The 70,807-nt window shown below is 49.3% G+C and overlaps 3 protein-coding genes across 7 annotated transcripts; 1 reads left to right on the top strand and 2 right to left on the bottom strand.

The window, feature by feature from the left end:
• The first annotated feature begins 44,893 nt into the window (after positions 1 to 44,893).
• On the top strand, positions 44,894 to 58,198 carry LOC136529522 (protein kinase G11A-like). 5 transcript variants are annotated; one of them, XR_010777345.1, is made up of 5 exons: positions 44,894 to 45,077; positions 45,947 to 46,964; positions 47,405 to 47,753; positions 48,053 to 48,213; positions 57,816 to 58,198. XR_010777345.1 is itself a non-coding variant. In XM_066522591.1 (4 exons), exons 2-4 carry the CDS (start codon positions 46,081 to 46,083, stop codon positions 48,058 to 48,060), a joined length of 1,338 nt encoding a protein of 445 aa, XP_066378688.1. In that variant the 5' UTR covers positions 44,894 to 45,077; positions 45,947 to 46,080; the 3' UTR covers positions 48,061 to 48,188. The 5 variants fall into 5 exon arrangements, 3 of the variants coding, with proteins under 3 accessions (XP_066378688.1, XP_066378689.1, XP_066378690.1); XR_010777346.1 differs by lacking the exon at positions 57,816 to 58,198 and adding an exon at positions 48,762 to 48,878 and having other exon boundaries at positions 48,053 to 48,686; XM_066522591.1 differs by lacking the exon at positions 57,816 to 58,198 and having other exon boundaries at positions 47,405 to 47,850; positions 48,053 to 48,188.
• On the bottom strand, positions 50,052 to 51,038 carry LOC136525974 (uncharacterized mitochondrial protein AtMg00810-like). The gene has a single exon (XM_066518782.1). It carries the CDS (start codon positions 51,036 to 51,038, stop codon positions 50,052 to 50,054), a length of 987 nt encoding a protein of 328 aa, XP_066374879.1.
• A 224-nt stretch (positions 58,199 to 58,422) lies between the features above and the next one.
• On the bottom strand, positions 58,423 to 60,815 carry LOC136529523 (U-box domain-containing protein 37-like). The gene is made up of 4 exons (XM_066522594.1): positions 60,764 to 60,815; positions 59,109 to 59,227; positions 58,913 to 59,028; positions 58,423 to 58,821 (listed from the first exon to the last, which is right to left on the bottom strand). The coding sequence occupies exons 2-4, from the start codon at positions 59,220 to 59,222 to the stop codon at positions 58,470 to 58,472; spliced, it is 582 nt and encodes a 193-aa protein (XP_066378691.1). The 5' UTR covers positions 59,223 to 59,227; positions 60,764 to 60,815; the 3' UTR covers positions 58,423 to 58,469.
• Positions 60,816 to 70,807: the final 9,992 nt, after the last annotated feature.

The raw sequence follows: 70,807 nt of genomic DNA, 5'->3' as shown, positions 1-70,807 counted from the left end.
TCCTGGGCTGCCTCGGAGCAGGTGCGGTGGTCAGGATGCAGATCGCAGTGGATTGACGGCGCGCGAGGCCGAGGCTCGATCGGTGCCGAGGCTGCACTGCAGTGGGGGTCTCGGTAGACACGAATCCCGAGGTAGCCGAGACCCTGACGCATAGTGCTGAGGCCTGGAGAGAGCGGTTGATCCGGTGTGCTAGCTTGGAGACGGTGATGACCCGGGCCAGGCCATCCATGTCGTGTTGTTTTCGAGGCGGGGATCGCGGGGCACAGTGTAGTGTGGGCACTGATTATGGGCACAGCGTCAGGATACAGTGACCGGTAATCCCCGCCGTGCCCTGTCTCAGCCGGTATGGTGCTGATGCGACCTCATGTCCCGTCGGCCATTCTGTGGTGTCGAGCCATCGTCCGGCTGAGATTGTGGGAGTGGTTGACGTATTAATGGGACATGACGTGCTATTGGGAAGACTGGCCGAGGCGGGGGCGACGGGCTATGGATAAGCTAGCCTCGCGCGATACAGAGAATGAGGCCTCACGCGAGACGGAGATCGGACTCCTTGCCGAGGCCTTCCGTGAGAGGCCTCGCGCGAGGCGGAGATTGCACTCCCTGCCGAGGCCTTCCGTGAAAAGCCTCGTGTGAGGCGGAGATTGCGTCAGGACGCCGAGACCTCCTGTGCGAGGCTCGAATCGAGGCGGAGAGCCTGGTGGGCTCGGACGTGGCTGGTGAGGGGCCCACGGCTTACCTTCTAGCTTTGTTTTTTGATGGGACTTAAGTGACCCTTTTGATGTTCGCTCGGGGTACCCCGTTCTACGGTACCCGACAGTAGCCCCCGAGCCTCCGGGGGAGTGCGTGCACTCTCCCTGAGGGTTTGCTGAGGCTTGGTTTATAGCCTCTCTTGTAGGAATTGGGTTTTGTTTCTTGAGGTTTCGGTGGGTGCGTGCGAGCGCACCCACCGGGTGTAGCCCCCGAGGCCCTGGAGGAGTGGAGTTACTCCTCCAGGGGCTTTTTTTCGTTTTCGCGTTTGAGTGAGAAGTTTTTATCGTATTTGTCGAGCCCACAAGTTCAAGTTCGGGTCGCGGGGGTCTCGGTGAGGTTGTAGGAAAAGCCCTCTAGCCTCCGCATGGAGCGAGAGGTCCGTCAGGGGCCCCCCTGGCTTTGGGTACGAACCTCATGCTTCCTTTTCGCTCGGAAGGAGGGATGGAATGTGCCAGGCTACCCTCGATGGGCACGAGCGTGGGCACTTCCGGTGAGCTGTTATTGGGTGAGTCCGAGTGGAGGCCCGTACCCCGTTCGCTAGGGGACGGCTTGCGGTCCAGAGACACACTCCAAGAGTACCAGAGGGTTTCTCTAGTGGGTGCCGAGGCCGTTCGCTGGGCCTCGGTGGCTCGGTGCCTCCCTACGGTGGGATCCCATTCGGAGACTTCCCTGCCGGTCTCGGACACGACTTAGGGCACCCCGAGCGATTGTTCGCTCGGGCCTCGGCCATTCGTAGGCTCGCCCCAAGGTCATCCCTGACTCTGTTGCCCTAGGGCGGCTGTCGAAACCTCTGGAAGCCCAGCCTTCGAACCCCTGGACCGTAACGGGCTCGGTGCCCTTTATTGTATTTGTAACGAAACTTCTAGCGTGGACGTAGACCGTTTGTCTTTGTCTTGGGTGCAGGAGGAGCCCCCGAGCCTCCGCCTGGAGCAAGAGGGCTGTCAGGGATCCCCTGGCTTTTTCATACGACCCTCACATATCCTTTTCGTTTGAACGGAGGGTTTGTTTGCCGAGCCCATTCTGGTGCGAGCCAGAGCCCCTGGTCTTGGCAAGGTTGCAGGAAGAGCCCCTAGCCTCTGCGCGGAGCGAGAGGGCCGTTGGGAGTTCCCCTGGCTTTTTATACGCCCATCGTGCGTGAGGGTTTGTTTGCCGAGGCCCCTTTGGGTGCGAGCCCGGGTCATGGGGTCTTGGCATATCTGCAGGAAGATCCCCCTAGCCTCTGCACAGGGCGAGAGAGCCGTCAGGAGCTCCCCTGTCTTTTTGTACGACCCTCACGCTTCCTTTTCGCTCAGAAGGAGGGTTTGTTTTGCCGAGCCCCTTCGAGTGTGAGCCGGGGTCGCTGGGTCTCGGCAAGGTTGCAGGAAGAGCCCCTTAGCCTCTACATAGAGCGAGAAGGCCGTTGGGGGTTCCCCTAACTTTTTGTATGACCCTCATGCTTCCTTTTCGCTCAGAAGGAGGGGTGGAATGTGCCTCGCTACCCTCGGTGGGCACGAGCGGTGGCACTTCCGGTGAGGTGTTATCGGGTAGTCCGAGTGGAGGCCCGAACCCCGTTCACTAAGGGTCGGCTAGTGGTCCGGAGACGCACTCCAAGAGTACCGGAGGGTCTCTCTAGTGGGTGCCGAGGCCGTTCACTGGGCCTCGGTGGCTCGGTGCCTCCCTACGGTGGGATCCCATTCGGAGACCCCCCTGCCGGTCTCGGACATGACTTAGGGCGTCCCAAGCGTTTCGCTTGCTTGGGCCTCAGCCCCGTATAGGCTCGCCCACGGTCATCCCTGACTCTGTTGTCCTAGGGCGGCTGTCGAAACCCCTTGGGGCCCAACCTTCGAACCCCTGGACCGTAATAGGCTCAGAGCCTGGTTCCTTCATCTGAAAGGAATAGGCCGGGGGGAATAACTTCCCCATTGGCTCGGCAACGGGTGGCACGCCTTTTGAGGCAGTTTCCTGGGGAGGCGAAACGATGCCTGCTGCCGTAGTGGCCGAGCGTGACATGGTGGATGGGACATAACTGTTCCCGCAATTAATGAGAAAGAAGTGGGCGCGTGGGTGGCAAAATTGGCTCGTGGTTAACCACGCCGGATCGGGGGAAACTTCCCCGATTTCATCGCCCGTTCGTTTCGCCTTCCCCCTGCATAAATACTCGAAGAGTCTCGCCCCTCCTCACCTTACCTTGCCTGCATTAGCCCTGCCTCCATCGAGCCATCGCTAGAGCAGCAGGTGTCGGGAAGAAGAATGGAGAAGAGCGAGCCAGGGAGTGAGCGAGAAAAAGCGAGAGCATGGGAGAGAGAGAAAAACTCACAGCCGCATCTGATCCCTCCGTCGCACTCATGGCCGGTGACATCGTCGTTGTCGAGGTGGACCCCTGGGATCCGTTGGACGTTACCGAGGAGATGCTTCAGTCACTTGTCGATGGTGGACTCCTTCGCCCGGTGATGGACCCCACCAGGTTGGAGTGGATTGCTCCGTACGGCGAGCCAGAGCCGAGGCCTCACGACGGCTACGTCGTAAGCTTTGTCTCCTTTCACGAGCGCGGCCTCGGTGTCCCGGCGGATCGGTTCATGCGGGCGCTCCCGCACTACTACGGCGTGGACCTCCACAACTTCAATCCCAACTCCATCGCTCAAGCGGCTATCTTTGTTGTCGTCTGCGAGGGGTACTTAGGGATTGCTCCCCATTGGGAGTTGTGGCTCCACCTATTTCGGGCGGGGCACACCACCAAGCTGACGGGCATGTCAGGTACAAGGAAGGCGACGAGGGCCGGCGGCTGCACTCTCTAAGTGTGCCAGGACCGCCAGCACATCTACATCCTAGCCCAGCTCGTGTCCTCCAACCGCCGATGGTACATGAGCTGGTTCTACCTTCGTAACAATGACGGAGGACTTCCCCCTTACACTGGGCGGATTGAGGGGAGCTGCCCGGAGAGATGGAAGTACGGTGTCCCGAAGGACGACTAGCCCAAGCTGCAGCCACTTCTGGAGGGGCTGGCGAGGCTGCGGGGCCATGGTCTTACCATGGCTATGGACGTGGCCGCCTTCCATCACTGGAGGCTGCTGCCGCTGATGGCTCGGCGGTGGTGACTGTTTGAGATGAAGCCAAGTGAGCCCATTGAGGGCATCCGGATGTCCTCCTCCTCCCTTTCTGACGAGGAAATTCTTCGTCGGGTGGGGGAGATGGTAGAGACGAAGCTGAGGGGCGGCAACTTGACCCCTATCGCGATGCGACCGTCGTGGGGGTTCCTCTCGCTGGTAAGTCATGTGCCGCTGAGCCTCCAAGCCTCCTCAGTCTCCCCTTACCCCTTGTTCCCTTATGTGCGTTCGTCGTTCCTGCAGGGGATGAGGGACGTGCGTTCCTCTCCGCCGCCCGTTCCTAAGGATGCGAGGCAGCAGGCGATCAACCGGGCGCACGCCGACACGCAGAAAAAATGGAAAGACGCCAAGGCGGCGAAGCGCACAAAGCAAATCCTCGCGCGCGAGGAGCTGGATAAGCGCCGCCGTCAACAAAGGAAGGATGGTCTCCCGTTGGAGGAATCCCCATCGCCGTCACTGTCGACGGAGGCCTCGGACGGGGATGATGAGGTCGAGGTGGGGCGAGGTCCCCTGGACCATCTCCCTGACGTGGTGGAGGTGGTGCCCGAGGCATTGGCAAGCAGCCCAGCACTCCCGGGAGGAGGAGGAGAAGCGGACCTGGGGTCGGCGGTTACCCGCCCCGGGGCCGAGGCCGACACGCCTGGGGCACGGGCGTTGGGCAAATGCGCTGTCAGCCCGGTGGGCTCGACGGCGGTGGTGGTACATGTGGCGGCGGAGGCGACGCAACCACCCCCGCAGAGGACCAATGGGGCGCCGGGGTCCTTTGAGGACCGGCCGATGCCGATGGACACGAAGGCGATGCCTCTGCCGCCGCCGCCGCCTTTGCGGATGAGGGTCGTCGTGGCGAAGCGGTTGCCGCCCCGTTCGAAGTAGGTGTATTTTTGGTGGGGTCGTAGTGCCTTTTGTTCGCTCTTTGGTCTCGTACTGACCCTGTAGGTGATTTTTCCTTAGTCGGAAGCGGCCTGCGGACGAGCTTCCCTTGGCGCCCCTTAAGGCGCTCAAGGCAAGCCCTAGCTCCTCCGCCCACTGGGTGGCAGAGGCACAAGCCGCTATACAACGCGGCGTGGCATCGGCGAGGGCCGACCCAAAGGAGCTGGCCGCCCAAGGAGGGGCTGCCGAGGCGACCCCGACACAGACAGGGGAGGGAGTGTTTCCGTCCCGTGAGGGCGAGGCTCATGAGTCAGATGGGGCCAGCGTGCCCTTGGTTGCCGAGGCCCCCGGGGTATCCGAGGCTGAGGCGACGGAGGCCGGGGCACCCCAGACCGCTGAGGCCGTAGCGGCGGGGGTCAGTGTCTCTGCGACCACCGAGGCCATGATGGTGGAGGTCGGAGCGCCCGAGACCGTCGAGGCCATGACTGTGGAGGCTGGAGCCCCCAAGATTGCCTAGGCCGATGTGATGGCGGTGAGGCCGTCTGCCCAGGAGGCAGAGATGAAGGCAATGGAGGCCTTGGTGACGCCCTTGGTACAGGGCCCGCCGCTGTTACGAGAGAGCACCCGGGAGGCGGAGGTCTATCTGATCTCCTCCGATGATACTTCTCGGGCGCGGGGGGTGATTGACGCCGAGGAGACCGGCACCGTGGAACAGCTGGCTTCGACCTTGGGCGAGGGAAGCTCGGCCCTCGTGCGGGTGTGACCCGAGCCTCGCGGGTGGGAGCACCCGCGTGTACTGTGGTGGAGCCGGGACGACCCTGAGGGGGAGCCCCTGTTCGCTCTCGAGGACACAGCCGAGGGCGGGCGCTAGGACACCTTCGAGCAATACCGCGAGCTAGCGGAATGGTCGCTTCGGACGGCGCTGTCCGTGGTGGCCGACAAACTGCCCGGAGTCGCCCAGGTTCGCGTTTTCTTTTCTCGTGCGACGTTGTGTTTTTCTGAGTTTTGTTGCAATCAATGACCCCTGTTCTGCTTCCCTAGGAGCTCGAGACCCGGTCCCTTGGGAAGTCAGTCTTTCTTCGGCGGGAGAGGGACATCTAGGACCAGCTCCAGCGGCAAAGGTGCCTGCTTGCCGGAGCCAACGAGCTTCTGGCGGCGTGGAGCGCGGAGGTGGAGGACCTTCGGCTTCGTTGTGCCGACGCGAGGGTCGAGGTGGTCACAGCCCAGGGGCAGGTCGCCCCTTTGACGGCATGGGTCAAGGAGTTGGAGGAGGAGCTTACCCGCGTCGCCGGTGATCGGGATGCCTTCAGGTCCCGGGCCAAAGAAGCGATGGCCTCGGGCAAGGCCCTTGCTGGGCAGCTGGGGACGGAGGAGAGTGAGCACCAGCTGACGAAAGGCACCTTGGATGAGGCCCTTGTGGTAGTTAAGGCCTCACAAACCGAGGCTATGGTTTGGAGGGGGACGGTCGAGGGTGAGTTTCAGTCCCCTTGTTTTGTTTTCTTTATGTTCGCTCCCTAACTTCCTTGTGTGACGCAGAGCTGGGGAGTGAAGCTTCCAGGGCAACCGAGGCTTCTCGGGTCAAGGCCCAACGGTTGAAGGAGAAGGTCGAGGCCTCCCGGGCCGAGGCCCTGCGCTGGAAGGAGAAAGCCTAGGCCTGTCAGGTCGAGACCCGACGCTGGGAGCAGAAGGCCAAGGGTGAGTTCCGTGGGCTTCCGCTCCTAACTTAGGTTGTTTTTTCCCTCGCTCGACCTCATTCTGTTTTCCGTGGTGTAGAGTCAGAGGCAGAGGTTACTCGGGCAGCCGAGGCTTCCAGTGTGGTGCAGATGGTGCTCAAGACCGAGATTGGGGAGCACGAGGCGCTGAAACGTGCCGCCCTTTCCATCTGCGAGGCCTTGGAGGTCGAAGGGGTTCAGTCAGGCAGCTCCCTTGGGAGCCGTTTGATTGCGCTGAGCAGCCAGATGCACGAGCGGCTCCGAGGAGCGCTGCACATGGGTGTCAAGCGGGCGTTCGCCGTCATCTCCTCTCACTACCTTGGCGTCGACCTCCCAACCATCAGTGATGGCTATGTCCTGCCTGATGATGACGAGGAGGCTGACGCGGCGGTCACGAAGCTGATGGAGGCGGCGGAAGGCCTTGGCACGGTGCTGGCGATGCTCTTCGAAGAGGAGGTGGTCCCTCCCCTACCATCTACCGGTGCTGGAGGCTCTGAGCCTTGACCTGGGCCCAAGGGGCCATGTAAAAATAGAGTAGGAATTATCTTTGTATCGTAATGCTTGTGGCCGTCGAGGCCTTTCTTTTTGAAGTATTTGTGTTTCTTAGTTGTTTTTCGTGTTTCTGAGCCTCTGCCCTCTGTTGTCTCTGATCAGATTTCTTTTGCAAAACACCTCATTGGAGCCCAAGCCGTCCCTTGGGCGAGAGGTAGTGAGGGAGTGCCGTAGCCCAGAGGCGTAGGCCGTCTCACGACTCTACCGGCCTCTTGCTTAGGAAACGGGTTTTGGTCCGAGGGGTTTTTACAACCGATTCGTCGGAGCGTGCTGGAGACTTGGCGTAGGAATTTTTTTGAAAAACGACTAAAGAATGGTGCGTGGGACTTAGGGGGAGTTCCCCATCTAGCCCCCGAGGGAGGCTTGGTTCTGCCGAGGCAGAGCCGAGTCTCCCTTACCGTGTTACCGTATTGCTGAGACCCACGATGGGCTCGGGGGGGTTTCTCAAAAAGTTAGACCAACTAAAGAACGCTTTTTAATTGTATTCCGAGAAACAATATATACAATGCTTGGAAATTTAAGGATAAAAGCGACGTAGCTGTTCTATGTTCCAAGCGTTGGTGAAGATTTCGCCCTTCTCGTTGGCCAGCTTGTAGGTCCCGGGCTTCAGTACTTGGGCGATGATGTACGGTCCTTCCCATGGTGGGGTCAGCTTGTGGTGGCCCTTGTTGCTCTGTGCTAGCCTCAACACCAGGTCGCCTACCTTCAAGTCTCAGCCTCGGATGCGCCGGGCCTGATAGCGCCGTAGGGTCTGCTAGTATTTGGCCGAGTGCAGTAGTGCGACGTCTCGGGCTTCCTCTAGTTGATCGATGGCGTCCTCTCGGGTGGTGCGGTTACTTTGTTCGTTATAGGCTTGTAGCCTTGGGGAACCATATTCCAAGTCAGTGGGGAGGATGGCCTCGGCCCCATAGACCAAGAAGAAGGGCATGAACCCCGTGGCTCGGCTTGGAGTGTTCCTCAGGCTCCAGATGACCGATGGGAGTTCGGCGAGCCATTTCTTGCCAAACTTTTTCAACCGATTGTAAATTCTTGGCTTGAGGCCTTGTAGGATCATGCCGTTGGCACGTTCTACTTAGCCGTTGGTCCTTGGGTGTCCTACGGCTGACCAGGCCACACGGATGTGGTGGTCGTCGCAAAACGTCAGGAACTTTTTGCCGGTGAACTGTGTCCCATTGTCGGTGATGATGGTGTTGGGAACCCCAAACCTATGGATAATGTCAGTGAAGAACAGCACTGCCTGCTCGGATTTGATTCGATTGATCGGACGAGCCTCGATCCATTTGGAGAACTTGTCGATTGATACCAGCAGATGGGTGTAGCCTCCGGGGGCCCTTTGTAGAGGCCCAACCATGTCGAGCCCCCATACGGCAAACGGCCACGTGATGGGGGTGGTTTGGAGGGCCAGGGCCAGGAGATGTGTTTGTCGAGCATAGTACTGACATCCTTCGCAGGAGCGTACTAGCTTGGTGGCATCGGCGACCGCCATCGGCCAGTAAAACCCTTGGCGGAAAGCGTTCCCTACGAGCGTCCGAGGTGCCGCATGGTGCCCGCAGGCGCCTGCGTGCAAGTCCCAAAGCAGGGCTCGGCCCGCCTCGGTGGTGATACATCTTTGGAGGACACCTGAGGGACTTCACCTATATAATTCGTCATTGTAGAGGACGTAAGTCTTGGCTCGGCGCGCAAGCCATCGGGCTTTGGTCCTGTCGCTAGGAAGCTCCCCCCGATCAAGCCAATTGAGGAACGGGATTCGCCAATCCGCGTCCTGGTCGGTCTGCAGAGGCTCGGTGTTGACTTCCATGACCTCGGGCTCGGTCAAGGGGGTCTCGGTAGTAGAGGGGGCGTCGAGCCTCGCCGTGGTTTCCATAGGTGGGCCCCCTCTGTTACCAAGGTGTAGTCAATGGAAGGTTTGTGGAGGTCTCTGGCAAAGACGTTCAGGGGGACCGGGGCCCGTGTCGAGGCCATCTTTGCCAGTTCATTGGCGGCCTCGTTGTACTTCTGCGTGACGTGGCTTAGTTCGAGACCGTCGAACTTGTCTTCTAGGCGACGTACCAACTTGCAGTAAGCCTCCATTTTGGGGTCGAGGCAATTTGACTCCTTCATGACTTGATCGACAACGAGGTGCGAGTCGCCCCGGACGTCAAGACGTCGTGCCCCAAGTTCGATGGTGACCTGTAAGCCATTGATGAGGGCCTCATACTCGGCCATGTTGTTGGAGGCGGCGAAGTGGAGCCGCACCATGTAGCGCATGTGTACTCCGAGGGGCGAGATGAAGAGCAGACCCGTGCCTGCCTCAGTCTTCATTAGAGATCCGTCGAAGTACATGGTCCAGCACTCCATCTGAATTTGAGCAGGTGGTAATTGGGTGTCTATCCACTCAGCCATGAAATCGGCCAAGATCTGAGACTTGATCGCCTTTCGAGGCGCAAAAGTCAAAGTTTCCCCCATAAGCTCAACGGCCCACTTGGCTATCCTGCCTAAGGCCTCCCGGTTATGAACTATCTCCCCCAAGGGGAAAGATGATACCATAGTCACTAGGTGAGACTCGAAGTAGTGACGCAGTTTGCATCGGGCTAGGACTACGGCGTAGACCAGCTTCTGGATGTGGGGGTAGCGTGTTTTGGTCTCGGAGAGCACCTCGCTGATGAAGTAAACAGGTCGTTGGGTGGGTAGAGCATGCCCCTCTTCCTGCCTCTCTACTACTACGACAGCACTGACCACTTGGGTCATTGCAGCGACGTAGAGTAAGAGGGCCTCATCCCTGGCCGGGGATACCAGGACGGGAGGGTTCATGAGCAGCGTTTTGAGTCTGTCGAGGGCTTCTTCGGCCTCGGGGGTCCAAGAAAAACATTTGGATTTTCTCAAGAGTCAGTACAGAGGCAAACCTTTTTCGCCGAGGCGTGAGATGAAGCGGCTCAGGGCTGCAAGGCATCCCATGACCCTCTGTACTCCCTTGAGGTCTCTGATTGGTCCCATGCTAGTTATGGCTGAGACCTTCTCTGGGTTGGCTTCAATGCTTCGTTCCGAGACTATGAATCCCAAGAGCATGCCTCGGGGGACCCCGAACACACACTTTTCGGGATTGAGCTTGATGCCCTTCTCTCTAAGGCATTTGAAGGTTATCCTCAAGTCGTCGATGAGATCCTCGGCCTTTCTGGTCTTGACCACGATGTCGTCCACGTAGGCCTCGACGGTCCACCCAATGTGGTCGCCAAAGACCTGGGTCATGCACCGCTGGTACGTGGCACCTGCGTTTCTGAGGCCGAAAGGCATAGTCACGTAGCAGTACATGCCGAATGGTGTGATGAAAGAAGTCGCGAGCTGGTCGGACTCTTTCATCTTGATTTGATGGTAACCAGAATACGCATCAAGGAAAGATAGGGTCTCGCACCCTGCAGTGGAATCAACGATTTGATCGATTCGGGGTAATGGGAAGGGGACTTTCGGACAGGCTTTGTTCAATCCGGTGTAGTCTACACACATCCTCCATTTCCCATTTTTCTTCTTGACTAACTGTAACACCTCGGGTGTTTAAATATTAAAATCTGACATGTCATCATATGCATTACAAAGCATTTGGCATTTGGTGAAAACTTGGATATGCATTTACTAAAACAAGTTTACATTTGTGTAATGAGTGTTGAATTGTATTGTTTGACTCAAGTTCAAAGTTTGTCTAGGTTTTGAATTTTTCGAGAAAACCCCGCTTTTCAACATTTAAACCCTACCCTGAAAATTCATTTCAAAATCTAAGCATATTTTGGGGTTGGGCCCAAAAGCAAAAGTGTAGAGCTTGGCAAGTTATACAAAGTTTGTTTTTGGAGTTTTTCAAGTTGTTTAGAAAAATTTTGAGTAATTCAAAAAGGCGTAATTCGTTAAATTTCCCTATTTGAATTCAAAAGTTCATTTCAAAATCTAGACCGAATTAGGAAATGGTTATGGAAGCAAAGTTGTAGAACTTTTGATTTTGAGCAACTTTTGTTTTTGGAGATTTTTGAGTTGTTATGAAAATTTGGGAGTAATTTGTGAATTTTGGCGAATGACAAACTTGTAATTACTGTGAACAGTGTTCACCGCTTGCGCTACACCGCCGGCGAGCTTCGGCTTGCTTCCAGTCGTGCGTGTGGCCGTCTGGGCGTTGCGTTGGCGCGCTGAAGGCTTCGTCGTGGCTTCCTTGAGCTTCCTGGCCATCCTTCATAACCAGAGTCGTCGCCGTTTGCCCCCGCTCCTTTCCTCTGTTTTCCAGTCACCGCCACCGCAGCTCCGTCGAGCTCTTGCCATCGACCTAGCGCCGTTGCCATCTCGGCAAAGCGTGTTCCAGCTCCGCCGTATCCTTGCGCACCCAGCTAGCTAGCTCTGGTCAATTGATTTCGCCGTGAGTTCGTCGTTCGTCGCTTTCTTCCTCGCGGTCGGCAATCTCACCCGAGACTCCGTTTCACCGCGGCCAGCCTACTCCGGTGAGCCGTTGGCCTTGATCGGTGTATCTTTGGCTTCGTCTCGATGCTGTAGTACTTAATCCATAGCTGGTTGCTCATTTTGACCATTGCAGTCACTGGTACACCATCGCCGACGACGTTTTGCTCCGCCGTGATCACCGTGATCGTCGTCACGCCTCTCCGTTGCTTCTCCGACCTCGCTCCTTGCTTCAACGTGTTCGGGGTGAGCTACTGGTGCTTCCTTGACCTTTAGTTTGAGCTCTACCGGCCTGTAGCCGCCGGCGTAGCGCTGCCGTGCCACCGCGTCCGCCATGGTCGGCGTAGTGCTCGATTCGGTCCGTAATTGGTCACGTTAGTGCCATAGATCGATGCGCTGTAACGTAGTGATCATGTTAGTACTCTTGCCGTCACCGTTGGACTCACCGTCGGCGAGAAATCGCTGGTCAGCGCCATCGCCATCATGGTCAGCGCGTGAGGTTAGGGATGACAGGTGGGGTCGGGTTGTCAGTGACTCAGCGTTCAAATGGATTTTTCTATTTTCAGATTTGAATGAATAGTGATGCAATTTGTTATTTTTGTATAGATTTATTTAAAGCTCCAAAAATTATGAAAATTTTTGTGTGACTTCTCTGTGATATATATTATTTAAGAAAAATATGAAATAATGTTTTTCAATACTTTTTGAATGTGATAAAAATTGCTCAATTTATTAATAAATGGATTTCCATGATTTTTCTAGGCTTATTTAATTGTCCAAAAATTATGAAATTTGTTTTGCCACTTACTTATCATGTAATGAACATTTACAAAAATTTTGAGCTCAATTAGAATAAGTTGATTTATTTCATAATTTTGAATTAAATAATTAATTCATAAAAGCAAATAGTAACCTTTAATGATTTAGGTTTTGTTTGAAATTTTAGATTGAGTGATGACCTTGGGTCATTAGTTGATAATGATCCTTGGCAATTGATGTATGTGTTACGAAAAAGATTTAGTTTGTTTGACTTACAACTGTACCGCGAAGGAAAGTTGTATTCAAATTGTTAATTTTTGTATCCATCATCGAGCATCATATTTCGTATTCCGCATCATGTTAAACATGGCATTGTTATTACGTGTAGTGAACGAAGGTGAACACGTGGTAGTTAATCAAGTTGTTGAGGAGGTTAATCCGTCTGTTGAGGTCGGATCGAATACTTGTGTAACGTCGCAGGAACCGGACTTTTCCATCAACGAAGGCAAGCCCCGGATGCATACAACCCTACCTTGTGTTTTATAAATTAATTTTGCTTTTGCTTTCCGTTACTGCATTAAGTGATTAGGAGTTAAGTAAGAGCCTAATTGGTGCATTACCACCCTTGTTATTCCATATTTACCATATTACCAGTTTTAAACTCATATATGCCTAGTTTTGCTTAGCTATGCGTAGAACGATGAAAGTCGGGTGACTACCTACCACCTGCAAGTTTTAAATGGAACATTGGTTAATTATGTTAGCATGTGATATGAGAATGTGGAGTAATAAATCTAGACCGGGCGGACTCGGTGTGTGTGAGCCACGAGACATGGAGGTCTTGTGAGCAGGTTCTTTCCGCCTGTGTCAATTAAGGCACGTCCGTTGTTGAATTGTATGAGGTGAGAATTTGTAGTACTAACCACATACTCCGGTAAGCCTAAACATGGCAATTCTATTACGAGAATGGCTACTCGCGCACTGGAAGTGGAGAGATGGCGGGAATAGCGTGTACCCACGTGGCCATGGGCTGGAATGGTGGAGTACTGTGTTCTCGGGTGGCATGGACCCGTTCTTGTTTTAGAGGATCCGAGGGTAGGTTGGTATATGTAGGTCAGGGACCTGCATATGTCGTGTGGTCTGGAATCCCCAGCTGGGCTTAATCGGTTCGAATCGTCGTTGCTCCTCGGTTAAGGAGACTCAACTCACTGTTCATCATCATAGAATTAATAACTGGAACTTGAATAAGGCTTGTGAAGGTGTTGGATATGAAGTTTCATGATCTCAGTGCGGATCGTGTCAGCTTTGTATATAATTCTTGAGAAGTTTTCTATATAAAGAATGTTGTTAAAAGAGCTTTTACGCAAAAGAACTTTGATCATTGTTAAAGCTATACCTTAAATCCCTAAGCCTGCATTACTGAGTTTATCAGTTTATATTTTGGATAAGTCTTATTGAGTACTTTTGTACTCAGGGTTCGTTGACCCCTTGTTGCAGGTGAGCCTCATGAGCAGATCTATTTTGGATCATGCTGCATGACTATCGTTCGTTCTGACGATGAGAAGTAAATGTGTGATCCTTGGGCAGGATGTTTATTTTGTGTGTTAAGTATATGTCTATTATGCCACTCCACTACTACTATGGTTTGTAATAATCATCGAACTTAGTTTGTAAGGTTTGAAATAACTGGTTTGTAAACTATGTTATCGTAAGACTTCCACTGTTTTTACTCTGGTACTGGTATTTGAATAAATGTTGTAATACTGCAATGACTCTGTAACGTGATCCTGCTCGGAAATCGTGGATGATTCGGGGTTCCCCGAGGACACCCGACAGTCTTTTTAAGTTCATGGAAACACATGCATAGATGTCAAAGGTCGTCGGACAGTGACAGGTGCATGTGGGCCCTATAACTTAGGAGGTTCTGCCACAGAATGGTATCAGAGCGATCGTTACAAGGTTTTTGTTGTATTGTTTTACAAAAACTTCAAAATGATTTGGATGACTAAATTTAACTTGGTAATTTAGTCCAAATTGCTTCTGACTTATCTTATTTCTTTCTCACCATTCCCTATTTGATTAAAAAGGTTTTTGTGTGGTGGAGTAGTAATTATACTATACCCTATATAAAAATAAATGTTGTTTATGTGCATTATAACTTTGATGTTTTTGTTCGTAAGAACGATTCATGCATCAGGAATAATTCACTCGTTACTTCCTTCACCTCTTAGTCTGGAGTTAAGTAGTGAGTCTGGTTTGAGGAATGTAATCCATCTTAGCTACTTTTTAGATTTTGATCAAATGGTCTTACTTGGATTAAATTGGTTTCCTACAGTATGGCTCGTGCCAAGATGACGCCCCGTAAGTCCACCGGACCCAAAGGAGTTCCTCATCACCAACTTGCCCCTAGAAATGATGGTGCTAACAGTAGCAGTACTAGGCCTGATCCCAAGGCAGAGATACTGAGGGTTTCTATGGAGTTAGCACAATCTACTAGAGATAGGGCTTTGGATGTTATACAAATAGGAGAATTACAGGGTCAATTGAGGCAGCTCACCACCGCGCACAGGAACTGCAAAAGTATGTTAGCTTGTACGGTGGAAGGAAGAAATGAAGCTTGGCACAGGGAAAATGTAGCTAGAGCTAGAACTCATGAGCTAGAATTCTATGTAGAAGATTTAGAAGAACATAATACATATCTACATGAGGAGGTTCATAGGCTTAGCAATCTACTAAATCCAAATCATGAGCCTCAAGCTGATGCCATGGATCCCGGTGTCATCCTTGCCGATGATGATGAATCGTGAGAGGAAGAAGAAGAAGATCCTGAAGAATTAGTAATGATCGATGAAAGTGATGATGAAGGCGGTAATAATTCCGAAATGGATACCGAGCCTGAAGTTTGAAGAAATTGAGGAAAAGAGTAGAGTTGTATAATAGTAGCTTTAGTTAAGTTTTGTAGTTCTGTTTTCGTACTCGTGGGTTTGTTTGTACATTAGTAAGCTCCATGTAATGTGTCTAGAGTAAGCTTTGGTACAATTCAATAAAGACATGTGAATAAAGTTTGGTTTGTTATGAGCAGATGCGTCGTACGCGGGGTTCGTTTATTCCGGGAACTTCACAAGATGAGGATAGTATTCTAGATCCGCCACCAGTTCCAACCAATTTAGCTGATGCTATAACTGCACTTGTCAATGTGACAGCTGAAAATTCTTGTTTGCTTCATGAGATGGCTTAGAGTAATCAGAATCAGATGTACGAAAACCGTGGACGCCACCATAACTGACAGGAGGCTACATATGTTGATTTCACAGACACAAGACCCCCGGTGTTCACCAAGGCAGATGAACCATTGGAGGCTGATGACTGGCTTCGAACCATGGAGCAGAAATTTGACCTTATCCCATGCACGGAGTATTAGAAACCTACGTTTGCCGCCCAACAACTTAGAGGAGCAGCAAGTGCTTGGTGGGCAAACTTAGTGGCTATGCAACCTGCTGGCATTCCAATAACTTGGGCTGAGTTCTGTACTGCCTTCAGAGCCCATTATATCCCTGAAGGAGTGATGGCCATGAAGCTAGATGAATTCCTTGCTTTAAAACAAGGAGATCAAACCGTGATGCAGTATGTGGGAAGATTTAATCATCTGTCCCAATATGCATCCGAACATGTCAATACTGATGCCAAGAAGAAGAGGTGGTTTATGAGAGGCCTAAATACCAAGCTGTAGACTATGATGACCACTTGCACCAATGTCACTTACCATGAGGCCGTAAATATTGCAATTGCTTCAGAGTCAAAGTATTGGCAGCATAAGGAGCTCAAAAAGAAAAAGAGTGTGCCGTTTGGATCTTTTGGGGGAAATCAGAAGAGGCAGAGGGTGATTTATCATCCAGTACATCATAATCGTCCTCCTTATCGTCCACCGCAGTTCCAAGCCGGGCAACAGTCAAATGTCCGTCCTGCTATAACCTATCCGAACTCACAATCAACCAATGCTCCTAGTGGCAATGCTCCAACATCCCAGGGTCACAACTATCCATGCTACAATTGTGGAAGGACTGGTCATTTCTCCAGGGAATGTCCATATCCTAGGCAGGCTAATCAAAATTATCAGAAGGCCCCTGCTAATCAACAACAGGGTCAGGCACCAAACAAGAACCCCAATCAGAATGCTCAGAAGGGCAAAGATGAGAGGAAGACAGGACGGGTGTTCTATATTCAAACTGGAGAAATTCCGGAAGGGGAGCCAGTGATGATGGGTATGTTTCCTGTTGCCAATCACCCTGCAGTTATACTTTTTGATTCTGGCACATCGCATTCATTCATCAATAGAACATTTGTCGTGAAGCATGAAATTTCAATTGGGGCAACAAAGGAAAGTTTCTTTATATAGTCGCCCGGGGGACATCTATGTACTAAGGAAATGGTATACCAGATACCCGTAAACCTAGGTGTGCATATTTTTCCCACTACCATGATTATCCTTAAGGATCAGGATATAGATGTAATTTTGGGAAAGAATTGGATGTATCAGCATAAGGCTGTTATAGATGCTTTGAATAGGACCTTAAGAGTGAGTTTGCCTGATAGTAATTCTCAACTTCTTATCCAACTTCCAACCCTAAGAAGATCAGTGGGCAAGATTTGTGCAACTGCTGTCAAAGAGATTAGAGATATTCCGGTAGTGTGTGAATTTCCGGATGTGTTTCCTGAAGATTTACCCGATCTACCACCTGATAGGGATGTACAGTTCAATATAGAGTTACAACCTGGAACAGCTCCGATTTCTCAGAGAGCTTATAGGATGCCACCTAAGGAATTGGCCGAGTTGAAGACTCAGTTACAAGAATTGATTGAGAAAGGGTTTATCCAACCTAGTTCTTCACCATGGGGATGTCCGGCAATTTTTGTGAAAAAGAAAGATGAGACCCTGAGGTTATGTGTTGACTATCGTCCATTGAATGAAGTGACCATCAAGAATAAGTATCCATTACCTCGAATAGATCTGCTTTTTGATCAATTGGCCAGAGCCAAAGTTTTCTCCAAGATAGATTTGAGATCAGGATCTCACCAAATCAAGATAAAGCCTGAGGATATTCCCAAAATGGCATTTACCACAAGATATGGGTTATATGAATACTTGGTAATGTCTTTTGGTTTGACAAATGCTCCAGCTCATTTCATGTATCTAATGAACTCAGTATTCATGCCTGAGCTAGACAAGTTTGTAGTAGTGTTTATTGATGACATTTTAGTATATTCCAAGAATAAGAAAGAACATGCGGAACATCTCAGAATTGTTCTGACCCGTTTGAGAGAACATCAACTATATGCCAAGTTCAGCAAGTGTGATTTTTGGCTTAAGGAAGTGCAATTTCTTGGACATGTCTTGTCAGCCGAAGGAGTTGCAGTTGATCTAAGCAAAGTGAAGGATGTGCTTGATTGGAAACCGCCAACCACAGTTCATCAAGTTTGGAGTTTTCTGGGTTTGGCGGGATATTACCGTCGGTTTATTCTAGATTTCTCAAAGATATCAAAGTCCATAACTGAATTGTTGAAGAACCAAGTTAAGTTTGTCTGGTCATCAGATTGTGAGGAGGCTTTCCAGACTTTGAAGAGACTGTTAACCACTGCACCAGTATTAGCCCAACCTGACATCGAGAAGCCGTTTGATGTTTATTGTGATGCTTCAGGTATTGGTATTGGATGTGTGTTGATGCAAGAAGGCCGAGTCATTGCTTATGCATCCCGGCAACTTAAGCAACATGAAGAACACTATCTGACTCATGACTTGGAGTTAGCAGTTGTGGTTCATGCTCTGAAGATTTGGCGGCATTACCTGCTTGGTAATACGTGTCATATGTATACAGACCACAAAAGCTTAAAGTACATCTTTACTCAGTCAGAGTTGAACATGCGACAAAGAAGATGGTTAGAACTGATTAAGGATTATGATTTGGAAGTACATTATCACCCTGGTAAAGCAAATGTAGTTGCAGATGCCCTCAGTCGCAAAAGTTATTGCAATTGTCTAACAGTGAGAACAATGGGTTTGAATTTATGTCAAGAAATGGAAAAGTTAAATGTAGAAGTAATTCAACAAGGAAGTTTGACCAACATAATTGTTGAAGCCACTATTCGAGATCAAGTTATTGCTGCTCAGAAGGAAAACAAGGGTATAACCCATATTAAGGAAAGAGTCAAGAATGGAAAAGCGGAATGCTTTAGTATTGACAATGAAGATGTGTTGTGGTTCAAGGATCGCCTAGTGGTACCAAAAGTTCCTGAGTTGCGGCAGTCAATTCTAGATGAGGCACATGCTACTAGGTTATCAATCCATCCGGGAAGTAACAAGATGTACCATGACTTGAAGCAAAGATTCTGGTGGACTAAAATGAAAATAGAGATTGCTAGATACATAGCAAAGTGTGATACTTGTCAAAAGGTGAAAGCTATACATTTGAGGTCTGCTGGTGAATTGCAACCATTACCTATTCCATCTTGGAAGTGGGATGACATAAGTATGGACTTTATTGTTGGTCTACCCAAGACATCAAAGGGATTTGACTCAGTATGGGTTATTGTAGATCGACTCACTAAGTCGGCACATTTTCTTCCAGTCAAGACCATATATCCTACGATCTAATATGCCAAGATGTATTTAGCAAGAATCATGAGTCTCCATGGAGTACCCAAGACTATTGTGTCAGATAGGGGTACACAGTTTGTCTCCAACTTTTGGAAACAATTGCATTCTTCATTGGGTACCAAACTTTTGTATAGTACAGCTTATCATCCGCAGACTGATGGACAGACTGAAAGAGTTAATCAAGTACTTGAAGATATGTTAAGGTGTTGTGTCCTTAACTATTCCAATAGGTGGGATGAATGCTTACCTTTGGCTGAGTTCTCATACAACAATAGTTATCAGGAAAGCATTAGAATGGCTCCATTTGAAGCACTCTATGGTCGTAGATGCAGGACATCATTGAGTTGGTCCGAGCCTGGAGAAAGAAGATTCTTTGGAGTTGACCTTGTGAAAGAAACAGAAGACAAGGTTAGGCAAATACAGAGTAATTTGAAGATAGCTCAATCCCGACAAAAGAGTTATGCGGATAGAAGACGGAGACCATTGGTATTTAACATAGGAGATTTTGTATATCTGAAAGTGTCACCAATGAAGGGAGTTACACGTTTTGGTGTTAAAGGAAAGTTGGCACCTCGATATATTGGACCATATCAAATTTTGGAGAGGTATGGAAAAGTAGCATATCGCTTGAAGTTACCTGAACATCTTGCAGCTGTGCATGATGTGTTCCATGTTTCTCAATTGAAGAAGTGTCTTCGAGTGCCTGAACAAAATGTTGAAGTTGAAGGAGTAGAACTAGAACCGGATTTAACTTATTCTGAATATCCTATCCGAGTGTTAGATCAGAAAGATCGTGTTACTCGAAGACAGACAAGCAAGTTCTATAAAATACAATGGAATCAACATTCAGAAGAGGAAGCTACTTGGGAATCAGAAGATTACTTGTTAGAAAAGTTTCTAGAATTTCTAGCGTCAATATAGAATAGAGTAATGTTAGTTGCGTTCGGTAGTACAAATTGTGTTTTGTAAAGGGATCTCAGCTGTTTTATGGACAGATTTTGTATGTGCTCTCGCGACACATTTCCTTTTCCATTACTTACCCTATGGCTTTGAATCTCGGGGCGAGATTTCTTTTAGGGGGAAGGATTGTCACACCTCGGGTGTTTAAATATTAAAATCTGACATGTCATCATATGCATTGCAAAGTATTTGGCATTTGGTGAAAACTTGGATATGCATTTACTAAAACAAGTTTACATTTGTGTAATGAGTGTTGAATTGTATTTTTGACTCAAGTTCAAAGTTTGTCTGGGTTTTGAATTTTTCGAGAAAACCCCGCTTTTCAACATTTAAACCCTACCCTGAAAATCCATTTCAAAATCTAAGCATATTTTGGGGTTGGGCCCAAAAGCAAAAGTGTAGAGCTTGGCAAGTTATACAAAGTTTGCTTTTGGAGTTTTTCAAGTTGTTTAGAAAAATTTTGAGTAATTCAAAAAGGCGTAATTCGTTAAATTTCCCTATTTGAATTCAAAAGTTCATTTCAAAATCTAGACCGAATTAGGAAATGGTTATAGAAGCAAAGTTGTAGAACTTTTGATTTTGAGCAACTTTTGTTTTTGGAGATTTTTGAGTTGTTATGAAAATTTGGGAGTAATTTGTGAATTTTGGCGAATGGCAAACTTGTAATTACTGTGAACAGTGTTCACCACTTGCGCTACACCGCCGGCGAGCTTCGGCTTGCTTCCAGTCGCGCGCGTGGCCATCTGGGCATCGCGTTGGCGCGCTGAAGGCTTCGTCGTGGCTTCCTTGAGCTTCCTGGCCATCCTTCATAACCAGAGCCGTCGCCGTTTGCCCCCGCTCCTTTCCTCTGTTTTCCAGTCACCGCCGCCGCAGCTCCGTCGAGCTCTCGCCGTCGACCTAGCGCCGTTGCCATCTCGGCAAAGCATGTTCCAGCTTCGCCGTATCCTTGCGCACCTAGCCAGCTAGCTCTGGTCGATTGATTTCGCCGTGAGTTCGCCGTTCGTCGCTTTCTTCCTCGCGGCCGGCAATCTCACCCGAGACTCCGTTTCACCGCGGCCAGCCTACTCCGGTGAGCCGTTGGCCTTGATCGGTGTATCTTTGGCTTCGTCTCGATGCTGTAGTACTTAATCCATAGCTGGTTGCTCATTTTGACCATTGCAGTCGCCGGTACACCATCGCCGACGATGTTTTGCTCCGCCGTGATCACCGTGATCGTCGTCACGCCTCTCCGTTGCTTCTCTGACCTTGCTCCTTGCTTCAACGTGTTCGGGGTGAGCTACTGGTGCTTCCTCGACCTTTAGTTTGAGCTCTACCGGCCTGTAGCCGCCGGCGTAGCGCTGCCGTGCCACCACGTCCGCCATGGTCGGCGTAGTGCTTGGTTCGGTCCGTAATTGGTCACGTTAGTGCCATAGATCGATGCGCTGTAACGTAGTGATCATGTTAGTACTCTTGCCGTCACCGTTGGACTCACCGTCGGCGAGAAATCGCTGGTCAGCGCCGTCGCCGTCGTGGTCAGCGCGTGAGGTTAGGGATGACAGGTGGGGTCGGGTTGTCAGTGACTCAGCGTTCAAATGGATTTTTTCTATTTTCAGATTTGAATGAATAGTGATGCAATTTGTTATTTTTGTATAGATTTATTTAAAGCTCCAAAAATTATGAAAATTTTTGTGTGACTTCTCTGTGATATATATTATTTATGAAAAATATGAAATAATGTTTTTCAGTAATTTTTGAATGTGATAAAAAATGCTCAATTTATTAATAAATGGATTTCCATGATTTTTCTAGGCTTATTTAATTGTCCAAAAATTATGAAATTTGTTTTGCCACTTACTTATCATGTAATGAACATTTACAAAAATTTTGAGCTCAATTAGAATAAGTTGATTTATTTCCTAATTTTGAATTAAATAATTAATTCATAAAAGCAAATAGTAACCTTTAATGATTTAGGTTTTGTTTGAAATTTTAGATTGAGTGATGACCTTGGGTCATTAGTTTATAATGATCCTTGGCAATTGATGTATGTGTTACGAAAAAGATTTAGTTTGTTTGACTTACAACTGTACCGCGAAGGAAAGTTGTATTCAAATTGTTAATTTTTGTATCCATCATCGAGCATCATATTTCGTATTCCGCATCATGTTAAACATGGCATTGTTATTACGTGTAGTGAATGAAGGTGAACACGTGGTAGTTAATCAAGTTGTTGAGGAGGTTAATCCGTCTGTTGAGGTCGGATCGAATACTTGTGTAACGTCGCAGGAACCGGACTTTTCCGTCAACGAAGGCAAGCCCCGGATGCATACAACCCTACCTTGTGTTTTATAAATTAATTTCGATTTTGCTTTCCGTTACTGCATTAAGTGATTAGGAGTTAAGTAAGAGCCTAATTGGTGCATTACCACCCTTGTTATTCCATATTTACCATATTACCAGTTTTAAACTCGTATATGCCTAGTTTTGCTTAGCTATGCGTAGAACGATGAAAGTCGGGTGACTACCTACCACCTGCAAGTTTTAAATGGAACATTGGTTAATTATGTTAGCATGTGATATGGGAATGTGGAGTAATAAATCTAGACCGGGCGGACTCGGTGTGTGTGAGCCACGAGACATGGAGGACTTGTGAGTGGGTTCTTTCCGCCTGTGTCGATTAAGGCACGTCCGTTGTTGAATTGTATGAGGTGAGAATTTGTAGTACTAACCACATACTCCGGTAAGCCTGAACTTGGCAATTCTATTACGAGAATGGCTACTCGCGCACTAGGAGTGGAGAGATGGCGGGAATAGCGTGTACCCACGTGGCCATGGGCTGGAATGGTAGAGTACTGTGTTCTCAGCTGGCATGGACCCGTTCTTGTTTTAGAGGATCCGAGGGTAGGTTGGTATATGTAGGTCGGGGACCTGCATATGTCGTGTGGTCTGGAATCCCCAGCTGGGCTTAATCGGTTCGAATCGTCGTTGCTCCTCGGTTAAGGAGACTCAACTCACTGTTCATCATCGTAGAATTAATAACCGGAACTTGAATAAGGCTTGTGAAGGTGTTGGATATGAAGTTTCATGATCTCAGTGCGGATCGTGTCAGCTTTGTATATAATTCTTGAGAAGTTTTCTATATAAAGAATGTTGTTAAAAGAGCTTTTACGCAAAAGAACTTTGATCATTGTTAAAGCTATACCTTGAATCCCTGAGCCTGCATTACTGAGTTTATCTGTTAATATTTCGGATAAGTCTTGTTGAGTACTTTTGTACTCAGGGTTCGTTGACCCCTTGTTGCAGGTGAGCCTCATGAGCAGATCTGTTTTGGATCGTGCTGCATGACTATCGTTCGTTCTGACGATGAGAAGTAAATGTGTGATCCTTGGGCAGGATGTTTATTTTGTGTGTTAAGTATATGTCTATTATGCCACTCCACTACTACTATGGTTTGTAATAATCATCGAACTTAGTTTGTAAGGTTTGAAACAACTGGTTTGTAAACTATGTTATCGTAAGACTTCCGCTGTTTTTACTCTGGTACTGGTATTTGAATAAATGTTGTAATACTGCAATGACTCTGTAACATGATCCTGCTCGGAAATCGTGGATGATTCGGGGTTCCCCGAGGACACCCAACAGTCTTTTTAAGTTCATGGAAACACATGCATAGATGTCAAAGGCCGTCAGACAGTGACTGGTGCATGTGGGCCCTATAACTTAGGAGGTTCTGCCACACTAACACGGGGTTAGCCAACCACTCTAGGTGGGACACTTCCTTGATGAACCCGGCCACCAAGTGTTTCTGTACCTCGTCACTGATGGCCCTACGCTTTTCCTTGTCGAAGCGGCGTAGGCGTTGCCTCGCCGGTCTAGATCCAGCTCGGATGTCCAGGGCGTGCTCGGCGACCTCCCTCAGTATGCCCGGCATGTCCGAGGGACTCCATGCGAATTTGTCGGCATTTGCATGGAGGAAGTCGACGAGCATGGCTTCCTATTTGATGTCGAGGGTGGCGCTGATCCTCAGCGCTCGGTCGTCGGGGCAGGCGGGGTCGACCAGGATGAGTTTGATGGCCTCCGCAGGCTCGAACGCCCCTGCACGGTGCTTGGAGTCAGGCGCCTCACCACTGAGTTGGTCAAGGTGGGCGATGAGGGTCTTGGCCTCCGCAAGAGCCTTGGCGTACTCGATGCACTCGATGTCGCAGTCGTATGCATGTTCGTACGTGGACTCAATCGTGATGATACCGCTAGGGCCTGGCATCTTGAGCTTGCGGTAGGTATAGTTGGGGACTGCCATGAACTTGGCGTAGCACGGCCACCCCAGGATGGCGTGGTAGGCTCCCCCGAAAATGACTGCCTCGAAGGTAAGGACTTCCTTGCGGTAGTTGGAGGGGGTGCCGAAGCAGACAGGAAGGTCGATGCGCCCGAGGGGTCGCGTGCGCTTCCCTGGCACGATGCCGTGGAAGGGTGCGACGTTGCCTCGAAGCCTCGACCAGTCGATCTCCAAGAGCTCCAGGGTGTTGACGTAGAGGATATTGAGGCCGCTGCCTCCGTCCATCAACACCTTGGAGAGTCGGGTGTTGCCGATAATCGGGTCGACAACCAGTGGGTACTGGCCGGGATTCAGAACATGGTCAGGGTGGTCGTCTCGATCAAAGGTGATCGCCTCCCAAGACTAGTCGAGGTACCGGGGGGTGGCCACCTTGATCGAGAAGACTTCTTGGCGCTCCCTCTTGCGCTGCCGCGCCGTAAGGCACGCTGAGGGTCCGCCGAAGATCATGAAGGCGTTGCGTACCTCAGGGAAACCGTCGTCCTTGTCATCGTCCCGGTCGCCGGCACCCTTCTGCTTGGCGTCGTCGTCGGGGAGCCCAAGCCTAGCGTAGTAACGCCATAGCATGGAGCAATCCTCGAGGGCGTGCTTGACTAGGCCTTGGTGGTAAGGGCAGGGTTTCTTAAGCATGTTGTCGAAAGGCCTAGGGCCTTTGGGGACTCAGGGATTCTTGCGTTCTGCGGCCGCGACCAGATCGGCCTCCAGGACCTCTTGCCTCCCCAGGCGCCCCTTTTTCTTTCTCTTGGGGAGGTGGGAGGCTGAGGCCTTGGGGGCCTCGTCCCTCTGCTTACCCTTGGTGTCGCTGTCGGGGAAGATGGCTCCAACAGCCTCCTCACCCGAGGCGAAGTTGGTGGCGATGTCGAGGAGCGCGGCAGCTGAGCGCGGCACGTTCCGACCAAACTCTCGAACCAAGTCTCGGCAGGTGGTGCTGGAGAGGAAAGCCTGGACGATCTCCGAGTCGCCGACGCTAGGCAACTCGGTGCACTGTTTGGAGAAGCACCGGATGAAGTCTCAGAGAGACTCATCCGGTTTCTGGCGGCAGCTCTTAAGATCCCAGGAGTTCCCAGGGCGCACGTATGTGCCCTGGAAGTTCCCGACGAAGATCCTAACCAAGTCGCGCTAGTCGTGGATTTGTGAGGGAGGAAGGTGCTCGAGCTAGGCTCGCGCCGAGTCTGACAAGAGTAAGGGGAGGTTGCGGATGATGAGCAGGTCATCATCTGGGCCACCTAGCTGGCAGGCCAGGCGGTAATCGGCAAGCCAGAGTTCGGGGTTGGTCTTGCCGCTGTACTTCGTGAGATTGGCTGGTTGCCGAAACCGGGCCGGGAAAAGAGCAGCGCGGATGGCCCTGCTGAAGACCCGAGGGCCTGGCGGTTTAGGAGAAGGACTGCAGTCCTCCTCGCTGTCATAGCGGCCGCCTCGGTGTGGGTGGTAACCCTGAGTGGGCCCCTCGTTGTCGTGGCATCGTCGCCTGCTAACCACCTCATGGTCTCCCTGCACCTCGCGTTGATTGCCGAGGCAGTCTAGAAGCACAGGGACCCTGTGGGCTATCGGTGCTCGAGCGGGCTCAAGACGAGCCGAGGCTTCCCTATCCTGCCGTGGCGGTGTCGCGGGTAGGTTCGAGACACCCCTGTGCCGTTGGGAGGCGGAACTCTCGGCCTGCTAAACCGCGGCGGTCTCTAGGAGGTCTCAGAGCTCGCCGCGGACCCGTCGCTCCTCCATGGTAGAAGGCTCGGGCATCACGCGGACCAGCAGTGCCATAGCCATGATGTTCTGGCTAGCACGATTGAAGACTGGGGGTTGCTCGCTCCCTTCGTCGTCGTGGATGCGGTGATGTACATCGCGGGCCCTCCGTCGGGCTCCTCCGCCTTCGCCGCGACCTCGCTGCTCCTATTCGAGAGAGTCTCGAAGCTGCTGTAGAAGAAGTCGGTCTTGTTCGACCTTGGCCTGGAGCTCACGGAGCTGTTCCAGGTCTGGACGTTGAGGTCGTGCAAGAGCAGGGTTCTCATTCCGTGCTGCCGACAGGACAATGCACGGAGGTGTGGCGGCGCCTGTACCCGAGCGAAGCGGGGAACGGCTACCCGCCCCCTCGTCTTCCTCGCCCGCCCTTGGCATCTCGAGCCCGACGTGAAAACACTCGCGAGTGGGGTCATAGGTGCCCTCGTTGTCAGAGTCGGAGTAGCCGAAGCAGTAGTCGCTTGCGGCCAAGAAATGGCGCATAGCTCTAGGGTCATGGAGTCCAGAGAAATCCACGCCGGGCCATGCCTCGTCTTCCTCCGAGGAGTCGGCGTGGATGTCCAGGTCGAGAGCGAAGCGCTAGCGACGTTCTGAGGGATCCTCGTGAGCGGCAGCGTAAGCGTAAGCATAAGAGGCGGCGGCATTTCTCTACCCAAAGGGTATGGGGATGGTGCCGCCGCTGGACTTTGCTCTGCCGAAATTGGCTTCTCAGGGAGTGGTGGAGCGGAGCTTGATGACTGGGCGTCGCCGTGTGCCACCGGCATTTTTCCTTTGTCCAAGCTCAGGCTAGACAGGTCCCCAGCCAGGGACCCTGCGCCAACAGCTGGTCGTAGGATGTCGGCAGGGAGCGGCGTGCCGCCTTGGACTTGCGTAGCGTCGGGGTGACCTTGCTCGCGTCGTGCCTGGCGAGCGTGGCGAGAGCGGCCGCCCGGGCACCGCCTATGCCTGGGCTGCCGGTGCGTGACGTCATCATCGGTTGGTGGGGCTCGGGGCGTGAGGAGTACCATGTCGTACTCATGCCCTAGAGACATGAACTCTAGGCTCCTGAACCAGATCACCGTGCTGAGACGTAGCGGTCGTACGGGGTCTGCCATCCGGAACTTGTTAGGATGACGAAACTGACACGCAGAGGCCCCTACCTGGCGCGCCAACTGTCGGTGTTTCGGACCGGGGGGTCCTCAACCAACTAGTGAATTTATCCTGCGTGTTCCCAATTCCATATGGTGATGCAAAGAGACACAAGGCTTATACTGGTTCGGGCAATTCGAGCCCTACGTCTAGTCTGAGAGATCGATCTTGTATTCCTTGCACCGAAGTGCTTGTAGTAGGGGGTTACAAGCCAGGTGAGAGAGGGAGTTAGTCCCAGGTCTCGGCGAGGTGTGGGCTGCTTGAGACGTTGCTCTCAGGTGGCTGGGAAGTGTGTGTTACAAGGCCTTCTTCTCAATGAGTCCCCCCCCTAAAATGGCCCAAGTCCTCTCCTTTTATAGCCTGAAGGGAGGACAAGGACGGTACATGTGCTAACTATACGGTGTCGTGTGAACAGAGGCGGCGTGTCCGGGCCCTGTAGCCTGTTCCTGTGGTGGCGCGGTCGTAGGAGTGGTCCGTCCTTGAAGCACTGGGGCGACGTGCTGGTCACATCCGACCCTGTGCGTCATGGGAGCTCCTGGGCTACCTCGGAGCAGGTGCGGCGGTCAGGATGCGGATCGCAGTGGATTGACGGCGCGTGAGGCCGAGGCTCAGTCAGTGCCGAGGCTGCACCGCAGTGGGGGGTCTCAGCAGACATGAATCCCAAGGTAGCCGAGACCCTGACGCATAGTGCTGAGGCATGGAGAGAGCGGTTGATCCGGTGTGCTAGCTTGGAGACGGTGATGACCCGGGCCAGGCCGTCCATGTTGTGTTGTTTTCGAGGCGGGGATCGTGGGGCACAGTGTAGTGTGGGCGCTGATCGTGGGCACAGCGTCAGGATACAGTGACCGGTAATCCCCGTCGTGCCCTGTCTCAGCCGGTATGGTGCTGATGCGACCACATGTCCCGTTGGCCATTCTGTGGTGTCGAGCCTTCGTCCGGCTGAGATTGCAGGAGTGGTTGACGTATTAATGGGACATGACATGCTGTCAGGAAGACCGGCCGAGGCGGGGGCGACGGGCTATGGATAAGCTGGCCTCGTGTGATACGGAGAATGAGGCCTCGCGCGAGACGAAGATCGGACTCCTTGCCGAGGCCTTCCGTGAGAGGCCTAGCGCGAGGCGGAAATTGCACTCCCTGCCGAGGCCTTCCATGAAAAGCCTCGCGCGAGGCGGAGATTGCGTCAGGACGCCAAGACCTCCTATGCGAGGCTCGAGGCGAGGTGGAGATTCTAGTGGGCTCGGACATGGCTGGTGAGGGGCCCACGGCTTACCTTCTAGCTTTGTTTTTTTATGGGACTTAAGTGACCCTTTTGATGTTCGCTCGGGGTACCCCATTCTACGGTACCTGACACGACCGTCGTGCGACTGGTTCCCCTATAGTCTCATGTCCCTCGCAGATGAGTATGCACGGGGGCTCTGAAGGACACTGTTACCCCCCCCCCCCTCTCACATTCGAATTTGTGGGGATGACGGGCTATGCTCCTGCCTCTTTTCATGACCTCGTGGATGACAAGCTTGAAAGCAATGGCTCCAGCATCAGTGACATGGCACTTGGCCACCCGTTGTCCTAGGAGTGCGCTACGGCGGATGCTCCGAGACAGCCACCGGTGGTAGCAGAATCTCTATAGACCCACACCCCTTCGGACCCTTGTGCGGAGGCCCTCGCTTGTGCGCAGGAGCACGGCGAAGAGTTGCGACAAAGGCGACAGAGCCAACTGCCACCTACGCTGGCACGCTCGACGCAGCATGCCACACCACACACGTGTAACCCGGCGAGCGGCGCCCGGGGTCACGCTCATCAGGTCCAGCGCAACATCCTAGATGGACAAAACGATCCCCCATAGTTCGCTCGGGCTGGTTAGAACATCACCGCTGCGGCGATGCTTCTGCATGGCCTTCCCGAGCCTGTCGACCACCAGGAGCAGTCGATCCACTAGAACCTCCGAGCGCTGGTGGAAATCACCGCCATTCAATAGGCAGAGAGCTCTGTGTCGCAACATCGGCTCGCGGCCTCTTTCCCCACCGGGGAATAGGGGCGCACCAGTCGAATCGCTCCATCTGCTCACCACTATAGTTATCGGGCGTGGAACAGGAGGCCACAGCTGCACCACGGCCTAACACAGCACCTGCTCCACACTGACCACCTATGCGCGAATGGCTCGGACCGAACCACGACGCTCGTAGCGTCATCAACAATCGATGTCAAGCCCGGCGTGATGATGATATCCATCAAGGGGCGGTGAGAGCAGGCGGCACGGTCCCTAGCTAGACCATCGAGGGGAGCAGGGACACGCACCCTAGGCGTGGTTGCCGACTAGACGATCAAAGTCCCAGCCTAGATGGCCTAGGACCACGGGCCTTTGGCTGTCGCATCCAGAAAGCGCCATTCCCACAACGCTTCCGACCACCCACCAACATCGCTAAATACACCGGGGAAACGAATCTCGGTATATGGCTTAAAGACTTTCAGCTCGCCTACCAAGCCAAAGGAGTGGATGATGACCACTTCATCATTCAATACCTCCCCATCTGTGTGGGGGAGAATGTTTGAGCATGGCTCGAATTCCTCTCACCTGACAGCATCTGCGACTGGGCGGATCTCAAAAGGATCTTCATCGGGAATTTCCAGGGGACGTATATCCATCCTGGGAATTCTTGGGACCTCAAGAGCTGCTAGCAGGAGCCTAACGAGTCCCTATGGGATTACATCCGTAGGTTCTCAAAATGATGTAATTCCCTTCCTAATGTCGTTGACGCAGATGTCATTAGCACGTTCCTCTTCGGGACAACCTACGAGTCCTTGATCCACAAGCTCGGCTGTCTAAAGCCCCGTGCCACCCGCGACCTGCTCGACATCACCACGAAACACGCCTCCGACGAGGAGGCTGTCAGAGCAGTCTTTAGCGAAGACCGGGACAAGGGCAAGGCCAAGCGCAAGGACCAAGGTGAGGGCCCCTCCTCGCAAAGGGGCAAAAAGAACAAGAAGGATCGACATCATTTGACCAACTATGCTTTGGTCGCCGTGGCCGATCGTGCGGGCAAGCAGCCCTAGCAGGGTCAGCTCGACCACTTTGACAAGCTCATGGAGAGCCCATGCACCAACCACGCCTACCCCGTCAAGCACCTCTATAAGGACTGCAAACTCCTCAAGCGCTTTCTGTGATAGGCCGGTGAGCCAAAGGAAGGAAAGGGCAAGGAGGCAGCGGCCAAGAAAGGAGGTGCAGCAGGCAAGGATTATGATGTTTTTCCCAACCCCGAGGAATGCCTCATGATATTTGGGGGATCCAATGCATCTACTCCAAGTGCCAGCACAAGGTGCACTACAGAGAGGCATGCATCACCGAAACGGCCGTCCCCTCTTTCCTTAGCTGGTTAGAATCTCTAATTACTTTTGATCAGAGGGACCATCCTTCCCACATCACCAGACTAGGTCGCTACCTGCTCGTCATCGACCCCATTGTCCGTAAGAAGTTCCTCACCAAGGTGCTGATGGACGGAGGCAGCGGCCTCAACATTCTCTACGTTGACACCCTCGATGCCATGCGCATTCCTCGGTCGGAGCTCCGCCCAGTGAGCTCTCCCTTCCACGGCGTGATCCCGGGGACACAGGCATACCCACTCGGGTAGATTAACCTACCCGTCACGTTTGGCGACCGAGCCAACTTTCGCTCGGAGGTCCTCACCTTCGAGGTGGTGGACTTCCCAGGGTCCTACCATGCCATCTTGGGGAGGTCATGCTATGCCAAGTTCATGGCGATCCCCAACTACCCCTACCTCAAGTTAAAGATGCTAGGACCGAACGGCGTCATCACTATGGGTAGCACCTTTTCGCACGCCTACACGTGCGACCATGAGCATTACGAGCTCGCCACTGCCATCATCAACTCAGCCGAGCTCCCTCAGCTCAGAAATTCGTCGACTCCAGCAGTCCCAAACTACAACAAGCCAACCTCCTCGACTACCTTCCACCCAATCAAGGAAACTAAGGTGGTGGGGATCGACCCCACCGACCCAACCAAGACGGTGTGGATCAGGGCCAAGCTCCCGACCAAATACGAATGCAAGATCACTGACTTTCTATGCACCAATCGCGATGTCTTCACATGGAAACCTTCTGACATGCCAGGTATACCGCGGGAGGTCACCGAGCATGCATTACGCCTCATCCCGGGCTCAAAGCCCGCCAAGCAATGCCTACGTCGCTTTGACAGCGAGAGGTGTAGGGCATAGGAGAGGAGAGCGCAAAACTCCTGGCAGCTGGATTCATCAAGGAGGTATACCACTACGACTGGCTAGCCAATCCTATTCTTGTTAAAAAGAAGACCAGGAAATGGAGAATGTGTGTTGATTATACTGGCCTCAACAAAGCATGTCCGAAGGACCATTTCCTTTGCCACGAATATACCAGATAGTCGACTCCACCTTTGGATATGAAATCCTCTCCTTTCTGGATGCCTACTCAGGCTACCACCAGATCACGATGAAAGAGTTCGACTAGCTCGCGACTTCATTCATCACCCCGTATGGTTCGTACTGCTACGTAACCATGCCCTTCGGTCTGAAGAACACTAGCGCCACCTATCAACGGTGCATGCAGCAATGCTACACCAACCAAATCAACCCACTCGATCAACCTAACCAAGTCAAGTGACCAAAACTAACAATCTCCGTCTATGTAGATGACATAGTGGTCAAAACGGCTCAAGCATGTGACCTGATCGCAAACGTGGCCGCAACATTCGTAAACCTCTGAAGGTTCAACATCAAATTGAATCCTGAAAAATGTGTTTTTGGGGTTCTGAAGGGGAAGCTGCTTTGATACATCGTGTCCGAACACGGCATCGAGGCCAACCCCAAAAAAATCACAGCCATCTCCAACATGGGCCCTATACGCAACGTCAAGGGCATACAGAGGCTCACCGGCTATTTGGCCGTCGTGAGCCAGTTTATCTCCCGGCTAGGTGACCGGGGGATGCCTCTCTACAAACTTCTCAAAAAGGCAGACGTGTTCGTCTAGACTGAGGAAGCACAACAGGCTTTGGAAAGCCTCAAAACATCACTGACGTCGGCCCCAATCCTCGTCGCTCCCGAATGGGGAGAACCCCTCCTCCTCTACATCACAGCAAGCAACCACGTGGTGAGCGCCGCCCTAGTCATTGAAAGGGAGGAGCCAGGACACCACCTAAAGGTCTAATGACACGTATACTTCATCAGTGAGGTACTCACCAATGCTAAGGTTCGGTACCCCCAGGTGCAGAAACTTCTATACGCCGTGCTGATGGCAACCCGGAAGCTCCTGCACTACTTCACCGACCATGAAGTCATGGTCATCACTTCATTCCCGTTGGGAGACATCGTTCATAGTCGTGATGCCGCGAGATGGATCTCCAAGTGGGCACTCGAGCTAATGGGCCATGACATCAGGTATATCCCCTACACCGCTATTAAGTCTCAGGCTCTCATAGACTTTATCACCGAATGGACAAAGGTCCAGCTCCCGACCCTAGACGTCACCCACGAGTACTGGACGATGTACTTCGATGGGTCTATGATGGTGCCCGGCTCGGGGGCTAGAGTGGTTCTGATCTCCCCGGACAGGAGCAGGCTCCGCAACATGATCCGCCTCCATTTTTTGGCCTCAAACAACACCGCGAAATACGAGGCCCTCATCAACAGGCTACGCATCGTCATCGAGCTCGGTGCTACGTGGTTGTACGTCCGTGATGACTCGGAGTTAGTCGTTGACCAAGTCATGAAGGAATCCTCTTGCAAAAGCCCCTTCATGGCAGCATACTGCCAGGAGGTGCGCAAGCTCGAGAACAAATTCTAGGGGATCAAACTACATCATGTCCCCCAAAAGGACAACGATGCCGCCGATTTTCCCGCAAAATTGGCTGCCAGGTGGGTTCCGTCTCTAGATGGGGTCTTCATCAACGACCTTCACGAGCCGTCTACCTACATCCTAGAAGATCCGATCCAGACACACTCCAACACCAATCTAGCACTCAGGAGCTCCAACCTCGGTGCCTCCATGACGACGTCGCCCACCGATGTCGCCGTGGTAGCACTCGATCAAGCTGACTGGAGAGCATCGTGACTCGCCTACCTCCTCAAGGAGTTCTCCCACCAGAAAGGACTAAAGCACGATGGATCGCTCGACACGCCAAGAAGTTCGTCACATTCGGTAACAAACTTTACAAGCAAAGTCTGTCGGGAGTACTCATGAAGTGCATCCCTACCGACCAAGGGAAGCAGCTCCTCCTCAAGGTCCATGCCAGAATCTGAAGACACCACGTGGCCCCAAGGTCCCTGGTCAGAAAAGCCTTTCGCCAAGGTTTTTACTAGCCCACTCCGCTACGAGATGCAGAGGAGGTCATCCACAGGTGTGAGGGATGCCAGTTCTACGCTCGACAAACTCATTTGCCGGCACATGAACTTCAAACCATGCCCATCACCTGGCCATTCATGGTCTAGGGCCTTGACATGGTCGGACCCCTCAAAAAGGGCCTAGGTGGCTTCACTCACCTACTCGTAGCGGTGGACAAATTCACCAAGTGGATAGAGGCGAAGCCCATCACCAACATTCGCTCGGAAGAGGCGGTCAAGTTCTTCCTTTACATCATCTATCATTTTGGTGTTCCTAATTGTATCATCACTGACCATGGAACTAACTTCACCGGGAGGAAGTTCCTGGACTTCTGTGATGGATACGGCATCAGGATCGATTGGGCCTCGGTCAGACATCCACGTACTAACGGTTAGGACGAGTGAGCCAATGGCATGGTCCTCCAAGGACTTAAGCCACACATCTTCGACTGACTCAATAAGTATGCCAGGTGATGGGTTGCAGAGGTCCCAGTGATCCTCTAGAGCCTAAGAATGACCCGAACTGATCCACAGGGTTCACACCTTTCTTCCTGGCCTACGCAGCTAAAGCAGTGTTGCCCTCCGACCTTGACCACGGCACCCCAAGAGTGAAGGCCTTCGACTAAGACCGAGCCACGGAGGCTCAATAGGACGCGATTGACCTACTCGAGGTGGCTTGTGAGACGACCGTCATCTGCTCCGCTCGCTATGAGCAAACTCTCCATAGGTACCATGAAAGAAAAATCGAGGGGAGGATCCTCGAGGTCGGTGATCTCGTGCTCTGGAGAACCCAATCAACCAAGGAAAAACATAAACTCTCTCCACCATGGGAAGGACCCTATACAGAGATCGAGGTGATCCGACCGGGCACCTACCAGTTGAAGGACGACAACGGCAACGTTCTCACCAACACATGGAACATCGAACAGTTACATCGTGTCTTCCCCTAAAGCTCGGTCTTACTATTTTTCTTTCATTCAACGTTTGCTCCTACAAGCACCCCAGCCCAAGCACTCTTGGCCTAGGTCGCTCGGGGGCTCCACGAGGGTGCAATACCACCCCTCTTTTTTGCTATCATATAGTAATACTTTTCACCCAAATGAAATGGTAGTCCATTCCTTTAATTACCCTATGTAACTTTTGTTTTAAACTCCCAACCGATCACACCCTGCCACAACCTATGGTTACGAGTAGCTAAGCCTTGCGGACAATGCCCAGGTTCTTAAGGTTGCAGCCTACTGGTCAAATGGGTAGGTGCAAAAAAGAAAGGATAAAAAACAAAGCTATGCTAGGGTAAAAACAAAGACAAATGGGACAAGCTTCCCCTTACAAGTGATTCCATCACAAAACAAAATTGATGTATTCACGAATGTAAAAAACTATTCACATGGGGGCTCCCCCATGAACTTATCTTTTACATATACTGACAATTTCTACTCTAAAATCTATTGTGGCCGCCCGGCGACTTCGGCTGACGGCACGATCGACGAGGATTAGGGCAGCTCGCTTTCCGACGGGACGACATTTGGCTCGATTGGAGACAGGACAACGCTTGCTTCCAACCTAGTCTCCACTCCTTCTATAGGCTGGATGACATCTTCCTGGCGCACGCCTTCAGCCACGCTCGAACGGCGAGCCTCCATCACCCACTGCGTGGAGACTTGCTTGGCAACCATCTATGCACATGGCACCAAGCTCTCCCCAAGCGCATGGATTGCATCTGCGCTCCACCCGTCGGCGTACCCTCTGCAGATGGCGGTGAAGTCCAGATCTGAGTGGTGCATCGCCACTGAGGTCAGCACCCCCGACATCCTATAGAACATACCATTGGAGATGAGCGCCCAAACTTCGTTTGAGACCTCCGCCAGCTAGACGGCGGGCGTACTAGTGCTCAACCCCAACCCGAACACCTTAGAAATGACCACCTGGGCAATGTTACGAATCTGGTCGAGCTCCCCCTCGAGAGCACATCGCTCTTCAAGGGACTTGGCTAGCGCCCGCGCTCCGACCGATCAACGCCTTGGCTGTCTCTAGCTCTCGCTCCAGAGAACCAATTTTTCCACCCAGTTCAGGAAAAAAGATGACAAGTTCAAAAGCAAAAGAAAGGAAAAACCAAGGCATCAACCAAAGGTAGAACAGATACATACCAAGGCGGGTGCTTTCGAGGATGGAGAGTCCTTCCTCCTACCGGATCACCTTCTTGAGCAGTCGAGCATTCGACTCCTCCGCCCCAAGCACCTGCCCCCGGAGCGTACCGCTTCTTGTTCAGCCTCTGACCAGGCCTTCAGCTCTGTCTCCAGAGCCTCCAAGGACTTTTGCAGTGCCACCTCAGTCTCCGCCAAGTGGACCTTTGCTGTGCCGAGTTCCCGCTCAGCAGTAGTGGCTCGTTCAGCACAAGCAGTTTCGTAGCCCGTGCTCCCATTGCCTTGGTCGCCCGGTCTTGGGACTCGCGGTGAGCAGATTCTAGCTGGTGCCGAAGCTCATCAACTCACCGCGACATCGTTGCCTCCTACACCATCCGATCGTGTTCCTCCTGAAGGAAACGGGACTTGTGGATCGACATCACCTCTAAATCCTATAAAGCGAGAAGCAAACATGCTAAAACAACTAGTGAAAGACCAAGGAGTCAAGGACAAACGCTAAAAACATAGAGAACTTACCTCTGCGATGCGTGGCAGGTCGACTGTAACCGCCTGATGTATGAGCTCAACCCGCTCCAAGGCCTCCTTTAGCCTCGCCTTGGTTTGGGCAAGATTAGACTCCATCGACAGTCCGCTCTCCCCAAGTAGGTGCCAGAGCTTCACCTCCTCCTCATTACAAAGGACGAACTGAGCCTTCCCTTGGTCACCGGGGCAGGGCCATACCAGCTCGCGGGTCTCCCCTAACTCGCTGGAAGATCTAGCCATCGCAATATCATGGGACAACCGGATCATCACCAACTCCAGTGATGACGGGATGGTTGGTGGCTCCACCCTAGTGCCTGCCTCGCCGGAACAGGGGATCTCCACTATCTGGACTCGGCGGCTCACCGGCGAAAGTTCTACCTCTGGCCTAGCCACATCTCCTCCCGACCCCTCTAGCTTTGACTAGGAGGGCGAACCATGCGTTCCTCCGCTAGGCGAGGCAGGGAGCCTAGTTTCCCTCCTCTCTTCCACCGTAGCTATTGGGGGAGGGATGGCAAGGGTCACCTTTGACCCAATCTCTGCCATCACCATGGTGATTGCCGCCATCACCGCCGCCGCCGCTACCGCCGTACTCATGACCGGTTGGGAGGACACAACCCCTAGAAGGGAAGGTCGCATCGCCGCCAATCTGCTTTCCTCGCTGCTCGTTGCGACTCGCTGCAGGCTGGGTCTCCACTCCTCCCACACAGGAGGCGGGGCAATGCCCAGTCCCGCTAGTCCCTGGCCACTGTCAAATAAGTGCAGGTCAGTCGCGATAAAAAAACTCAGCTGTGAGATCGAGAAGGAACATAAATGCATACCTAGACGAAAGCGGTAGAGCCCTGAAGCCCCGACTCGCTGGCGATGAGCCCACCGGATGAGGACCGCTCACGGGTCATGACCCGCGCCCCCTCGTATCGACCGAGGGTGGAGCTGACCCATCCGGTTCCCGATCGGCCCGTGAATGGCCGCGACCGCCAGCTCATAGCGAACCCACCGAAGCAACTGATGGGGCATCTCCCCATTGTGGGTCGCACACACACGCCGACCCCAAAGATGCGGGAGGACAAACACGCTCATCCGACTAGCCAGCGTGCCCCGCCATGCTCGGAGCAGGGGGGTGCAGAGCCAACGACGCCTCCGAAGGGCGCGGTGACCATGCCCGCTTTGCCTCTTGTTCGACGACGGTATCTTCGCTCATGGCGTGCTTCCTTGACTCAGGGACGTCACCGTGCTTCTTTGTATCCCACCCACCATCGATGGATGCGGCCATAGGCTCACGACGCTCCACCGAGGTCGCAACAATGCCCCGGTCTCCTTCGTGCTTGGAGGTACTCACATCACCACCCATCTCCGTGGGCTCCTCCGACTCGAGCTCCGCCTCCATGTCGCTCCAGCTTTCACCCGCCCAAACCCGCCGGCCGATCTCCTTCGCCTTCTCGAACCTCCTCTGGGACTTCTCAGCACTCTTCTTCTTTTTGAAAAGCATTGCCTCCTTCAGGGTAGCTTGTTGAGCTATGCCCTTTGCCCCCCTCGAAAGATGCGTCCAGGATTTATAACCCACGAGTCCCTACGAATCGGACAACCCAAAATCAAAACAAAGGAGAGCAAGAGGGAAAAGGTCACGGGATAAGTAGAAGGAAGCATACTAGATTGGACAGCTTCGCAGCGTGAAGAGGTCCGGGCATTCCTTCAAGGGAGTCTTTATCCCTCAGTTGCAGCACCCGATCGAGTCTACTCTAGACCATGTCCTTCGGCAACTCCTCCGCTGATGCATGGTCGGGATCTGTTGGACCGGAGTACGCCCACATCGGTCGCCTTCTCACCACCAGCGGGGTGACTCGATGGTGGAAGAAGGTGTGGAAGACCCGCAGCCCATTGAGGCCATATTGCACCAGCTTTTGAAGCTCCACCTCAATGACCTCTAGCTTGTTCTGCCGACTGGAGGGACCCTATGACCAGCTTTCCCTCCTCTTCAGCCTTCTTCCGGTGAATGGCGGGAATGGCGCCTCCGCTGGGTTCCTGATGTAGAACCACTCGCCATGCCACCCCTGATTGGAGTCATAGGGGGAGTACGCGGGGTAGGAGGTCGATGGCTTTGGATTCTTCTGCAAGGCAAAACCCTCAACCAACACGGTTCTGGGTGGCTTCCCCTCAGACAAGGCTCACCCGGTAAAGATCCACCGGAAGAGGTCCACATGTGGCTCCATCCCAAGGAAGGCCTCATGGACGATGACGAAACCGGCGATGTGCATCACCCTAGTCGGATTGAGGTGCTATAGCTCTAGGCCCCACTCGTTGAGGAGCGCAAGAACTAGTGCACGGGATATCCAAGCCCGTGGTCATGGAACACGAGGAAGGAGACAACCTCTTCGGCCCATGGTCGCGGAACAGCCTCCCCTAGCGCAGGAGCCCTCCAATGCGCCACCTCCTTCGGTAGGAGCAGCCCCTTCTCGGTGAAGGTGGTCAGCACGTCCTTGTCTACGTTGGATGGCCTCTAGTTCGACATCACGCCATGGATTCACGAACGAATCTATGAGTTCTTCTCTCCCTCGCTTTACCCTCTCTCTCCTAGAAACTGTTGCGGCACATGAACGGGCTTAGCGAAAAGGAAGAAGGAGGAGAGGTGGCAGTTGGAGAAAGGCGAAGGAATGGAAGGAAAACACTCTCCCTTCCCCCTATTTAATACGGATAGGCATGCGGTGGGACACGTCCTGACTGATGAGACGCGCCCTGCCCAATAAAACATCACCTGGTTAAAATAGGACGTGGCCTGGGTAGGGCCCACCACTACCACAATCTGGGCATAGGAAACAAAGCACAACCGCACGCAAACAACCTTGTGCCTTCCCAGGCAGGGTTTGGAAGGGCGCACCAATAGGATCTCCATCAAGGAAAGACCAACGGGCTACCTGAGTCAATCGGACGGCTCAAGCGACTGCTGAGAGATAGGTAAGGAGCAGTGGGATGCCCCATGCGGGCTATGCTGACTCTGTCATGAATGACGGACACGGATCCCATTCAGACATATCCTATAAGAGCTCCTCTAACCTGTCACTCGAGTCATCAAGGTAACTTTACCAAACCTTCTTACTTTATTTTCTAATGGACGATCATTCATTCATCCTTTCTCATACACACATTCACACATTCATCCATACAATCATTCATTCATCCCATACATCCAAAAGCATTGCATATGCAATCAATGCATCACAACGCTTCTTGTTGCATCCAAAGTTATTAGGACCGGACCGGAGATTGAACCGGCGAGGCCATCGGTTCACTTGTTCACTAGTCCAACTGTTTAGAACCGGTTGAACCGCCGGTTCAATTGTTTTGGACCGGACAAATTGAACCGGATACAGTTACTTTGAACCAGTATATATATATATAATTGACAGATGATAAATAAACAACACAAATTTAATTGCACAAGTTTTGAGATTCAAAACAAAAGTGCATGATAACTGATAAGAAATGCAGCTCATCTGTTACTACTTTAGCCATGTCATGGAAAACTTAGAAATCAATCCTAAATTAATCAAATCTAGAGAAAAGAGATGCCTAATAACTAATATACTCTAACACGAACACGAGCTTCATATATTTATGAATCTTCACATTGACAGATCATAGATGCCTAATTTAATCTTAACCCAGGCTCACCATTAGCCATGTTGCGAAGTTCTGGCATGGTCGTCTGGAACTGGAGAACAGCAGGGAAGCGCCTGGAGACCTAGAGCGGTGGAGCCTAGAGCAGAGCAGTAGACAGCAAGGCTACAGCCGCACGCCGCACACCGCTGCCGGTGGCGGATGACGCAAGCTTGACCCGTCGCGGCAGCCCGTTGCCTGCCGTAGCCACCCGCCGCAGCCACTGCGACCTCCCATTGCCTGCCGCCAGCTGCACGCTGACCCTCCCATAGCTACTTGCTGCCGCCTGCTAGACGTTGCACGGAGCAGAAGCGCCGCGCCGCCGCCCAGAACACGAAAAGGCAATTTTTCCCTCCCACTCGGCCACTCCCAGCGGCAAAACAACCCTAAAGAGGCATTTGGAGCCAATTTCCAACAATACCCCTAACTAGATAAGGTCGTCCTGAGTGCACAGAGGGGTAATTTTGGAAAAACTCAAAAACTCACCGGTTCGTATGGAACCGGCCGGTTCATCGGTTCCATAAAAAACCGGCCGGTTCAACCGATTTTTAGCGGTTCAATTGCACAGACGGTCTTTTAAGTGAACCGGACTGGTCTCGGCTCTGGTTCGGTCTTTTAGCGATCGAACCGTTGGTCCGGTCCAGTCCTAATAACTAGGGTTGCATCACGAAGTGGTAGTCGCCTCATTCGACATGAGCGACGATCGACCGGGGTTCAAAGGCCGGCCCGCGAAGGGCTCGAGGCCGCCTCACGTCAAACAGAGCCAGAGGAAAAAACACAGTTCAGCCCCAACGGCCCTCGCCTGATCTGCTCAAAAGCAGACAAGGTCATCTCGACCTTCTCGTTCGATCCTAACCTCGAGCTGTGCCCACAGAATCTCCATCGAGGGGAGGCCAGCGGGCCACCTGAGTCGGTCTCCAGAACGGCTCAGGCATCTACCAGGAGGCGGGTTAAGGAGCAGTAGAATGCCACATGAGGGCTATGCCGACCCCGTTACGAACGACGGATCCGGATTCCACTCGGACATACCCATTAGAGAGCTCACCAAGCGCGTCACTCGAGCCATCGAGGTAAGCGACATTAGCTCAGCCCCTCCGGTTGCGGAAACCACGGATGGGGCAACGCACGAAACTAGACCAACCCCTTGGCCACTCTTGGCACTTGGGTCCACGCTTCGTCGCGCCCGACCCCCCTGCCACGCCCGATGTATGGGTTGGCGCCCGACGTCTGGGTCCGCACTCCCCGAAACGATGGCTCAGAACCTAGGAAGGGAAGACGTGCGAAAACAAGAGACGTTTTTCCTACTAATTCCACTATCCTCTCCTTAATCTTTAGTGACACCTGACCCCAGCAATGGCAATGGGTCGAATCTCACTCGGGGGGTACACCCACCAGGTGCGCTCGCGCGCACCCGTTGGCAAGTCAAAAAATCCCCAGGTGATTCTACCCGAATCGTCCGGGGGCTCGGGGGCTACACCCACCGGGTGCGCTCGACCGCTGGCAAGTCAAAATATCCCCCAAACGATTTCTAGGACCACCAAGTGAAAGGTCCTAATATGGCTAGAGGGGGGTGAATAGCCTATTTAAAAATCTACAAATCAACTAGAGCAATTTGATTAGTATGACAAATAGCGTAATGCAAACTTGCTCTAGCTCTACAAGGGTTGCAAGCCACCTATCCAACAATTCTAGTTGCAATGATTACTTAGGCACACAAACTTGCTATGTAATTACTCACTAAGAGCTCTCAACCTTGCTACTCTAAAGAGCTCAACTAGATGAATATAAATAATAAAGCAAGCTCTCAATTCTAATTACACTAAAGAGCTTGTGTCAACTAGTTTGCAAGAATGTAAATAAGTGAGTAAAGTGATTATACCGACGTGTAGGGGATGAACCAATCACAAGATGAATATATAGCCAATCACCGGGAGAATGCCAAAGACAAGAGACAATCGATTTTCTCCCGAGGTTCACGTGTTTGCCAACACGCTACGTCCCCGTTGTGTCGACCAACACTTGGTGGTTCGGCGGCTAAGAGGTGTTTCACAAACCTCGTCCACACGATTGGACACCGCAAGAACCTACCCACAAGTGAGGTAACTCAATGACACGAGCAATTTACTAGAGTTACCTTTCGGCGCTCCGCCGGGGAAGGTACAACTCCCCTCACAATCACCGAAGGCGGCCACGAACAATCACCAACTCGTGCCGATCCTTCACCGCTGCTCCAACCGTCTAGGTGGTGGCAACCACCAAGAGAAACAAGCGAAATCCGCAGCGCAACACGAATACCAAGTGCCACTAGATGCAATCACTCAAGCAATGCACTTGGATTCTCTCCCAATCTCACAATGATGATGGATCAATGATGGAGATGAGTGGGAGGGCTTTGGCTAAGCTCACAAGGATGTTATGTCAATGAAAATGTGCAGGAATTAACCCTTGAGCCGGCCATGGGGCTATAAATAGAGCCCCCATCAAATAGAGCCGTTATACCCCTTCACTGGGCAAAACGCGCTCTGACCGGACGCTCCGGTCATACTGACCGGACGCTGGCCCTCAGCGTCCGGTCGCCCGATGGACGCCACGCGTCACCAGCTTCAAACGCTGTTCGTCAGATTTCAACGGTTACGAAGTTGACCGGACGCTCCGGTCAAAACTGACCGGACGCTGAAGCCCCAGCGTCCGGTCATTTCCAGTAAGCTCCCCGAGGCATATTTTTCGGACCGGACGCGTCCGGTCCACCTTGACCGGACGCAGCCAGCGTCCGGTGCTCAACCCTTAGCCACTGTGCAGACATGTCAGTTTGACCGGACGCAGAAACCAGCGTCCGGTGCATCTCAGGTCCAGCGTCCGGTGCAACACCGAAACTGGCGACCTCTCTGCCAGCTCGACCGGACGCAGCCTTTCAGCGTCCGGTCGCTGAGTGACCCAGCGTCCGGTCAGTAGACCGACGCCAGCATCATTTCGACCAACTCCATTTCAACTCTAACTTCTTCACCCTTGCTCAAGTGTGCCAACCACAAAGAATTTTGCATCCGGCGCAATAGAAAACAGACATTTCATTTTCCCGAAAGCGTCGAACACCTTGCGCACATGTGTTAGCCTTTTTTCACAAATATTTTCAAGGGTGTTAGCACTCCACTAGATCCTAAATGCATATGCAATGAGTTAGAGCATCTAGTGGCACTTTGATAACCGCATTCCGATACGAGTTTCACTCCTCTTAATAGTACGGCTATCTATCCTAAATGTGATCACACTCACTAAGTGTCTTGATCACTAAAACAAAATGGCTCCTACATTTTATACCTTTGCCTTGAGCCTTTTGTTTTTCTCTTTCTTCTTTTCCAAGTTCAAGCATTTGATCATCACCATGCTATCAGCATTGTCATGATCTTCGTCATTGCTTCATCACTTGGAGTAGTGCTACCTATCTCATAATCACTTTGATAAACTAGGTTAGCACTTAGGGTTTCATCAATTAACCAAAACCAAACTAGAGCTTTCACCAAGGCTACACCTCTTGCCTGGCTTCCCTTTGGCTGACCCCAAGGGTAGGCTCTGCCTCGCCCGACGTCCAAGGGCTGGCTCTGCCTCAGCTGACCCACGAGGGTAGGCTCCGCCTCAGCCGACGTTTGAGGGCTGGCTCCGCCATGCCCGACGTCTAAGGGCTGGCTCCGCTTCGTCCGACCCCTCGGCCGCACCCGACGCCTGGGTCCGCGCTCGGCCACGCCCAACGCCTGGGTCCGCGCTCCGTCACGCCCGACGGCGACTCACAATCTTACACCCACCCATTGCTCTCGTACAACAAGTATAAACAGTCCCTTCACGACTTCGTAGAAGTCCCAAAAGGGCTCGGGGGCTTCTGTCGGGTTCATAAACCCAGGGTCCTCGTTGGGCCCGCTTTTCAGCAAAAGCTCCGCCCAACAGACAGCATTACAACAATGCACGACTCCTGGGCTGGCCCAGATACCTGACGACAAGCCGGAAGAGCGATCCAGTCTCCAGCTGGAGGGCCAGGCCAAGGAAAGGACGATGCTCGCTTCCGACTCTGATCCACTTTTTTCGACCGGGAATACGCTGAACCACTGCTTATAGCTCTTCTTCGACCGACACGGTCGGAGCCGACTGGGAACGACCGATCGGGGACGCCCGCTCGGTGAGGACCCAGGAATCAGGCGGAGCAGATAAGGCAAGACGCTCAAGTCAACCGTAATACCGAGGACCGTACCCTGCACACCTGTAGGACAGTACCGTCAGGACATGCCAGAAGGGTGCTTTGGAACTTTCCAGACATGTCAGAACCAAAACAGTGTTGTAGGCGCCGACATTTGCCTTACAGTGTTGTGGGCGCCGTCATTTGCCATATAGGCGAACACGGTAAAGCCTGCCACATGCGTCTGACATAAACAATATTGTGGACGCCAACGACTGTTTTATACCCGACAACGTGGGCAACAAGACTTAATAGCATACGTACACTCACTCTCTCTCTCTCTTGTAAGGCCATTTCCTTCATCTATAAAAGGGGATGCGTTCTCTCCCAACAGAGGACGGTCATTCCGACTCTCTCTCTACTTAGCTTAGACATTCTGAGCACTCGAACAGCTCCACAACACCAGAACTCTAAAGCTACACAAAGCATACGTTTCAATACTTAGCGCACGTTGGACCTCCCGTCACTCTTGGCCCTTCGGTTCAGAGCCCAACCGGAGTTTTAACACCCCCTTTCTATTCCCATTCGTTTGTAACCCCACAGCAAATTTTGAGCACCTGGGCTCAGGAATAAATTCACCGATCGACTGGAACTGGACGTAGGGCATGTTGCCTGAACCAGTATAAACCCTATGTCATTGAGTGCTATGCCACATCCGATCACAACGCACGATAAGACTACAAATATTTACTTGTTGATCACTTTTTACACCGACAAAATTCATCTCGTGGATTAGTGACGGATTCTGTAATTGATTTTTTATTAGTGACGTCCTAAAACTTTAAATCCTAGATTTAAAGGCCTTTGTTTTCGCTACTGACCAGGATTTTGTAATTTTTGAGACAACCGAGAGGGATGGGAGGAGACCACGTCACGTGGAGTCCGCCAAGGGCAAACTTCTGAGACGGCACAGAATCACCGTGCAGTAGCATCTCTGAACGACTCCGCTTCCGCAGAAGGTTGAGAGAGAGTGTGTGATGAGCCTGTGACTGTGAGTGTGAGGGGGCGCGTCGCCTTTTCTTCCCTTCCTCCCTCTTCCGTGTTCATTCACCGCTCACTCACGTCTCACACCACTCTGGTCCTACATACACTTTGCTGCACTCCTCTGCACGCATGACGACACGGCGCGGGAGCCTATGAAAACCTCTCGGTCAAATGCTTCCCTGACTCGATCCGCCTGCGCCGGTTTCGCCCGACTCCGCTTCTCCGATTGGTTCCTGGGTTCATCTCCGTCCAATCCTTCAACCCATTCCGGTGAGATTTCTTCTTCCGTCCTGTTCTCTCCGTGGGATTCGTTCCCATCTCCATTAATTCTTCTTTCCCCATTTGCTGTTCCTGCAATGCGATTTCGCCGCCCTGTAGATCTTCGTCGCCTGGATTGGTTCGTCCCTTTTCTTCCTTATTACCTCCACCGTACTACATGAATTTCAAGAGTTCGCTCTCCAGCATTTCGCAGAAAGACGAAAGGGCGTCCTCCGCTTTTGGCCCTTCTTTATTTCTCGCTTTATTAGTGCTTCGTTCACCCTTCCTGCCAACAGAAGGTCGCGCCTTGTGTGACCGAAGGCATCGATAGCAGCCCTTGCCGCGCCAAAGGGGCGCCATTGATCTGCAAAGCTCCCTTATGTGTTTCACCGGCGGCAATGCGCCCGCAGGAAACTAACCAAAGGGCCCAAAATGCTGGTTCGGGTGATGGGGGATGGGACATGGGAGCCACCGTGCTCCCCTTTTGAGTGGAAAAGATGGCGCCTTTGGCAGCAGAAGCCATCTTTGCTGATCGCTAGCATTTTGTTTATTCGCAAAATGGGGATTGGTAGATCTTTAGACCGCTGTATGATTGCGGTTAGTGGGAGGTTGGGCGGGCTCGGCAGTCTATTGGGACCTCTGAGCTGCCATCAACCGAGTTTTTCAGTTTGGGGGGAGATGAACTCAGCTAGTATCAGCTGAGAGAGCTGAGATGCATTGGAGGATTGATGTATCTGAATTGGAGGTTATTTCTTAGGTTTGGTTTGCACTGTAGCCTGATGTTTTTTTTCTCTGTTCGATGAATTTCTTTGTTTCTATATATGATCCTTCTCTGCATGTGTGAATGGTTCAGTGTATTGAATGTTTGTCCTTCTATGCAGATTTCTTGAATGGAAGGCCACAGTTCAAATCTCCAGCGTTGTGCCAAGCTTGAATTTTTGATTGAACAGTGCTTGTCGAAATCCTTTTGATGTCTGCAGTCTGAGCCAGTGTATAATTTGGTCTGTGAGATACAATGTCTACAGAGACATTGCCTGAAACACCTCCGGTGGTCCCCGACATTCAAATTCTGAAGCTGCATTCTGATACCTCTTTGGAGGCTTCCAGGCTGAATAAACCTAGTGCATCGTTGCCAACTAGGCTGCCTGAACCAAACAACTTGAGCAAACCATGTTCTGAAACGGAGCCTAAGGACCAGAAACCAAACAGCCTACTAAATGAGTCAGTTGATCATACTAGTTTAGACAACATTTCCGCAGACCCCATCCAAGATAAACTGGTTTCAGAGTGTCCTGTGGATGAACAGAAGAAAGATGTGAACCAAGGGAATATGTGCAGAAGCTTGAAACCATCTTCGATATTGGACAAGGAATGTGGCCTAGCAAAGGCAAATGAAAGTGGCGGGCTGATCAAGAGATCAGATACCGGTGAAAGAGGAATAAGTAGCAGATACAGGCCAATCAATAGCAGTGATATCAGTGATGAAAGCTCATGTAGCAGTATCACCAAGCCTCATAAGGCAAATGATTCACGCTGGGAGGCAATTCAGATGATTAGGACTAGAGATGGGATCTTTGGTCTGAGCCATTTTAAGCTGTTGAAGAAGCTAGGCTGTGGTGACATTGGCAGTGTATATCTTTCAGAATTGAGTGGAACAAAGAGTTATTTTGCAATGAAGGTCATGGACAAGGCATCACTTGCAAGTCGTAAGAAGTTGCTTCGATCCCAGACTGAAAAGGACATCTTGCAGTGCCTGGATCACCCATTCCTTCCTACATTGTATACCCACTTTGAGACTGATAAATTTTCATGTCTGGTTATGGAGTTTTGTCCTGGAGGAGACATGCATACCCTGCGACAAAGGCAATGTGGCAAGTATTTTCCAGAACAAGTGGTCAAGTATGTCTTATTTATTATATTTTGCCCCATGCAAATGATAGATTTTACTTATGTTGGATTTGTCACTTTGTTAGTAATTGTTAGAAATATAGGTGGCATGGAGGAGATAATATGGCTTAGTCTGAGTTAATTTGTGGAGGAGTATGGCCTGGATGTTAGCCAATTGGCTGCATAACCTTGTGTGCACTGCCAATAAGAAAGAAGCATACGCAAACTGAAAATGCATGGACACGAATTGATTTTATTAATTAATTTATTGCAGCTTGCATTCATATATTTACCAAAATTCACCAAACAGCGTTAAAAAAGAGAATATATTATACTTCTTGAATTGCCCATTTTTCATCTATGTTTATTTCTGCTAAGTCAACCGTGTAGTTTTAGTTGTTTCTGCTCTAGTGAGCTGCTTTACTTATACTAAATTTGCTTCTGAATCGCAGATTCTATGTAGCTGAAATTCTCCTAGCATTGGAGTACCTGCACATGCTCGTTATCATATATCGGGATCTCAAACCAGAAAATGTCCTTATCCGTGAGGATGGACACATCATGTTAACGGATTTCGACCTCTCCCTTCGTTGTGCAGTTAGCCCAATGCTGATCAGGTTGTCTAACCCTGATCCAGAATCACTTAAGAAGTATAACCAAACTCAGTGTGCTCAACAAGCTTGTGTTCAGCCATTCTGCGTGATGCAGCCATCATGCACAGCTCCCACGACATGCTTTGGTCCACGACTGTTTTCTAAATCAAAGAAAGTTCGAAAACCAAAGCTTGAAGTTGTCAACCAGGTCAGCCCATTGCCTGAGCTTATAGCAGAACCTAGTTATGCACGGTCGATGTCATTTGTTGGTACACATGAGTACTTGGCACCCGAGATTATCAAAGGTGAGGGTCATGGTAGTCACGTGCACGCTTCCTCCTCTGATACTTCTTGCCCACCATAACACCACTGTTCAGTGGTGACTTGAATATTCAGTGGTGACTTGAATATTAAGCCTGTGGCTGTGGACTAATTACTTTATTCCAGCAACAAGGCCTGGGCCCTCCTTTATTTTTTTGATCCCAAGCTACTAAATTACCTCTGCAGGACCATGAGCACTACCGACTTCGGCTTGCCTGTGGTGCGGACGGGTAAGCAAACCGGCTTGAGGTTATATGATTGCGAGAAAGGTCATCGAGTGCAAATCTGAAGGAACTGCTACAGAATGTAGCTACATTTTCTTCAAGTGCGTGAATAACATATATGGTGTAAGTGCTTCTCTTTGTTTGTTCAAACTGAATCAAGGTAGTGGTTCTAATGTTTTGGTCTGCTTTTTCTTTTATTTTATTCCCATCACCATCTTGCTGATATTTGGTATTGATTTCCATCACCATCACAATATGTGGTTCTAATGTTTTTTTTGTTCTTAATGAAATGACAGAATGCTAAAAAATTTCCCTAGGCTTTATTGTTTTTATTGTCACATATTGTTTTTTTTGCTACATGTTATTCAGGAAATAAGCCTTCCTATCATATGTAAAATGGAAATTTTAGGCTTTAGTAATTTTCATATGTTGCATTGTTGTGATTACATACATAATAGTTTTTTAATATATTTTTTGAGTAAAGCAGTGCCAGTTATTATGGTCTTGATTTGCTGGTAGAGGAGGATAAGGCTAGTGACCATGAAAGGGTGCTGGCACAACTAGTGAAAAGTGGAAGGGAGAGAGGAGGCTGAGAGGTAGAAAACTGAAGGGCGCCTTTTTACTTTTGTTTAATAAACTTTCTAATGACCATTCTGTACCCAATTCGGCAGCACGAGCATTATGAGCCATCTCAATGGCAAAAATGCTATCAGGAGCTATGTCGTGGTTGATACAAGGACGTGCATCTAAGTATTTCTTAACAATTTTTGCACGTCTTTTGGGCTGAAGAAAAGCATGGTAATATTGTTTAAAGCAACTGACATGCTACTGTGTTGCTTACTTGCAGGTATCAGGCACTTGCGGCTTCTACTACCGTGAAGCCGACTATAGGGAGTTCCTTAAAGCAAAGTATCCATTAGATGAAAACAGTGAACGCCCCTCCTCCATCAGTAAATTCCACATCAATGCACCTGGCATCGTCAAGTGCACATACGAATGCTCCAAGAACGGCATCATCAGTTCGTCAGAGAACAATACCTTCCATGTTGAACCAACCAGATGGCGTCAACCTGGAATCACATTTTGCGAATGTGGCTGATGAGTTTGTTAGTAGGTATGAGTTCAATCAGATGATGCAAAATCTGAATCAGGAGTTTAATGAGTCATATTACTATCTCCATGAAGCAGTACCTAGAGGTACACGTCGCATCAGGCTAGTTATCATTATCAGTTTTGCACGGCTGCCCCTGATCTTTATGTTTGTTGATATTTTTGTCAGGTGTTCCCTTGGCCAGACAATCAGACCTCCAGGATGTGGGCAGACAATCAGACCTCAACAAGTATGTCAAAGTAATAGAGTTCAACGCTTCAACCAGAATCACGAATACTTCTCTTCTCAAAATTGAATCCAGAACAAATCAACATAACAAGACTTCAGTTCGGAGAGACGTGGGGTTGTTGGTGAGTTTGATTGGCATCATGATCGCGCTTTATTATTTTGTGCTTAAAAGGTAATTTGCAAAATAGACTGTTTAATATCAGTCTGCTGGTCTTTGGTCTGCTGCTGGCTGCTCTTATTCAAGAGCATTTTGCTGCTGGCTGCTCTTCAGTCCTCATTTTGCTGCTGGACCACTCATTAGTGCTGCTGGCTGCACCTAAACTTATTCAGATCACTCATTATTGCAGTTATTGTTAAACAAGTGAACATCTTAATGTTAAACAAGTGAACATCTTAATTGTATGAAGTTGTTAGTATGATGCTGGTTGTAGAAAGGTAGAGAATCACCACACATTAATGTGGGTGGGGAGCCTTTCATATATATAGCCAATAGGCATACATGGAAGTCACATACATGAGAAGCTATATCCTGTATAAGGAAACTATCCTAGGCTATACATGGCAGCTAGCCTATCTAGGGAAATACCAATCAATCGCTAATTGATCTAGATATATACATATCCTAATACCCGCCCGCAGTCGTAGCGGAAGCATCACGGACGCATAGACTGGTCCGAAAATCAGTGAAGAGCTGGACGGGCAGACCCTTGGTCATGATATATGTGAACTGATGCGCAGATGGGACATGGAGAACACGGAACTGTCCCAGAGCGACCTTTTCGCGGACGAAGTGGATGTCGATCTCGATGTGCTTCGTGCGGCGGTGGTGGACGGGGTTGGCAGCCATGTAGACGGCGCTCACATTGTCACAGTAGACAATCGTCGCAAGCGGGATGGAGATGTGGAGCTCCTGTAAAAGCTGACGCAGCCAGCAGCACTCGGCAACAACATGGGCCACTGCTCGGTACTCTGCTTCGGCACTGGAGCGAGACACGGTCGTCTGACGCTTGGAAGACCAAGACACCAGGTTGTCACCGAGGTAGACGCAGAAGCCAGAGGTAGAACGGCGCGTGTCTGGGCAGCCAGCCCAGTCGGCGTCGGAGTAGGCTGTGAGCTGGTCAACGGCACCGGAGCCCAAGTGCAGACCGGCGGACAGAGACCCCTTGACGTAGTGCAGGATACGCTTGATCAGCGCAAGGTGCGGCTCGCGGGGGTCGTGCATGAAGAGGCAGACCTGCTGGACAGCATAAGCCAGGTCCGGCCTTGTCAGAGTGAGGTACTGGAGCGCACCCGCAAGGCTTCTGCACTCTGAGGGATTGGCAACTGGGGCGCCCTCTGAGGTGGACAGCTTGGTCCGGGCATCCACAGGAGTAGCTGTCGGATGGCATTCAGCCATGCCAGCACGCTGGAGGAGATCAGCAGCGTACTGCCGCTGGGAGAGGAACAGCCCGCTGCTGTCCCGCGTCACCGAGATGCCGAGGAAGTGGTGTAAGTCGCCGAGGTCCGTCATGGCGAACTCCGAGTGAAGGCGTGAAGTGACATGCTGGAGAAGAGCCGGTGACGACGCGGTGACGATGATGTCATCAACGTAGAGGAGGAGGTAGGCCATGTTGTCGCCAGCCTTGTAGACGAACAGGGAGGCATCCGACTTGGAGGTGGTGAAGCCGATGCTGCAGATGAAGTTGGAGAAGCGCTGGTTCCAAGCACGCGGCGCCTGCTTAAGTCCATACAAGGACTTTTGCAGCAAACAGACAGAGTTAGGAGCAGCGGGGTCGACAAAGCCTTTCGGCTGCTCGCAGTAGACCGTCTCCTCGAGGTTGCCGTGGAGGAAGGCATTCTTCACGTCGAGCTGGCGTATGGGCCAATCTCACGACGCAGAGATGTTGAGGACGGTGCGGATCGTGGCCGGCTTGACGACGGGGCTGAATGTCTCGTCGTAGTCAACACCGGCCTCCTGGGAGAATCCGCGGACGACCCAGCGTGCCTTGTGCCGGGCGAGGGAGCCGTCGGAGTGGAGCTTGTGCTTGAACAACCACTTGCCAGTGATGATGTTCGCACCAGGCAGCCGAGGTACGAGGCGCCAAGTGCCGTTGTCGATCAGCGCCTTGTACTCTTCTGCCATCGCAGCGCGCCAATTGGGATCGGCGAGTGCACTGCGATAGTTCACCGGGACCGGCGAGGCGACGGAGGCAGAGAAGCCGTAGCGCTGGACGGTGCGGAGGCTGCCGGTCTGTGAGCGTGTCATAGGCCGGGCCACTGGTACTGCGGGTAGCACTGCTGGTGGCGCTGCCGGTGCTGCAGCCGTTGTTGGCACAGCAGCAGGGGCCACGGAGGCATCCGCAGGAGCCACCGGCTCGGTGGCCGACGCTGCAGGAGGTCGGGCACGGCGAGTGTAGACGGCACCGAAGCGCTGGCCTCCCAGCTGTGGCCCGCCCGCAGGAGGAGCAGCTGGATTGTGCCCGCCTGCAGGCGTAGCCAGGGGGCCCAGCTGGAGTACAGCCGGGTCCAGGAGCGTCGGGAACGGATCCTCGCTGGTGGCAGCGAGTGGCGGACTAGTGTTCGCTGGTGTCGGCGAGGAGGAGAGTCCCTGCATCAGAAAATCAAGTGAAGACGGCATGGAAGCCGCCGATGGTGTTGCCGAGAACGGAAACACGGACTCATCGAAAATGACATGACGAGAGATGATAATGCGACGAGTAGACATGTCGAGGCAGCGGTAGCCCTTGTGAGAGGATGGATATCCAAGGAAAACACAAGGTGCGGAGCGAGGGGCGAGTTTGTGTGGGGAGGTGGCAGTGAGGTTTGGATAGCAGAGGTATCCGAAAACGCGAAGTGAGGAGTAATCTGGGATGGTGCCGTGAAGGAGTTGGTGAGGTATTCTGTTGTGGATGGAGGAGGAGGGACGCCTATTGAGGAGGAAGGTGGCTGTGATGAGAGCCTCAGCCCAATAGGGAGGGGGCATTGACGCATGGAGGAGCATGTTGCGGATGGTGTTGTTGGTGGTGCGGAGCATGCGTTCAGCCTTGTCGTTTTGTGGGGAGGTATAGGGGCAAGAGAGGCGGAGCAGAATGCCATGGCTGGTGAGGAAAGAGGTGGTGGCGTGGTTAACAAACTCGGTCCCATTATTTGCTTGAAAGGATTTAGGTGTTGTGCCAAACTGTGTCTGAGCGTAGGCAATGAACTCGACAATGTGGCGGTGCACCTCGGATTTTTGGCGAAGTGTAAAGGACCAGCAGTAATGAGAAAAATCATCTACTAAAACAAGATAATACTTGAATCCGGAGTTGCTAAGCACGGGAGATGTCCACACATCACAATGAACTAAATCAAACGGAGCATTGGTTACAGAGGTGGAGTGACTGAATGGGAGTCGCACGTGCTTGCCAAGTTGACAGGCATGGCATAGGCATGGCGAGCTCTTATTGTAGGAGATGACCGACATGCTCCGGAGAGTGGCGAGGCTGGTTGGACCGGGGTGGCCGAGGCGGTGGTGCCACAGAGACGATGTGGTGGCGAGGCTCCAGGAGTGAGTTGGTGTGGAGGGGAAGGTGTAGAGGTCACCACCACTATTGCAGCGAAGAGTCACGCGCCCCGTCTGTTGGTCCTTGACAGAAAAGCCACAAGCGTCAAATTCAATTGAGCAAGCATTGTCACGAGTGAATTGACGGACGGAAAGAAGGTTGCGCACTAAATCAGGAGCAACCAGAACATTGTTAAGATGAAAAAACAGAATTAGGAAAAGACAGTGTGGATGTGCCACGGCAGGTGATAGGAATTGTAGTGCCGTTGCCAACCGTGATGTCGGAAGAGGGTGGGGGAAGACGGGACAGGAGTATACCATCCGAGGACGACATGTGGGCAGTGGCACCGGTGTCGAGGACCCAGGGGGAAGACCCCTGGAGGGACATCTGGTTCAGGGCGGCAATGAGGCCGGCCTGAACCCAGCCGCCATGCTGCTGCGGAGGTGAAGGAGAGGCGTCGGAGAACTGGGCTGGGGCGAACGCCGTGTGCGCCTGGGCTGAAGGGAAGGCGCCGAGGAACCCAGGGCCACGCCAGGCTGGGTTCGGCGGCGGCGGACGCCGGGGCTGCTGCTGCGCCCCGCCCGTCCAGGGTTGCTGCTGCGCTCCGCCTGTCCAGGGAGCGTAGCAGTACCAAGGGCCCGCTGGCGGAGCAGAGGACCGCTGCCCGCCCCCAGAGTTGGAGCCGCCCCTTCCCTTCTTCTAGCGACCGCCGCCGCTGCCCTGGCCGCCGCCGCCGTAGCCACTGCCAGAGCCACTGCTGTGGCTACCCTGGCGACCGGCGGTGTAGCCACTGCCCGTGTTGCCGGAGGTGATGCGGCAGCCTGTGCCGCACGAGGCATGGAACGCCGTCTGGGCAGCGACGGAGCCCTCGTTGGCGAGGCGGAGCTCCTTCAACACGAGCTTCTCACGGGTGGTGGCGAAGTCCGGCAGCGGGTGGGAATCGGCGATGTTGTCGGCGGTGCTGGCAAAGCGGGGATTGAGGTCGCGGAGGAAGTTGAGGATGAGCTCCGAGTCGGTGATGGTGCGGTCGACATCGCGCAGAGCATCGGCTGTGGCCTTCATCCGCTGGGCGTAATCGTTGATGGAGGAATCGCTCTGGGTCATGGAGTGGAACTCGTGACCCAAGAAGATGGCGCGCGGAGCCTTGTTGGCCTCGAAGAGGCGCCTGATGGCAACCCAGAGCTCGCGCGCAGTCTGATTCGGTGCCGCAGCAAGGCCGATGACGTCCGTCCTGGCAGAGCCGAGGAGCCAGCTGCGGACGCAGGCGTCGGCAATGGCCCAAGCAGGGTCAGTGGGGCTGGCCGCAGCCGTGCCGTCGACGTGCGGAAGGAGACCGAATTTCCCGCAGAGAGGTGAAAAACGGCTCCCACTGGTTGAAGTTGGGCTTCGTCAGTTCCAAGGTCACCGGGATGTGGTTCTTGACATTGATCGTCGCGTAGGGGGCGACGAAGACGGCTGGGGCAGAGATGGAGCCCATAGCAGCCGAGGTGCTGGAGGATGTGGTGGAGCTGGTGGTAGAGGAGGTCGACATGGGCGACCTGGGAGGGGGAGCAACGCAGCAGGGGGGGCTGTGCGGTGGGAGGGAGGGAGAAGGAGGATCTAAATCTCTGATACCATGTAGAAAGGTAGAGAATCACCACACACACTAATGTGGGTGGGGAGCCTTTCATATATATAGCCAATAGACATACATGAAAGTCACATACATGGGAAGCTATATCCTGTACAAGGAAACTATCCTAGGCTATACATGGCAGCTAGCTTATCTAGGGAAATACCAATCAATCGCTAATTGATCTAGATATATACATATCCTAATTCTGGTGGTTGCTCTTATTTGGGCCAATTTATGGTAAAAAAATCTTTAAATTGTGTTTTTGATGTTATGGTAAGAGGGCCTAGGCCCCCAGATATGTTTGACGCCAAAATAGAAGCCTACTTGTTAAATGGAAGTGTGGAGGGATGGAATAGACGTTGGTCAGCACACTGATTCAGTGGAAGTTAGGTGGATGAATTGACATTTCGTGCAAAAAACAGATGTTTGGGATAAAAAGCGGACATAGGGTCGTGGAATCGATGTTTAATGTTGCCAAAAATAGAACTTTGTTGCAGAGAATAGATGTTATGGTCAGGTTCTTTGACGAAATTGAAGTTGTTGCAGAAAAATAGATGTTGTCACGGAAATTAGGAGTTGTTGCAAAAAAACGAAAGTTGTCTGAAAAATAGCATATGTTTATAATTATCGTTAAACATATGCTATTTTTTTAGACAACATCCGTTTTCTGCAACAACTCCTAATTTCCGTGACATCTATTTTTCTGCAACAACTTCAATTTCGTCGAAGAACCCGACCATAACATCTATTCTCTACAACAAAGTTCTATTTTTGGCAGCATTAAACATCCATTCGACGACCCTATGTCCGCTTTTTATCCCAAACATCTGTTTTTTGCACGAAATGTCAATTCATCCACCTAACTTCCACTGAATCAGTGTGCTGACCAACGTCTATTCCATCCCTCCACACTTCCATTTAACAAGTAGGCTTCTATTTTGGCGTCAAACATATCTGGGGGCCTATGCCCTTTTACCATAACATCAAAAACACAATTTCAAGATTTTTTTATCATAAATTAGCCCAAATAAGAGCAACCACCAGTATCATACTAACAACTTCATACAATTAAGATGTTCACTTGTTTAACATTAACTGCAATAATGAGTGGTCTGAATAAGTTAGGGTGCAGCCAGCAGCATTAATGAGTGGTCCAGCAGTAAAATGAGGTCTGAAGAGCAGACAACAGAAAAATGCTCTTGAATAAGAGCAGCCAGCAGCAGACCAAAGACCAGCAGACTGATACTAAACAGTCTATTTTGCAAATTACCTTTTAAGCACAAAATAATAAAGCGCGATCATGATGCCAATCAAACTCACCAACAACCCCACGTCTCTCCGAACTGAAGTCTTGTTATGTTGATTTGTTCTGGATTCAATTTTGAGAAGAGAAGTGTTCGTGATTCTGGTTGAAGCGTTGAACTCTGTTACTTTGACATACTTGTTGAGGTCTGATTGTCTGGCCACATCCTGGAGGTCTGATTGTCTGGCCAAGGGAACACCTGACAAAAATATCAACAAACATAAAGATCAGGGGCAGCAGTGCAAAACTGATAATGATGACTGGCCTGATGCGACGTGTACCTCTAGGTACTACTTCGAGGAGATAGTCATATGTCTCGTTGACGTGGTGTTTCACTTCTTCAAGGTCTGATTGTCTGGCTAAGGGAACACCTGACAAAAATATCAACAAACATAAAGATCAGGGGCAGCAGTGCAAAACTGATAATGATGACTGACCTGATGCGACGTGTACCTCTAGGTACTGCTTCATGGAGATAGTAATATGACTCATTGAACTCCTGGTTCAGATTTTGCATCCCCTGATTGAACTTACACCTACTAACAAACTCATCAGCCACATTCGCGAAATGTGATTCCAGGTTGATGCCATCTGGCTGGTTCAACATGGAAGGTATTGTTCTCTGACGAACTGATGATGCCGTTCTTGGAGCATTCGTATGTGCACTTGACGATGCCAGGTGCATTGATGTGGAATTTGCTAATGGAGGAGGGGCGTTCACTGTTTCATCTAATAGATACTTTGCTTTAAGGAACTCTCTATAGTCGGCTTCACGGTAGTAGAAGCCACAAGTGCCTGATACCTACAAGTAAGCAACACAGTAGCATGTCAGTTGCTTTAAACAATATTATCATGCTTTTCTTCAGCCCAAAGGATGTGCAACGTATGGTTAAGGAATACTTAGATGCACGTCCTTGTATCAACCACGACATAGCTCCTGATAGCATTCTGGCCATTGAGATGGCTCATAATGCTCGTGCTGCCGAATTGGGTACAGAATGGTCATTAGAAAGTTTATTAAGCAAAAGTAAAAAGGCGCCCTTCAGGATGTTTGCATCTGTGTTTGCAAATGAATGATAGTTAGAGTTTTGTTCTTGTCAACATGTTTCTATTCTTTAAAATGAACACGTGGATGTTTCAATCTGTATTCCTCAACATATTACAGTGCACTGAGTCAAAATCTTTACCTAGTGTTATATGTAAGATAATCTGCTGCTCCCTCTCTTTGTTTTGCTGCAGCAAGGAGTTGGCAATAGGTCAATCCTGCTGTCCTCGTATCTACTAGAGAGGTATGGCAATAGGCCAACCTAGTAGTGGCTTACCTCAGCGATTACATAGTTGTTGAGGGGCTGATCTGAGCCATGTCCTCTTGTACTAGTAGTAGGTGTACTCACCTTGTATAAATACTCTAGGCATGCAAAGAGGCAACTAGTTCAGTTGCTGCACCTGCAGGCTTGTGCTTGTGCTGTGTCTGTGCTCAAGGTCAGTTCATCTTCTACCTCTAGCCGTGAGTTGTGAGAGTGTGAGTGTGAGTGACCTGATTGCTTACCTCTGCAGGTGGCCGGATTGCCAACATTATATACATATCTCATTTCAGTTATATGCAACTTGTATTTATGATTGTAAGTTCTGGCAGCAACTATTATTCCTTCTCAAGAGGTAGCTAAGTTTGAGTTCTCTTTGACTCGAATTTGGGTGCCTATTTCTTCTTATTTACAATACTATCTAGTTCTTCATAGGTTTGGTTGAGTTTCTTTCTTAGAAAATATTCATTTACAATACTGTCTAGTTCTTCATAGGTTTGGTTGAGTTTCTTTCATAGAAAAAATTCTTTCTCATGCAACATTTCATTTTCAGTTAATACTGATCACAGTTCTACTGTTATGAGCCTATATATTTTATCTCTGCATTATAATGTGTTAGACTGAAGTACTGAACCACTCTCAGTAACAAATTTTGCTAGGTGTTTTGGTTGAAGTAATGCCCTCAACAAACTAACATTATGAACAATAAGTAGCAGTTCCTGGCGCTTATGACTTATAGCAGCATAAGTTTGACAAGACATGGTGGCATAAGAAGGATTCATTTGTCAAGACAACTTACTGGTTTTTCATAATCCCATCCCTAACTTGCAGAAGGCAGCCAAAAAAATCTGCTTATAAATGGGTTGACTGCTGAGTACTGACAGAGCGATGTATACCTATCCCATGTTCCTTGTCTCAATCAGGTTTCTATCTAGGCTGTCTTCTGGCTACATGAGTAAGCAGTGTACCATTCTTCTGGCTACACATTCAAGTGTTGCCTGTGTTTGCTATTTTGATCAGCTGGAAGTACTAAGCTTTCTTCTGAGTAAGATACTGTCTGGTTTGTCACATGTTTTATCTTGTAATTTTCATGTGTTTTCTGACTTTTTACAGTTAAATACAGCTCTTCATTTCATCTAGTTAAGGAAAGGGGTGGAAAGGAAAATGAACTCTTAATCACAAAAAAAACTCACAAAATGCTGAAAGGTTTCCACATATATACATGAAAATCTGTTTTTGTACACAAGAAATCAAGAACTTCCAGTAACAAATGCATTGGCAAAAATGATAATCGTACTTATGCTGTCCAATCATGATGCATACAGTGTGCTAGCTCTGAGAAGGGAAATGAAACAGGAACATGACAAATAATCATAATGAGAAACATCTCAGAAACTGTGATTTTCTTTCTCTCTCTGGGTTCACTGTCTTTTCTGTCACCATTTGCAGCTGTTTTATCATGATTTGGTGTAGATGATGGTGGTGTCGGGTTGTTGGATCTGCTGTCAGGAGAAGGTGACAGTGGTGGTGTTGGATCAGCAGTCGTCTCCATCGTCACCTCTTTGCCATCACAGATGACCTTGACTTCACAGTAGAGAGGTGCGCTTTTCTGTACCTGTCCTGCTATTGTGGTTCCTCTCTTCAGCTTCCTGTGTTCATTTTGACAGATTCAACATACATTTGCAGAAGTGGCATGCACACAATTTTGTGTCTGTTAATTGAAGGCCTGGTAGACATTACCGCACATTTGACTTTGAAACCCCTAATACTAGCTGTTTAATGTGCAGAACAGGAACAAGTTCGATGATTGCGTTAGCAATTTGATCGCTCTCGATGAGATACATATCAACGGTAACCTGAATATGAAAGGAGTGATATCAAAACTGAAAATTTGTTGAGAAATCAGAATTGGTAACGAACTGGTCCAGCTGCTTACCAAAAATTTGCGGCACTGGTCCAAGAATTTCTGCAGCATCTGTCGCCTCTTTGATCTCTCTTGATTCAAGTAAGTTTCGATCTGCTCTGGGCTTGCTTGGCTCTTAGGCATCATTCCTACTATTTCAGAAATTGACTTCGTCACAAATTACCCTTTGAACTGAATATTGCTTAAACCATCATCAGATGCAGAAATGGGCAGTAACACCTAACACGTACAGAAACTAGGATATCTATCTTTTTTTTTTGTTCTTTTCCTTTTGTATGTATTAGTTACTGAACCAGCTGAAAGTCTATTTTCATCTTTGTGCCATTTTGTCAAGACTGAAAGGTGGCAGAACGGAATCCTACCGTGCTGATCCTGTTCACACTTCAGTGGCAAGCAGTCTAGCTCTGTAGCATCACATCGCATACTATGCGCCCTACTCTATGGGGCATCTCATCACAAAGCTACTTTGTTTTTTGGCATCCAATCCAGTATTCCTGTGTGGTCCACGAATCTCGTTAGCATTCGCTGCCAGGATCTCAAATAATGGATGCATGCATATATGATCTTTTAGAACGGATTCTGAGTGCTTCACTAAAGCGAAACTCAGGTTTTGTTCCTGATCGAACCACAAGCTAGCTTCTGATTATAACCCAAGAATTTCACTGGAAATAGTTTGATTAGAACCCAATAATTTTACAGGAACCATGCTGACCAAACAGATCCCAATCCCATTATTTCTTTGCCAAAGAAAACAGAAAAAAATACAATTAGGAGGCACCTAATGAGGCATAATGGGTGGCCTTGTTGGTGTCTCCGACTCCCATCCCCTACAAGGTCAGCATCAACCGTTTGGAACTTTGCTGCTGCAGCTTTGCGTCGGGGCCAAACCCAATGTATTCTTGGCACAAGAGGTTACAAGGCTCCAAAGGGAACTCTGGCCCGTGAGGACGACGACACCTTTTAAAGTTTCAGTCAGGCGAGCAAAATCTCAAAAACACCAGTGCAAGAACTTAGACCGTCGTCTTCCATCACGACCATCATCATCTTTAGGCTTGTTTGGATGCGCATGTATTTATCTCAATCTACATGTGTTGAAGTGGATTGAAGTGGAATTAAACTAAGTTTCGTTCCATTCAACTCCAACACATGTGGATTGAGGTGAATACACTTGCATCTAAAAAGGCATTATTGATTGATTGGCAACCCTAAACAAGAATTTGCTTGCAAATTGCAGCGTTGTCGTCTTACTACTAGTTGTTGCGGTATTAGCCTTCATTCATTTCACTCTTACTTTTCCATTAGCTAGTGAGCAAACACATTTTGCTCGAGTTGGGTTGAGGAAGAGTGAAGTATATTGTGGCATGGAATGATTGATGTTTTTGAGGCCACAAAGCCTGGCTGTAATCCAAGAATTTCAGAGGAAGCAGTTTGATGGATCCCTATCCTACGCGAGTCAGGGGGGAAAATAGTCCTGTTCCAAACGGAACACTACTAATCACAGGCAATCTGAATGCTATAATCATCGATCAAAGATCATAATTGCATAGGAGTCCTAGCTAATATGTACTACGGAGTACATGTTATACTACTAAACGAAGATGATGTAACATATGAGGAAGGCCATGAGAATTAAGCAGAAGAGAGAAACCAAGAACTAGATGGCTCACATGGGGTGGGGATGCTGGTGACGACGGGGAAGACGTGCACGAGGCAGACGAAGCTCCGTGCCGGGCACAGGGAGGCGCGCCGGGCACGGGCGCGGTGATCACCGGTGAGAAAGAGAGAGGGAGAGAGATCCAAAAAAATCCATGTGCTTTTTTTTTAAAACATGTGTGTTGTATAGCATTTCTGTTTATTTTACTCTTAATTTGACATTTTCGAGGTGGTATATGCTATTATTCGTTTGTTGGGTCCTGCAGCTGGCAGGTTATGCATAGATTCAACTGGTTGAGCTGGTATATGCATTTCGATGTGTTCATCTGTGAAATAATCGGATCGTAGTGGTATTATTAGCGTGTGTTTATATTAGACTATATCTATGTCAAGGAAATGAAATGCATGTGTTGCTTACAAGCCACTAGTATTTGTATACCAGTTGACTGCATATACAAATAAAATATGTAATAATGCAATTGTTCTTAGAAAGTTACAGTGGATCTGTAAAACATAGTTACACGCGTAGTGTTTGCTCGCCAATTGTCAGCAGTAGTAATGTTAATGCTTTGATTGGTACTCTTGTCCTCGGCTTGGTGTACTGTGACTGATCAATGGAAAGAAAGGGCTGGATCGCTTTTCTCCTTGCGTATGGCCAGAGCGACTGAATCTGATGAATGCCTATGGCCATGGCCTCCTATAATCCCCGTTCGGCTGGCAGAATTTTGGCTGAAACTGCTTAGAAAACATTGTTCTGACTGAATTATTGTGAGAGAAAAATACTGTTCCGGCTAAAAAAAAGAAGCCGAATAAGCCAAACAGTGGTCCTTGTTCATGTACCTAGAGGAGTGCAGTGCAGGAGCGATGATGGATGGGCAAGCTAGCCGCAAGTAGCAACGCCAGCTTCTCTAGGCAGGCCGCTACTGCACACAACACTGGGACAGACTGGGCAATTGTCCTCCCATCTCCACCGTAACAAAATAACAGAAGTTTTTTTTTTGAGACGAATGAACTCAATCCGGCTTCGTCCCTTAGCACTAAGGGAATCAGACCACTTATTATAGAAGATTAAAGTACCATAAAACAATTTTAACTTAAAACTCAATTCTAACGTTATTTGTCTATCTAAAGAAAGCAAAGAAATGCATAGTGGCCGCTTCTAGATCCCGGCATACCCGGTGAATATGTTCTTTGTTGTCATCAATGTCGTAACCTGTAAATCCCTATGAACAAGACATATAAAAAAGTTTTTGATTGACATTTGTGAAAAACAACTTCATTCTTTGTCAAAAGATCAGCAGTTGATGACCGGTTGTTATAAGTAAGGCAATTGTAGCATATCTGGCAATAGACTGATATTCTTGATTTTGTGATTGTTACATGTTTAGTAGCTGATCAATCAGTTGTAGGTGTGATTGTAATCCTGTGATTCTTTCTGTAATTGTCACTTGATGTATGTATACATTACAAATACATGCCGACCCTCATTGGGTTGAGTACGGCCAAATTACGTGCACCGGCCGTTGTGTACTTGTGTTGAGAATAATGCATACATACATAGGAGTACATATACATACGGCGCATGATCACGTACGTACGTAGGGTAGGGGAAGGTGACTGAGGCAGACAAGTATTAATACTCGTACGCGCGTCCACGTATACTTATTGGGGAGGGCGTGGACCTGGAGTGGAATATGCTCGCGGATCGCGGCCGGATCCGTCCTCCTTTCCTACTCGACTCGACGGCGCCTGCCCAGGTCAAACTCTCCGTCAGATTAAGAGGTCAGAGCCTGCTACATGCGGCTGTGATCCCCCACCAGCCACCGCATCTTTGAGCCGTCTGCCCCCCGCCGGAGACCGATCGCCACCAGCGACTTGGCCGAGGGGGAGGGGGGGACGGGGACGAACTGAACTGGCGACGTTGTTGGCTTGACCGCCTAAGTGCGTAGGGTACGTATTCTCAGCCAGCGCACTATGAGCTGGGCTCTGTTATTATTTCAGGATGAGGAGAGGTGCTTGGGGCTGGCGGCTTGGCTAGCTGCTGCCTGCTGGCAGGGCTACTTCTTGTTTGCTCTGGTCAGTCCAAGCCCAGTGGGTTCCGAGGAGTGGGCTTGGCACCGGTTGTAGTATGTGGTAAGGGATGAAAACGGATCGGATCGGAGTGGATAATGACTTCTCCGTATCTCAATCCATATTTTTTTTATCATATGCTGTGTGAATCGGATATTATAGATTTAGATGCGAATGCAGATTTTTTAGATATCGGAAATGGTACGGATTCGGACCGATGTTGGAGCGGAAGCGGACTTTTTTAAGTTCGATAATATGTGCCTACATGTTGTTTTTTATGATGAGAAATAATTCATTAGACGCCATTTATGCTTACAAAATAATATATACCTAATAATAAAGAGGTAAAATTTCTCTCCACCTATTTTTTGGTCCGGCCATTACTTAACTAACTTTGTGAATGTGGAAACCACATATAGCCCTTCTCTTTATGTAACTAGGAATCCTAATCTAATTAGATCTCTTCGATTTTGGGTGAATAGTAATCTTAATCCAAATAGAAAAAATTATAATAATATGGACAACTATGAATCTTAATCCAACTAGATCTCTTCAACTCCGAGTAAGAATCTTAATCCAAACGCAAAAATATAAGAACAGAAATCTAATAAAAGAAGAAAGAATGGTAGAATTTCTTCGTTTCGTTTCTTTTCTATTTTTTTCACTTTTTTCTGGTTTATCCGTTTTTACTTGCTCCGAGTACGTGTTGTTTTACGTTCATTTGGACGCTTTTCACTTGCATCCAAATATGTTCTGATTTTTTTCGTGGCTATTTTATAGAGTACATTCCAATTTTTGCCGTGACTGTTTTCTACTTAGATTCGAGTATGCTCAGATTTTTTTCTCATGGATGTTTTTTTACACTAGCTCGACTTTTCTGATTTTGTTTTTATTGTTTTTCCCACCTGGTTTTTCGTGTTCTAATAAATATAATAAAAGTAAAAAAACAATAAATAAGAGATCACAACCATTTTAATCTTTCACTGCTTAAGAAACAAAGATTTTTACCACTAAATTAATTTAATTTTTGACTCGAACTCAAGATCCATGCTACAAATCACTATGTATTGGAGCCGTTGCAACGCATGGGCATGCTAGTAAAAATAAATCAACTACTATGCAATAAATATATATACTACTGCGCTTCAGCACTTGTAACAGATACGTCACTAGCGATTAAAAGAATACTACAATATATTCACTAGGATTGGTATATATAGTTGACGAGTTTTGCGCGTGGGTTACGATATAATAATGCTGGTGTCATGGGCTGCGCTGACTTGTAATCTTCTGCTTGGGCTCCTTAAAATATTTGGATCATCCTATTATAAGCGTCGGATAATCCATGCTCAATTATCGGATAATCCATATATGTCGGATTTCGCCAATCCCATATCCTACACCGCATCCACGTATGATCGGATTTGGATTATTCACATCCGCATGGATATTAAAAACACTTATCCATATCCTTAAAATTTGGATTCGGAGCGGAGGATTATCCATACCCCTTTCACCCCTAAAGATGACCGTCCAATGACTATGGTAGGAAGCATATATCCCAGTATGTCAGAGTTTAAGAGCATCTCCAGAAGCCTTTCTAAAATCTACTCTCCAAATCATCATTTGACGAGTCATTTAAGTAAAAATCGGTTTCTATATCTTTCTATTCTCCAACAATTTTTTTATATCTAGTGCGCAGTCTAGAGAGCCATCCTCGCACTTCATCTTTGGCTAGCGAAAAATCCGGAATAGATTATATTTATATTTGATATCCAATTAAAGAGGCTGTTGGAGGGTATTTTTTCACCAGAATCTCTATCCCTCTACGTTAGAGAAGATATAAAGAGTGTCTTGGAGGTGCTCTAAGTAGGTATTAGCTCAGCATGTAATCAAGAATGAGTTTGAGATATAACACTAAAAAGAGTGAATCATGGAGATTCAGGGCCTACTATTCAAGGAAGAAAGAACAAAAATGTAAGTGGATGATCCCTGCTTCTAAAATGGCCTACAATGTAACAATAAAGGTAGCTTTGTGAATTGCAATAGTTATTTTTGTGTTCCGTTTTTTTATTGCAAGTGACTCTAATCAACCTGAGCCACTTTCAACGGAGTACGCTGCTATGCCAACTCCACGTGAAACTATGCCACAGCCCGGTGCCTCCAAGCCAAGAGAGAAGGAAAAAAACAAAGTAAAGGCAAAGGCCGAAGGGAAGAGGAAGCAGAAGTCTATTTTTGGATCCAAAGAAAAGATGAAGAATAAAATCCATAGAAGTTCCTAACTAAAAATATGATATCTAATGATTTTGTTGTAATTCTTTGAACTCTCGAACAAATCCAATCCAATAGAATATTTTTTGAAATTCATAAATTACTTAATAAAACATAGAGAAATAATTAAAGAATACAATCCTTGTCCGTCTTTTCTTTCTTTTTGTTCCATATATTAAAAAAGAATTCAAAAAGCTTTAGTGAAACCTAACAGTCTGCCATGGGCACAAGAAGCAAGACTAGGAGTCCTTCCCTGGTCACAAGAAGCAAGAGAAATTCTAGATTGAATGTCCAGTGGTTATTTTGCATGGTCATAGTATGTAGTTAGTGACCTGAACCTACGCTTTTATTTTGCTTGGGCGCCTGTTCATAGTTATATGTATCTGAACATGTGCTTATTTTGCTTGGGCCTGTGAACCACTTGACAAATGATGTGGTATGTGTGTACTGTTTTATGGAAAAATTATGCTACCAAGTTAACAAACTATTGACTTTTGTGCTGCTGATCTGAAACAATGATATATCTTCATGCTGGTTATAAATATTCGGTGATTCCAAATTTAGACTTTCTTAAAAATTCATATTTGATCATTGTGGCGATTGAGAAGTCACTTTTGATTTCTCCTCTAAAACGATGGCATGAATAGGAACAACCAAGTTTTAACCCCCATCTTGTTCAGAGGGGCAATCTTGTCTTTTTCAGCATCATTTAACAAGTTAACAGTAAGTGACATCCATAGAGATGTGAATGGAAAATTCCCCGTCCAGGGGTTAGATCTCCATCCCCGTCCCGGCAGGGGAATATTTTCCCCGTTCCCATCCTCGTGAAAGCCATCGAGGATAATTTCTTCCTCATCCCGTCCCTGCTAGTGAATTAATCCCCATGGGGATTTCTCGTACCCGCTTAAGCATATTAATTCTCACAAATTCAATGATATATTAACAATAAGCACCTTAGAAAATTCATCAACTTATCATTAAAAGATAACAAATCATCAATTAAGTGTGATGGTAGATAAGGGAAGAGTAAATTTCGATGGTGAATAAGGGAAGAGAACAATTTTGGATGGTGAATAAGGAAATTCCTCATAAACGAAATGGTCAATGTTTACATCACCGTATTTACTGTAAGCGATAGCATATTGCAAAAAATATTGATTGAATATACTTGTAACAACGCACATCCAAAATCCTCTTACTGCCCAGCCCACCTTTGAGGAGAGCACGCGTATTCCTGCATAGCATTGAATTACAATACTATTTCTCCATCTATCATCTCCTAGATCAAAATGGAATGGAAATAAGTGAAAGATACACAATGGCTCTCAGCTAGAACGACACATCTGATCATGTTGTTCATAGGTGGTCATTTGAAGAAGGTTAATGCAAAAATCCTTTAAATGACATGACAAATGTTCACTGGACTGGTTTGACAGGTTGGCATCACCAAATAAACGCAGAAGAACCCAACGGTCTATTCGAATTGATAGTAATACGTTTGAAGCAAATCTTTAGAAGAACTCATTAATCAGAGCATTTTGATAACTGCAACCATTATTACCACAACATTAAAAACCACCTAGTCCACACCCCATACAAGAATATATAAAATGCAGCATATAGGAAACAAAGCCTAGACTCTACTAGCCAACCTTAGACCATGTGAAAGCTCTAGTTTGGTTTTGGTTAATTGATGAAACACTAAGTGCTAACCTAGTTTATCAAAGTGATTATGAGATAGGTAGCACTACTCCAAGTGATGAAGCAATGGCGAAGATCATGACAATGGTGATGGCATGGTGATGATCAAATGCTTAAACTTGGAAAAGAAGAAATAGAAAAACAAAAGGCTCAAGGCAAAGGTAAAATTGTAGGAGCCATTTTTGTTTCGGTGATCAAGACACTTAGCGAGTGTGATCACATTTAGGATCGATAGCTGTACTATTAAGAGGGGTGGAACTTGTATCGAAATGCGGTTATCAAAGTGCCACTAGATGCTCTAACTCATTGCATATGCATTTAGGATCTAGTGGAGTGCTAACGCCCTTGACAATATTTGTGAAAATATGCTAACACATGTGCACAAGGTGATACACTTGGTGGTTGGCACATTTGAGCAAGGGTGAAGAAGATAGAGTTGAAAAAGACTTAGTCGCGCTGGTTACAGAGTGACCGAACGCGTCCGGTATGGTGACCGGACACGTTCGGTATTTGGCGACGAACTCAGCGACCGGACGTGTCCGGTCGCCACACCGGACACGTCCGGTGTGAATCAGAAAAAGCAATGTTCGGCAGAGCAGTCGATCGGACGCTGGCAGTGTCCGGTCCGGTGTGACCGGACGCGTCCAGTCGAGCGTGGATGCTTACTGTACTCCACCGGACGCTGAGGCTCAGCGTCCGGTCAGTTTCTAACAGATGCGTCCGGTCGGCCCTGGTGGCTTACTGGACTCGACCGGACTCGGCGGCTCAGCGTCTGGTCAATTGAGCTTGTGCGTCCGGTATGAGCGTCCGGTTGTCGGCAAAATGGGCAGCAATGGCTAGGTTGGTTTGAACTGGACATGTGGCAGTCTGGGAGCTACTAGACATGTCCGGTAGGCTGACCGGACACACCGGTATTCATGACCGGAGCGTCCGGTGCATTGTGACCGGAGCGTTCGGTCGATGCGCAGTCAGCCAAATATTTGAGCCAACGGCTCTATTTCATGGGGGGCTTCTATTTAAGCCCCATGGCCGGCTCAAGCTCACTCTCTTGCACATTTTCATTGACATAACAACCTTGTGAGCTTAGCCAAAGCCCTCCCACTCATCTCCATCATTGATCCATCATCTTTGTGAGATTGGGAGAGAATCCAAGTGCATTGCTTGAGTGATTGCATCTAGAGGCACTTGGTATTCGTGTTGCGCTGCGGATTTCGCTCGTTGCTCTTGGTGGTTGCCACCACCTAGACGGCTTGGTGCAGCGGTAGAGGATTGGCACGAGTTGGTGATTGTTCGTGGCCATCTCCAGTGATTGTGAGGGGATTTGTACCTTCCCCGGTGGAGCGCCGAAAGGTAACTCTAGTGGATTGCTTATGTCATTGAGTTACCTCACTTGTGGGTAGGTTCTTGCGGTGTCCAATCGTGTGGACGAGGTTTGTGCAACACCTCTTAGTCGCTGAACCACCAAGTGTTGGTCGACACAACGGGGACGTAGCGTGTTGGCAAGCATGTGAACCTCAGGAGAAAATTGGTTGTCTTTTGCCCTTTGGAATTCTCCCGATGATTGATTTCATCTTCATCTTGTGATTGGTTCATCCCTCTACACGGCAGTATAATCACCCTACTCACTCTTCTATATTCTTGCAAACTAGTTGTGCCAAGCTCTTTAGTGTAGCAAGATTGAGAGCTCTTAGTGAGTAGTATCATAGCAAGTTGTGTGTCTAGTAATCATTGCAACTAAAATTGTAAAGGAATTGATCCTCTTTTGTAGGTGAATTATAAAGCCGGAGGAAGGCATTGGGTGCTTGATAGTGGGTGCACACAACACATGACCGGTGATCCAAGAATGTTCAATTCAATCAATGAAAACAAGAACAATGGGTTTGATAGTATCACATTTGGTGACAATGGAAAAGGCAAGGTCAAAGGGCTTGGTAAGATTGCAATATCCAATGACTTGAGCATTTCCAATGTGCTACTAGTAGAGAGCTTGAACTTCAACTTATTGTCGGTAGCTCAATTGTGTGATCTTGGTTTCAAGTGCATATTTGGTGTGGATGATATAGAGATCATAAGTGTAGATGGCTCTAACTTGATATTCAAAGGTTTTAGATATGAGAATCTATACTTAGTTGATTTCAATGCTAGAGAAGCTCAATTGTCAACATGTTTGATCACTAAGTCTAGCATGGGTTGGTTATGGCATAGAAGGCTTGGTCATGTTGGAATGAAACAATTGAACAAGTTGATCAAGCATGATTTAGTTAGAGGCTTGAAAGATGTCACTTTTGAGAAAGATAAGCTATGTAGTGCATGTCAAGCCAGAAAACAAGTTGGTAACACACATCCTAAGAAGAGCATGATGAGCACATCTAAGGCATTTGAGTTGATGCACATGGACTTGTTTGGACCAACCACATATACAAGCATTGGTGGAAACAAATATGGATTTGTGATTGTGGATGATTTCACTAGATACACATGGGTATTCTTTCTTGTTGACAAGAGTGATGTGTTTGCAACTTTCAAATCATTTGTCAAGGGCATTCACAATGAGTTTGAAACAACCATAAAGAAAATTAGAAGTGACAATGGTAGTGAATTCAAGAACACTAGAATTGATGAGTTGTGTGATGAATTTGGAATTAGACATCAATTCTCAGCCAAGTACACTCCTCAATCAAATGGCTTAGTTGAAAGGAAGAATATAACTTTGATTGACATGGCAAGATCAATGTTGAGTGAGTACAATGTGAGTCATTCATTTTGGGCCGAAGCAATCAACATGGCTTGCTATTATAGCAACCGACTCTATTGTCACCCCATGATGGAGAAGACACCTTATGAGCTTTTGAATGGAAGAAAGCCCAACATAGCATACTTTCAGGTTTTTGGTTGTAAATGCTACATATTGAAGAAAGGCACTAGATTGAGCAAATTTGAAAAGAAATGTGATGAAGGTTTCTTGCTTGGTTACTCCACTACTAGCAAGGCTTATAGAGTTTGGAATTTGGCTAGTGGTACTCTTGAGGAGGTTCATGATGTGGAGTTTGATGAAATAAATGGTTCCCAAGAGGAAGATGAGAATCTAGATGATGTAAGAGGCACTCAATTGGTCAATGCAATGAAGAACATGGACATTGGTGATATAAGGCCTAGAGAGGTGATTTATGTTGAGGATAACAAGAATCAAGTGCTCTCTAACTCAAATGTGCAAGCTAGTGGTTCTCATGATCAAGTTCAAGCAAGAACTAGTGATGACAAAGTGCAAGATCAATAAGTGGCTAGTTCATCATCTCAACCAAGTGATCTATCAAATGCAAGCAATCAAGTGCAAGTGCTTCAACCAATCAATGTTGCAAGAGATCATCCATTGGACACTATCATTGGTGACATTTCGAGAGGTGTTCAAACTAGATCAAAATTGGCTTCATTTTATGAGCATTTCTTATTTGTGTCATCCATTGAGCCTAAGAAAATAGATGAAGCTTTGAAGGATGTTGATTGGGTCAATGCTATGCATGAAGAGCTAAACAACTTCACAAGAACCAAGTATGGGAGTTAGTTGAGAAGCCTAAGGATCATAATGTGATTGGAACCAAGTCGGTCTTTTGGAACAAGCAAGATCAAGATGGGATAGTAATAAGGAACAAAGCAAGATTAGTGGCTCAAGGTTACACTCAAGTTGAAGGTATTGACTTTGGAGAAACATATGCCCTGGTTGCAAGATTGGAAGCAATTAGGATCTTGTTAGCCTATGCTTGTGCCCACAACATTAAGTTGTACCAAATGGATGTGAAAAGTGCATTTCTCAATGGGTACATCAATGAGCTTGTGTATGTTGAGCAACCTCCCGGTTTTGAAGATGAAAAGAAACCCAACCATGTTTACAAGTTGAGAAAGGCCTTGTATGGGTTGAAACAAGCACCTAGAGCATGGTATGAGAGATTGAGGGATTTCCTACTCTCTAAGGGATTCAAGATGGGAAAGGTTGACACCACTCTCTTCACCAAGAAGCT

The sequence above is a fragment of the Miscanthus floridulus genome, chromosome 19 (assembly GCF_019320115.1).
Source record: "Miscanthus floridulus cultivar M001 chromosome 19, ASM1932011v1, whole genome shotgun sequence".
NCBI classification, from domain to species: Eukaryota; Viridiplantae; Streptophyta; class Magnoliopsida; order Poales; family Poaceae; genus Miscanthus; species Miscanthus floridulus.
Note: the sequence above shows the minus strand (reverse complement) of the source record. Positions and strands in the feature narration are given on the sequence as shown.

What these genes read in the sequence shown, in the direction of transcription:
- LOC136525974 (XM_066518782.1), bottom strand. Translation starts at nt 51,038, where the DNA reads ATGGCCTACCTCCTCCTCTACGTTGATGACATCATCGTCACCGCGTCG.
- LOC136529522 (XM_066522591.1), top strand. Translation starts at nt 46,081, where the DNA reads ATGTCTACAGAGACATTGCCTGAAACACCTCCGGTGGTCCCCGACATT. An exon ending in TTTCCAGAACAAGTGGTCAA is followed by an intron (nt 46,965 to 47,404) that starts GTATGTCTTATT and finishes TCTGAATCGCAG; the next exon opens with ATTCTATGTAGCTGAAATTC.
- LOC136529523 (XM_066522594.1), bottom strand. Translation starts at nt 59,222, where the DNA reads ATGATGCCTAAGAGCCAAGCAAGCCCAGAGCAGATCGAAACTTACTTG. An exon ending in ACCAGTGCCGCAAATTTTTG is followed by an intron (nt 59,029 to 59,108) that starts GTAAGCAGCTGG and finishes TTTCATATTCAG; the next exon opens with GTTACCGTTGATATGTATCT. An exon ending in GTTTCAAAGTCAAATGTGCG is followed by an intron (nt 58,822 to 58,912) that starts GTAATGTCTACC and finishes AAATGAACACAG; the next exon opens with GAAGCTGAAGAGAGGAACCA.